The following is a 72,089-nucleotide window of genomic DNA, read 5'->3' as shown; positions in this document are numbered from 1 at the left end:
TTAGCACCTATTAGCTTACGTTAAAACGAAGAGCCCCATTAAAAAAGTGTGGACAAATTGTATATGTTCCTAATTTAAACCACATGATTTGGATAAAAGTCAGCTGTAAAGAAGAGACTGCATAAACAATTCCTTGGTGATTTCCACAGCAGTATTTCAGCCACAACTGGGCTTGACAGATGTACACCTGAGAAAAAGTCACTAGGGCTAATGCTACTTTGATGTCTTCCTTTCTAACACTCAAAACGTTGTCTCTTTTTTTTTCTTACCTCTGTGTGTCGGATTATGAGTCCACCTTATGAAACTGACATGTAGATCTTTGTGAGTGGCTCACAGTAGCAGGAGCCACAAAGAGCAGTCATGATCATTTGTCGATTGTACCTCTGCCTTTTGTCACGTTTTGTCTTCCATCTCTATTTTTAGTGTGGCGAAAAGACGTCAAGGCGAAGGTGTACTTTAAGTAAGTGACAGCCTGACGCCCAGCTTTATTTGATGCTTGCCAGATCAAAGCCTCACTGCAGGGCACGCTAATTTGAAGTCCACCGCAGTGATGATCGCTGTGCATGATTACCCCACAATGGCACTCCTATTAATCACATCACTCTGATTATTCTAATTTGATTTGACTTAGTGATGCCTCTCCTCAGTTTTACCTCTCTCTCTCTCTCTTTCTCTCTCTCGCTTGCTCGCTCGCTCTCGCTCATCACCGTCATCACAACGTCTCCCAATAAAACTGTCAAGTGGGGCGACTGCTCTCCGCAGTAAGTGGATGACATTTAAAAGGCTACAACATGACTGACAGTGTACTCACAGAGGGAGGGAGTGAGAGTGCAGAGGGGGGAGGAAGACAAGAACAGGGAGAGACAGGAAAGATGAGGGAAGGAGGGGATGCCCATGTTAATACTTACAAATGACTAATGTCTCCCTCAGCAGGTGCCACGGCCAGACAAACTGGATAAATATTGAGATTCCTCCAAGCGCAGCAGCACACAAAATGAAACCCAACTGTTTCTAATACACCTCTTGAAGTGACTGGCCCCGTAGCTTAGTTCTGTCTTTCCATATCACTATCCACGGCTAATTGTTCTGTGTGTTTGGTAAATGTTTTCACTACACGTAATATTGTATTGTGTGGATAAATATTGTCTGGCTTTTGCTGTCAGTATTTATCAATATATACAGTAGAAACATGAACAGTTCCTACTGTATGTGGACTATGGTGTTTTTTCCCCACTGCAATAAAGTGTTTTACAAATATAGTTGTGGTAATGCCATACTTACATGGCATTAAAAAAAACTTCCAATGCAAACATGTGTGCAGTTTAAAAAAATAGGCCAACTCCTGTTGTTGAAAGCTCAATTTGAAAGCAATACATCGCCAAGTTGTCACTTTCAGAGGTAACAAAAAATAGCTTTACTTTTGATTGACAGCTGGCAGCATATTAGCAGTACTTTCACTGTTTGATTGTTTTTGATATGAAGAAATTTTAAATTACAATATCTTGTCCTGTCCTTCCTAGACTAACGTAATCAAACAAGCTGCAAGTGAAGATTTTGAATCTTGGCAACCTAATACTGTTATTACTTGTTTTGTTTTTTGTTTTTTTTTTATGTCAGTCCTTCAGTATGTAAAATGTCATGAGACTTTTGTCAAATGTACGGGGATGGTCTGTTGCAGGACTGTGATAACAAAGAAAACATAATAATATCATAACATAATAATGTGGTTTATGTTTATATTGTAATATGTTACTAAAAATTCAAATCAGATATAAAGATGCGTTCTCAGTAACATTCAAAATTTCCCAAAATCTCTTTAACTTCTACTTCCTCAACATCCCAACATCAAGAGCTCCACCCTGACTCCATGGGTCTATGGGTCTAGCCTGTGACTGTTTTTGTGCGTCATATGCTCTATGTTCTGGTCCAAAGCCCAGACAACACCAAATCACATCCTCTTTCCAGACAATAGACCTGGCCTACCATGATGTACCAACACAGCAGGCATCCACCACTCTGTAGTGGACAGGAAGCTGCTCCAGCTGACCCACTGCCTCCTCACATATACAGTCACAGGAAGTTCCCTCAGCCAGCCAGCGTTCACATGTTGCTGCTGACACATACTGTTCCAACAGAGGCGCACATCAATCAGGCAGGAAATAATTTGTACTATTCTCAGAACATAAGGGTGTATTTTAATGTGCACCCAGTTTATCCTGTACAGCATTCAAATGGACAGCAAGTTTTAACAATGATATAATTACAAATAAAGGAAATATACTGACATACACAGAACAAACATCACTGAGTTTTCTGCCCAAAATTATCAGCAGTTTCCTTTACAGATAAAAAAAAATCAGTATCACCATGTCTGTGATGATTCCTAATGTCAACTGTAATGATAAAAGCCTGCCAAAGTCTGTTTCACTTCCTCTTGTGTTGTTGTAGGACATTGTAAGCACAGGCATTGTCAATAGAGTCTTAGACATTTACACAGTGACTTGATAAAAGCCATTTGCTTCAGTAAAACATACATTCGCATTATTTGTGTTGGTTTAGGAATGAAACATTCTTTAAATTATCCCTGGCTTTCCATGTTGTTGGAAGTTCAAAAAGATTAGATACGGGATAGTTTTCTTTGTCTTTATTCGCTTTTGTTTCTGTGGGTGATGGTGATCCACAAAGCGGGAATATAAAAGCTGCTGTTTATATTTAATATTACATTTTTATTTCTATTATAGACTAGTAAAGACAAGCACATTTACATAAACAGGGGAAAAAGCATGCAGACATGCACAAATATACTAGATCCCTGCTGTCTTTAATACATTCTTAAGGGTGTAAAATTCACACTTACTGAACCAAAACTCAAAGACAAAGTGGCCCATTTGGCATACAGATGGCACTTCTGGTAAAACGTAGTGTAACCGGGGGTATAAACCATGGCACTGTGTGGCCTAGCAGCTAGGGGCAACATATTTTCTGGACAAAGGGCTAAGATGTTTTTGGCTCAGTGGTGGGTTGCGGCCGAACCGTGGGCCATAAAGCTGTAGCCATATGTTGTGCAACTCTTATAGAAGCTGTGTGTCTTTGTGCATGGAGCTGGAGGGTCACACGTCTTTGTGTGCTATGTGTTATGCTGTGACACTGCCATTATGGATGAGTGCTGACAGCCGGTGGAATGGCCACAGACAGAGGGCTTGTACTCGTTGTGTTAACACTGGCGGGACACAATAATCTGCTACTTGTAAAGCAGGTATCGTCTTGACAAAACCATTATTGTCTCCACATGGTAATGAGGGCTAGGGAGGGACTGGGAAATAGATTTAGAGGAGACTGGTTCTGGGCCTTGGCCTGCCTGAAATAGTGGTGTGCTTGGGGTGGGGTGGGGGGGAAAGGGAGGCAGGGGAGTGGGACATTAGGTTTGTTCTTTTGCATCACTGAGCACTGGAGAGTTGTCTTAAATTGGCACAATACAAATTAGCTGGGCTAAAGAATGGAAGCCACAGAAGAGGGGGAAAACAGATGACAAGCCTGAAGATTTAAGTCAAACATACAATAGCATGCTGTAATGCCCCCCTCTTTCTGCCCACATCTTCCTCTCTGAGCACAGGATCAGGGTGGAATGAAAAGAAGGGGAAAAAAGAAAACAGGGAGTGTTGTTGGTGTCTTCTAATGATGCAACCAAAGATGCAAGTCAATAGAGCAATTCATTAACAAATCAAAGTCCCAAGGGCCCGCCTGGCAGCATGGCTGTGTTCGTGAAAAACCCTTCTTCAGAATGGAGACCCATATGCTGGGGTCAGGGTGACACCCCTCTCCACACTGTTTACCATTCAGCATACACACACTGTCGTCGGGGTCATCACTAACACATCCACTGCACACACAACAGAATTTCCATATGGTTCATGAAAATAGATACGCCGTTGGACCTCTTTTACTTCCCACGCCCCGGCCTTTAGTGTCTTTGGCTGCTGTGTGGTTTGTCCGTGTCCACACGCTTTAGGTGGGTTAGAGAGACAGGTTTGAGGTCAGAAGGAGTTCTGCTGTTGATGAGTTTAGACATCCAGGCTAGTCAAGAGCTTAAAGTACAGTGCTCATCATTCTAATCCAACCAAAAATGTTCCTTTCCATTACTTTTACTCTTTACCCTTCCTACTGTGGGCTGTTATGGCCCTCCCTGTTTGTCTCCCGTTCTTTATCACTCCCAGCCCAGGCGTTGATGTTGTTTCATAAGAACGTGAGGGCAGTACTGATGGCCGCCTGTGAGTGTGAAGCCCATTGAGACACTGGTGACCCGCTGAAGAGGATTCCAGCCTGAGGGCACTTCACATGACTCTTTCAAATCCACACAAATAAAGCTCTTTATGGCCTGAAAGTGGCCCCACAGAATGGGTGCTACAGAGCCCCCTGAAAAGCCCAACACGATTGTCATGGATATTACAAGAAGCGAGCAACAACGGACTGAGGAGACAAGTGTTGATCAGGAACAAAACTCGAGCAGACTTTTCCGTGAGGCGGGCCAGGGAATGTTGACAGGCCGGTGAATGGTCTGTTTAACCCTTTGAAAGTGAATGGGGGCTCCCTGAAACAAATGCATTCTGATAGACTTTGTACGCACTGGGACACAAAAAGTACACTAAGCCCCTGCAAGGGAACCAGGCAGAAGGCAAGAGACGAAAATAAGATTGGAAAGGTGGGAATGTGTTTGCGCCAGATTCCATCAGCCCGGCTCTTCTATTTTCTGGCTTCAACGCTTCTCTTTTGAGCTCAACAGAGAGATGATTTAAGCCTTGACTGGGCTCTAGCATCCATTCTGACTGAGCCCATTTAGAGTTTTAGACAGACTGTTTGTTCACAAGAGTATGCTGTGGTTTGATGGAGAATGTCATGCCTGAAGTGAATGATATTCCACTGGCACTGGCAGTCATTCATTCAGTCACCTAAAAACTTTATTTCTCTAACACCACTTGGGGCAAGCCAAGCTTAGAATGCATTCTTATCAGATTTATTTTCATTTATCCATATAGGTGTTACACCTACACCTGCCAAAAGGCATATCTTGCCATCAGGAAATGACATGGCTGAAGAAGTTGTAGTATTTAAAAAAAGAAGGTAATAATAATGTAATTTTAAAATGGTAATTGCAAAACCGAAAATGTTTTACTTTGTAATTAAACTTTGCTCTAAAACAGATATTAGTCCTGCTGATTTAAAATTGGGGCATGTGACAGTTATGTGCCTGTTAATTGCAAAACTGCTCAGCATTGCTAATTGTTCCACGGGTGAATGAAACAAGGCTCTGGCAGGGGTACTCTATCAATTGAATGGGGTGAATGCAGGCCACTCTAGCACTCTGCTATGTCACCTGTGGGCAGCCACACATATATGTTAGGCGGTCAGTGATTTATTTAACTATGTAGCAATATATATTTTTTATAACTGATGAACATTAAAACTGAGGACAGTGGAAGTAATGAGCTGGCTGTATTTTTATTTTTATTTAACATACATGTAACTCATTTCTGCAATACATTCCACCTGACAAGAGTTCAGGATTCACTCCGGTATGCATATAAATGTGCCACTTATAAGTTGCCGCATGTTCAAATGTGCCTACATATCCAAACTCAACATGAGTTTTCTCCAGCAAACTGCTACAACTGTCAGCCTCCTAACTCTCACACAGCCTTCTCAGAGAGCAAAAAACTTCTCCAGCAGAGCTCCTGCATGCTGACGGTAATCCAGAACTTTGGAAACTGCAAGGGGGAAGAGAAATGTGCTTAGTTCAGCTCCTTCTTGTCACAGGGTGTAGCTTGAGTGGGAGCAGACATGGCTGCCATTGTGGGAGCATTCTGTGTTGCTGTGTTTGTGTCAGGAAGGCTTTCAGCAGCGAGCCTTGTGACAGTGAGGACGTGTGAGGTGCATTGAGATGTCCTCGTTCTAGGAATACTGCCACTGCCACCATGAGACCAGCCAATTATGCCTCAAGCATGCAAATGTCTTGCAGAGAGAGAGAGACAGAAACAGAGAAAAAGAGAGCACGCTAAGACAAAGACACAATAGGGTCTATGAAGGTTCTGTGTGTGCCCTAGTCAGTCTGAGACTGTTGTTTAATTGCCATGTTTACCCAGTGACTACATCCCATGTCATTAGCACACAGTGTAGTGTCATTTGTGTTGTCACACCACTCTATAGCACCATGGGGTCATTAATGCTCGACTGGCATGAGCGAGGAAAATTGACATATTTTATGTGGGAAATCCTGGTATACTCCATGGAGTTGTTTTCTCTACTCTTTCAAACAGCCGTGGGGCCAATTAATTTTTGACCAGTCCATTTCCCAGGGACTGCTGTTGCTTTTAATGGTCTGGTTAGCTAGCTCTCACATGTCACTGTGTATCTGATGAGACAGATAACTGTAGTCTTTCATAAGAGGGTTACAATGAATGCAAAAAGAATCTAAAATAAGTCTGAGGCTGCACCCATGCCATACATTCATGCCTGTAAACTTCAAAAAATAACATCGAAATTTACAAGTTAAGAAAAATTGCTTTGCATAAATATAAGTCTGTGAATTATTTTCCAATTTGTGTTTACTATGGTGCATTATCCCCCTTTGACTCTCAAACACAGTGATGGGAGGAGGGAGAGAATAAACAGAAAACACAGAGTGGGTGGCAAAAAAAATCTCCTGAATCCCTGACTGCCTGGTCAACACAGGTGGCAGATTCACAGGAAACCGATTTAATTATGCTCCGGGTAACAATGCTTTGTCCTTACAGCGGCTGACATCCCTGTTGACAAAGGCCGCCGCTGCATTCTAATCAGGAAACAAAATGCCGTGGAGCGCCCCAAAGCTCTGTTGGCAAATCATTAGGCAACCACCTCCCAGGATCCAGGGAAAGCAATAGAAAGTACAGCCCTGACATGCAGTACAATGCCATAAGGCAGACAGAGCTTGCTTTCTACCCAGGAGACTAAGGTCCACCAAGGGGAGAGGAGAGGAGATAATATGAGCAACTGACAGACAGACAGACAGACAGACAGACAGCCGCGTTGCCCTGCCTGGCCATCCCACCACGGCTGAGCTTAACAAGGAGGCTGACAGGCTACAGCTGGGCCCTGCCTAACGAAGGCGGGGACATTAGCGGGGCTCTACGTCTGTCTCATTAAAAGACGTCAGCCCACCTTGATTTCCACACACGCTGCCCACTGGTGTGACAGCTCGGCATGCCACCAGCCAGTGAGGGAGCAGCGTAGGGACACTGCACGGTAGGTGACGGGTGGAGCTGTTGACATTACAGCATGGGGAGGGATGGGGGTCAAATGTAAGGGTGACCTCTGTCTCAGGGACAGTGATGACCTCGTTAGGGGTCCTTGACAAAAGCAGGACTGGCTGGGTGTCACCACTGTCATGGTATACACATGGTGGCTGACATCGCAGTCTCTCATAGCTGCAGCTCCCACCACCTCTCAAGTAGTGCTGACACAGGGACATTCACTAATGAGCATCAAAGGGCCTGTCCTTCAACTAGTAATGAGGACAGGTGACGACAATATCACATAATAACAGTGACTAGAACATGAGTCCGGACAGCAGAGGCCAGAGCAGTATGAAAAAGATAAAAATAACATTTTAAAGAGCTGTCTCTTTTAAAATGTCCACTGTTTCCCCCTTACTGCAAACAGAATGATGCAGATGAATGAGAAGTGGTTTCATATTACAACATGCCCCACTCCCAAATGAGGATTTTCTCTAGTGTGAAACAAAATTCATAATGCCGGTAAAGATATACCACATAGAGTGCAAGTAAAGGTTTATAATTATGCAAAAAGGTCCCAGTACAGCAGTATTATGGCCCCCTGGTATAAACCCAGCACTATATATTCAGTTCCAGCAGCCTTCTCTGCAAGTCTCCAGAGCTCAGTTTAAGAGCAGGATGAATAGACTGATGAAGTGCAGGTCACAAGTCTGTTTGATCCAGTGATAACGAGGGGGCTGAAGAAATAATCTATCAGCAATAATCCCTGACTCAGGAGACACCGCTACAACACACACACACACACAGATGCATGCATGCAGATGACAGATGCACATATCCGACACACACTGATCACCATATTCAGCAGGCCTTCATTATCACTATAATGTGAAGCAGGGGAGCCTGCAACCAAAATGACCAATTATCCAGCATCAAGTATATCGCCGTTCTTTCACTGCTTGGGATTTATTACCATAAGATACCACATCAGTGTAAATGGCTGAAAACTGAACACAGTGCAGGAGACAGATAATGCTGTTTATTGTTTAGAAAGGTACAGGGAGAAAACACTGTACCGTTGGGACCTTGCTGAGCCTCTGTTGAAAAGGGAGCACATAAAACACGCAGGAGAGTTTATCAAGGAAAAGATGCCATACTCTATACGCATATATCATTTATAATGTGTACCATAACATTCCCCTCTTTTCTTTAGTCACAGTGAAGGGTGCGATCCCATTTCCTGCTTGAGCCCATGTTAAGATAATCATGTATCCATTTACATTTCCCATAAAGGAATATGGAGATGAGGTGGAATGTCAGCAGGGGGTTCCTGACACACACACACACACACACACACACACATTTATAGCCAGGTACAGACGCACGTGCACACAGACACAGTCACAAATGTATTTGCCTTGCTATGCTGTCACAATCAGGACATTCTGAACTATCACAGATGTAGATTAGAAGCTGTCAGTGTTTTCGTTGCAGCCACTGTTCGCAAATGAAAGGCTGAGGCAAAGCGAATGAACAAAACAACATCCTAATGATTGTTTATACGGTGGAAACATGAAGCAATTTTGGCTGATTATCAGGACAATGTCTGCCAATGACGCCATTGTTAGTGTACAGGCCAGAGGAAAAAAAGACTGATTGAGAACAAAGCAGCTGAACCCATCATCTTTTATTCATTACATAAATGACATTTTAACAAGAGAAAATTCCTCATTATTGCTTCATTATACTGTATTAGATCTCTGTCTAGCAGATTGATAGAGTAACAGTGCTTTTATGAATATCAATATGTTTAGACAGAGGGTTTGTGAAAAATCTAGCCAAGGTCAAAGCTATATGTTATAACAACAGTAACCCCAGCAACACAATAATGTCATTAAAGGAAGATGTTGTTGAAACATGTAAAATATCATTTCAAGTTTTGCAAAAGGTTTGGTTTAAATCAGATTGTTACCTGATTTTTGTGCTTATTTTGATAACATGGCAATGATAAATTCATGTAGTGTAGAATGATATATGTTTAATATGACTTTGATGTTCTACATAGAAAGTGTAATGTTGTCCGAGCTATAATAATTCTCCTTGCCACAGCTGCATTTCTTGGCTATGCAAAAACGTGCAGCGTAATAATTTATTGCATGACAATACATTTATTTTTTTAAAGCCCTGAAGTTTTATATTCATTTTTGCTTGTTTGTATGCAAAGAAAAATATTCTGCACATGCAAATCAAAGGGAGGCAAGTGCTCCCTGGCAAGCAAGAATAGTTTATTCAATTTAGTCTGGTGACTGAGAGCAGAGTACAGTAAATGTCTGAATGCACAATAAGGTATTTATATAAGATATGGCTACACTGTCCTCCATTCGAAAAAAGCATTATGCTCACTCAAGAAGGAAGGTGGAAATGTTGACCTTTATGCTCTGGAGTATATGCAAACACATCCAGAAACTGAAAAAAAAACAAACCAGGCACAGTGCTGCACATAGTTTTTCTTCTCTCTCACATATCCCACCTCAACTCAGGGGATGTTATCTCAAATAATTACCGGTGGCCTCTCCCTGTCCCTAGTGGCTGTTGCTTGTGAGCTAGTAGAGACAACAGTAGGTCACAGTGGAGGGTCTGCTGTAGGAAGAAGTTAGAGCGTTAGCAGAGATAGTGGCAGTGGTGGTCGGGGATGTGGAAGATCTGAGACTGCCCTCCTATGGCCCTGGCAACAGCTCTTAATTAACCACCCAGGTATTGCTGAGCCTCACGGCCCACTGCCCGGCTGGCCATATGGCTGGAGCTGCGCCACAGCCATAATTGCCAGGGGAAACACTGCATCAAAAAGAACTCAGCCAACATAAAGCTTGTGTAAATTATTTTTAATGGTTCCCTTCTGGCAGGAGCACGTGTTTGTCATCTCAAAAAGAGCGGCCGAGCGAATTATTCGCCCTTGACCCCTCTTTTCCATGCACTTGCTCCATGCTTGACAGTTTGACCTGTCTACCTTATCCTAGCTGGTGTCTCACACATTGCGTACAACGCACGCACACACACACATGCACACACAGCCATTAGTGCTGTTACACTGTTAAGCAATCCTCTCCCCTACTGTTTGAGTGAGTGCTTATAATGCACAGACGAAAAGACATTTTTCCTCTGCCCTGGGCCACTTCAGAATGACTCATTGCTGTTGTATTTAATTATTGGTCATTACATTGCCTTAAATCTAACACATTAAATTCTAACATGCAGGGTAAATATTCCCTCTTTTATGAATGTAATATTAAAGAACAGATGGTGCAAAACATGATTAATTAATTACTTTAAAAAGTGCAGCGCATGTATTTCATATTTCATTGAAAGCCAGTTTCAGTCCCTCATCAAAATCTCACCTCGCATGCTCTTCAAACTGGCAGCCATCTTGACTTTGGGAGAAAAAAACCCCCAAAAGATTATAGGTTGGCCTTCAGTATGTAATTACCTAATCTGTTGTTCTTATGGTCTTTCATGAACAAGCATCTCTAAAGGGATGAAAATTGTAGTGAAATTGGTTCCATGCCTGTCCTTTTTTCTCTCCTTTGCCCACCTTCGCTCCCTCCCTCTCCCTCTGTCTTTTTCTCTTTCAGTTTAATCGTCCCAGGAGGGGTCCAGGAGGGATGAAGTAGCACCTCATTGCAGTTTTCCTCTTGTGTTATTTTTGACCATAGTTCTTGTACAAGGATGTTGTTGTGAAGAGGCGGGAGGGAAGCGGGGGGAAAGCTCAGTGGCCTCTGAGGTGGGTTAAGACTGCTGGCCTTCCCCTGTCTGGTGGCTACTCACAATATGTCAGGAACACAGGACATTTCCATGCCCCAGCTCCCCCTCTGTAAGTCTCACGCCAGGCCATTGGTGAACTGTTTTTTTAAGGAAGTGGCTTGCAATCTGGTCAGAGCGACCTCACATCTGCCCTGCTAATGAGAATGCTGGCCCCCTCCCAATTTGCCTCCCTTAACACTGTCCTTACCCACACAGGTCACGTCCTCCAAGGAGCTCAACGAACACAACACAATGCACACACACACAAGAATACGCATAGACATAAAGACACATGCATTTAAGCACAAAACACTGATGTTCATGTACACAAAAATGGCATAAAAACAGCACTTTTGCACAAATACAATATGCTACAAGTATACACATACAGTCACCTACTCAAGCACAAAGACATCAGCTTGTTGAAGTGTGCATTAGGACATGAGCATACAATACGTACACGCTTATATATACAGACATATTTATGTTTATTTTAATACTCATGAGTGCTGATTTTCTAATAACTAATAAAGATCATTTACAGTCTTAATAAAAACACATTGTTATAGTAAACCTGGAAACAGCTTCTTCTTTTTTGCATTATAACTAACATGTCCTCACAAAGAAAGTCTGAAACTGATCCTCTCAAGTGCAGTTCAAACACACACACTCTCAGTGTGACCTAACTGTCTTTTTGTAATACAGACCATAAACCTTAGAACAAAAACAATCACAAACAAACACATAATACGCAGCTACTCCTTAGTCCAAACTCCAACTTAATGACTTGGTTGACACTTAGTACCACACACAGTGCAGTTGAGTGGAAATGAAAGCATAATTGCCACCATAGATCCAACACATACTGAAAATAATACAAGCAAGCATTCATGCATTTAACCACACCATCAGCCCACTCTCTTGACGATATCTGAGTCATTACCAGAATATATTTTTATGGTGTTTTCTAAAAGCCATCAGAGATGAATCACACTATCGTGCCAGCGTTGGCAAACAGACTCTGTGTATTAACTTGATGCAAAGCCCGTTTAATGTACCTGCATTCTGAAATAGCTCCAAATCGACTGATTGGAGGTTATTGCGTCTTAGGCCAATGAGAGGGCAACAGCGGCTGGTTCACAGCTTTAATGAGCCTCACACAGTGAGACATAGAATGAGATATCCCCAGTACAGACTAATCTAAAATGCCCTAAAACAGCAGGACCATAAATTAAGCAAAAGACACACATGCCTGAAACACAAAACGCTTTGTAAAGCAACCTTTTGTGCTGTCACTTTGACTTGGACTTACTGAGAGTGTGTCTGGCTGCCTCTCCACCAGACTGCTTGAGCAGTTTTGCTGTGTTCTGATCCTAAGACGTCCAGCAGAATAAACGTTTAGCCCAATTTCTACTCTAGTTACAAAGCAAAAGAAGACTGATAACCCCCCAGCCACCACCACATATACACATATATATCATCAGCCTGTCTTCCTTGAGCTTTATTCACAAAAGTTCCACTTGTGTAAGAATTCACAGCACAAAAAATTAAAGCCCACTAATCACCTGCTCACTGTTGTTTTTTTGCAATCTTTGCACATATGTAGTTATGTAGGCTGTGTTGATTGCCAGTTATATGTTATATTTAGCACCATGGTCTTGGAGGAATGTTGTCTCGTTACACTGTGGACTGTACCACTGCACATGGTTGGAATGACACTAAAGGCACTTGACTTGACATTATATGTCCACAATATTGGTTCTTATGATTTTTAATTAGCTATGCATGTCATACAGTGCAAATGGACATTGGTGTAGGGTCTGAACTTTGCAGTAGGTTTACCTACAAGTCATTGGCTGTGTTGCCACTTTAATCATTATTATGGTCATTAAATCCACATGCACAATACTCCTTGTCAGTTCCTCATCTTACCAGCATTCCTCTAATCATGAAGCGACTAGTATCCCAGGTAATTTATTATGAGATCTACTTGAGGAATCCAGATAAAAAAGGAAGATACTTTAATTTCACTAAAATGGACTGGAACGTTATAGTGACAGAAAAGTGGAAAGCATAGTCAAACAAAAAAGTTGTGGTGTCCATCTGGAAAGCCCTGCATAATTTCTTCAACCGACCAGTAAAGTCTTGACATCACATACCTCTCCAGCTAAACAGAGTGAAACAGAGGTCTCATTCTGAGGTCTGAGAGGTGACAGTGTGGTCATGGTAATTCTAGGCCGCGTGTTTTCATCTTACCGGCATTTATCCAGCATCTCAGTTCTTCCTCGGAGACAGCTTCAATTACAGCTTACTGTCAGAAATCCAAAGCATTGTTTTATGCTAGCCAGTCAATCCATCTTAGACAAATGACTGGAGATTGTGACCTGGGAGAAAACAATTTTCTTTTCAAACTGCTTCTTATAACACAATAGCTTGGAAAAAGGACCAAGCACATGGAATTATGCAAATGCCATGGTTTGATGAGGGAAGCAAAAACAGAGTAGTCTAAATGGACTCTGAAGATTTATATATTTTTTCCTAAACTTTGTTTTGTCAAAGAGTTTCCAGCTTGTAAGGTTTTTAGTGCAGCAGTGGTTGCATTAAATCTGAGAAGAGGCAGGGAAGGGAGAAACAGTCGCCACATTAGGACAGCTGTGGGGTAACTTCACACACATGCACAATTACTGTTGGAGCCATGACATTCTTCTGATTGCTAATTAGTACTTGAATCGACTGATTCTCAGTAGAACAACTTGAGGATTTCAAGCATGAACAAAATGTCAAAGGCTTTAGTGGCCCTTTTCCTCTGTTCTCCACTGTTGCCTGCTTCTTTCCATCCTTCCTCCCACTGACATTATGGTAAGTCCCCTCTATCCAGTGTTAAGGATGGGTTGTCCAGCACCTCTCTAGTATGTCAGATGTTAAGTTTGTGGAATGCCAACTGCAGACAGCACAAACTGACAGCTTTGGTCAAGTGTAAAGTATATGAAATGAACCACTAGACATCAACTATGTATTGTGCAGTCTGCCTTTACCTGTGAGAAACATCAGATTCCCAGTCAGACTTTGCTAGTGAACACACTATGAAGTGTGAATATGTTCAGTATGTGCATGTGTGAGAAAGTACTTGTCCATAGGCTTCATTTTTACATGCAACCTGGCCTAATTAGGAAATATGGAAAATGTTTAAGGACTGTGAAGACTACTTTATCGACCTTCTCATCACAATGGGGAGAGATGAAATGTGAGGTGGGTTGGCTATGGGGATGGCCAACTCTGACAAGGGAAGGAGGAACATTTATAACAAGAACAATCAGATGGCAAGATACTCCCAATAATTGGTTCCATTAAAGCCCTTTTAAAGTGCAACTCTCTCATATAAGGCCAGGCACTGTCCATTTGCTCATCTCCTTGTCATGGTAATTTAGTCCAGCTAAATGATGCTAGCAGAAGCCCTCAGACCTCTATTCTTGGAGCAGACAGAAAAAATATAATTTTACCCATAGGTTTTAAGTAATCTAGAGTTAGGCACCATTTAGAGTGGTTTGCAAGGAGTAGGTCCATTGGTGCTGTAAATGGTCACTGATGAGGCTGAGATGGTGAACAGAGGGGAACTAAGATGGTAATATTTGATAAATGTTACATCAAAATGCATTTTTCATGCTATAATATTACCAATGATGTTTTAGAATTTAGAATATGTAACTTATCTTTAGAAGTTGGGGTAAGTAAATCCCAATCACGAGACCTATTAGAATAAATGAATCATATATAAACAGAAAGCTTGCATATTACGTGATATTACATCATTTTTAAGTCATTATTTGGTACAGAATTGAATCTGTGCTTCTACCTACATCAAACTGTTAATTTAATTTATGATGTTGTGTTGACATCATTATCACTGTCATTCTCAACAGAGCCATGATCATAATTGATTCAGCCAGATTTTATGCAATCACGTTTTAGCTGATTAACTCACAAATTTACCCTGTAAACAAAATCAAAAAACGAACAGAAATGTACAATTCACAATATCAGTGAAGTCATCCTATGCACTGTCTTTGATTTGTCCTCTTTATTTTTGTACAACAGTTTTGGCTGGTTTATCATTTTAAGCATGCTGTAAAATAAGGGAAATAAGTCTTAAATTGAGTAGCATTTTTCTTTTAAATCAGTGTTTCAACAAAACTCTGTACAGCAGTGCTCCAAAATCATGTGTGAAATTACCACAAATAACACAAAAGCTGCTGCTGCTGCTGCTGCTGCTTTGATTACGTTGTTTTTGACACTCCAGCTGTTCATCCAGAAAGTAACTGCGTTGATTTGTAAATGTGTTTAACTACGAAGATGACATGAAAAGAAATATGCCAACGCATCAAAGCATCCCAAATACATCATGGTGTCCAAAACTAATTTCTAAACAACAAAAAAAAAGCAGCTGACATGTTTTGAAGAGACATTTTTCCCTCATAGACAACTGAGAGCTGTTTTAGCAGACAAACACTGGCATATTTTCACTGTAACTTCATACCAAAGCAACAACTGATCACAACGACAACAAGAGAGTGGCCGTGTAAACATTTCAACACAAAAGGAAGAAGGCAAAATCACCATGGGTTTGTGATGACGGGTGATCGATGCTTTGAAACACAGCAGCGGGTATTGTCATATGCCAGAGAGCTCTGAGCTTTGCAAAACTAACTACTCACTGCTTCTCTGATATCTCTTTTGCTAACAGGCTCATTTTGGATAAATCAGTGTGAATAAATATTGGCCCCAATAATGCTTGTTGTGTTTTTTGTTTTGTTTTTTTTCTTCCTCGGCTTATGTTGCCAGTGGCCATTATGAAAAATTTTGCTCTCTCTGCACTAAAAGCTAGGAAAATGAGGCTCTTTTAAATGTCGCACATTTAATATTTATCAGTTTTCTATTAGAATATATGCACACTCAAATCGTCAGCCTATGTGATCTATCACTCTGCTAAATTATGTTGCCACGTAGCGCGGAGGGGGGAAATTCATTACTGCTCAGGGCAATTTCCTCCCAAAACAAAAACATTTCATTCCTACGGAAAAGCCAAATTAATACTGGCTTTGCATGAACCCGATTTTATTTGCCAAAGAACTGCCACTTTCTCACTCACTTCATCCGCTGGATGAAGGATGTAAGTTGATAGCCGGGTAAAATGAGTTTTATGCGTGCACACACACATCTAATTTCACTCACTCACTCTCAGTCAAACAGAAACACAGATTTCCCACTTATTTTTTCCCTTTGTCTTGTTGTCTTATACATATGCACACAAAGACAGTATGTACCACTGCACATGGTTTAAAGTGCATACACATGCAAGCATTTCATCCTACCTCACCAAAAGCCCTTTTGTTTTTCCACATTGGCATGCATTTCTGACATCAAAGGGGCATCTACTCTCACAGTTGACTCTGGATGAGCCTGTTTGAGGTCACCACATTGGAGTGTCAAGTTTTCACATCAGTGCTCGGTTTACCTTGTTTGACAAGCCGAACCGAGACGCTCTAACAGCTGTGAAAGGACAATAATAAATAACTAAAGAAAGCATTGAAAACAAGCGGCTTAGACAGGGCGCATATGTAGATATTAGGGCATAAAGGGAAAAGCTGTGTTTTGGCTTTCATAGGTTTTTACAATTGTTCATTACATAAGGAAAGTTATACTTTTACATTATTTGACTCATAGCTCTTCTCGTAACTATTATTAGTGGCCTTTCATCCTCAAAGTGCATTCGTCTGTATGTGTTAGGACGAGCAATCTAAAATGACTGTTTCACTGGCTGGGTTGCCTTCTCATACAATGTCACTTGATTTATTACCTTTTCGCATCATCAAGTGTTTGTTTATGGTTTAAATATAAAAACAATCGGGGTTATAATGAGTCACATGCTGCTATTTATTTGACCATAAAGCCTTGGTGGAAAGTAAAGAGGCAGCATGCCCGGATGCCAGGAAGGTCAGGGACATGGGAGGCAGAAACATGCAAAGAGAGATGACAGCTGATTTGTTCAGTAGGTTTGAATAGCTGATAAAGCTGTGAAGCCTAGAGTCCTGTTAAAATTTTAATAAACACGGTGGAGGCCTATTGACTGGAAGTGAAATATGCACGTTCTTCCCAGTGCTGGCTGGTCCAGAATGAGGCAATCATGTTTGACAATGTGAAGTGCAAACCTTTCAATCAGAGTGAAGTCTTATTTTGCTGAATATTAAATACGGGCTGCATTCTGCGTGCGTCGAGTGAATTTATAAAGCTAAGGAATATTATTTCCACCATTTGACTTGCAACTCTGATCTCCATAAATATGATTCACTAATACCTCTTAATATAATAAAATTATGGAAATGAAAAGTGATGCTTATGTATCCACGTGTGTGCACGTATTACATGTCAGAGTGTACTTAAGCCCCTTTATGTCGACAAGTAACCTAAATAATACAATTTTTTCCTTTACAATATCGTTCAACACAAACATAAGTTATAATTTGCTTCATAGGAAAATCAAATTGGACATGACTGTCAGAAAAATCAATTCAATTTAAAATTCAACTCAAAATTTGCACTTTTTCTCCCACAGTTGCTTTTTATGGACACTGCTGTTAAAAACTGAAAATTATCATTTCTTGGTTTTCTACCTTCTTCAAAAGCACATGTAAATGCATATAAAAGAAATCTATTTTTATTTACTGCTTTAAGGAACATAAAAGCAGTGTAATGTATAGCTGCGAAGACAACTCCATCTGAGGATGACTGGAAACTCTTGTGATTGATGAAAGCAATGGAAAAGGACTGGGATTTGTTGGGTGGTGTGATGATTTATTTGCTTAACTGCCACAGCAAATAAAGATGACATCAAATCAAATCAAACACTTGTAAATCATTGGCGTCTTTAAAAATATAATACATATACAACCTGAAATTTCTTTAGTGTTGTTGTTGTTGTTAGTAGTAGGTTTCAAGTATCAAGCACATCATTCAGAATTCTGTGTGTTGTGCACTTTGATTACAGAGGCGTGTTAACATTAGCCACAGTCCTATACAACAGTAAAAGGGGAAATGTTTTTAATTCATAATGCGCCTCTTTTACTTCACCGTTTTGCAATATGAACCACATTTTTAAAGATACTCTACCTCAAGATTCTTCATCACTGACATTTCCCCCGACGAGGCAATGAGGCAGGCACTATATGCATTTGCATATATTTAACCCCCCACTGATACCCAGACACATGTGTTAACATACACACGCATATGTATAGCACTAGACACACACAGTTACAGACTTCCATGTGCATGTATGAACACAAACAGTTTGAGACAGACCTAAACACAGTTACTGCACCCCCACTCCATATGTGCCAGACATAATATTGCAAGTAGCCTTCAAAATGCAATGTTTGGGTCAAGCCGACTTGCACTTCTAAGTAATTTATAATATGCTTTACTCCAAGGTATTGCACAATCTCATTATCATTAGATTTTTGCATATTTAACAACAGTTTTTAATTAGAAGGTATTTTATTATTCATGCACATAATTTGAGGCGAGCTCAGGCTGCCTGCTTTTCACGATAAAGATGGAAAGAGATGAGGTGGGGAAGAAACAAACATGCAGACTTTTTTCTAAAATGGAAAATCTGGGTTTGTAGTCTTTAACTGGCAAGTGATTCCGCACACTACTCTGGTAATGGCTCTTTTAATTTAGCTAATAGCTATCATGTTGTGTACCTTTATGCATTTGCTAAATTCTTAGCTGTGGGAGTTGTCTCCTGATGCTTTAGCTGTAAGTAGTTTGGTATGCTTTGGCTCTCAACGTAGTAGCATTTGCTGCGGCTAGGCTCCTTGATGTATTATTAAAATTGGAAATGGACTCCAGGGACAGCATCTAGTTATGTGCTTTCATTTGCCGAATAAACCAAGCGTTGTTTTCATCTTTGCTCATGATTGTTAATGGCGCAGCTGATGAGAGGGGTGTGCGTGTTTTCTCCCACTCCCTTTATCAGCACAGGACTGTTATTATGCAGGCCAAATAGCCAAGCTGCTGATTTTGTTTTAGGTTTTCAATTAGTCATTTGACTAAGCACATCTGTTACTGGCAGAGGCCCAGAGCATAGACGAGTCGCTGTCACCTGCTTGGGGGCCGATGGAGCACAGAAGCAGCAGGGCTATCAGGGCCCCTTGGTGGCTACAACTACTTCAGAGCTCCTCAGGGGTGTGTCCTTGGTCCCTTCACATTTTACAGCCAAGTCTTTAGAGGAAAGGTGCTTCCAGAAACACCCAGGGCCTGTCTCTCCACTTGTTTATCTGCTCTGTTAAAGCCGCAGCCTGTGGAGAATTTTGTGTTTAAAGACCTCTTTTCCAACTATAAGTTATAACCACTATTGCAGCTTTGGTTTGAGGTTTCGAGACCACATTCACAACTCAGCACACAGCTGATGACTGTCTCTGTCTCCGTCAAGTTTGCACACATTGTGTCTTCTCTTTATTGCGTATTTTTATTTACATTCTTTTAATCATTTATGTAGTGCAGTCTGCTTGTTTTTTCACTCCCTATGACTAAAACCAATGAATATACTCTGTGCTATTCTCTGAAGGGCTGTGAGTGCATTTGTTTAAATGTGGACTAGTGCAAATAAACAGCCTACTTCCTGCACTGTCTCCTCCGCAAATGAAAGAGATGTGCTATTTAACCCTGGGCACACTGGGATGTGCACACAAATCTCTATGGCATATTACATTATATGCAGTGTACATGCAAGTCCTTTCCTCTGGTACATATTATTAACAACACCAACCACTTCTTAATATGGCTCAGGGTGTGGAAAATGTCATTAAAAAGCAATATAATGTTGCATATCGTACTCTGACAGTAGATAAAATGGTTAATGATTTCACGTATTATCATTTCATATTGTGCTATTAGTATTTGCTCTATGGTAATTAGAAGTAACAGCATAAAAGGCCTGCGTATATAGCCACTATGTAATAAGCCTTTGTGAAACAACAGCAGGGCGAGATTTACTCTGTTGTACAGAACAAAAGCACTGCGTCACTTCAAAAGTCAGCAAAGCTCTGTTTCATTATGGTCAGCGATTTCCTGAAGGACTGAGGCGTCCAATACCTCAATCACATTAAGTCCCAGCCCATTTTGGAAAGTGAGACAGTAGTCAGGCCCCAAAAGAGCTGCAACCAATCTTTGATTGTCAGAGTTCAGGGAGGGTTCAGTCAGTAGCACCGTCGTCTCTGCCTGATCCAAGAGGGACTCCCATGGGGCTTTAATAAAACATTTTGCTCAGTGTGGAAAGTAATGACCAACAATGTAAACTTGTGACTCGACAACAGATGTTGGCATGCTTAGTGGAAACAAGGTGCTGTAAAATTAATTTCATTTGAATTATTTACTGCATGTATTACGTGCTTGAGGAAGTAGATGGGGGTGGATGTGGGGTGGAGGTGGCGGTTGGCAACAACAACAGAAACGTATTCAATTAAAGGTGAAATAGTGGGATAGAGGGTGGGGGAAAAATGGAAAAGAGAGTGATCACATGTGTTCTCGCTCGAAAATCAAATCGGAATCATAGCAACATGGCATCGCCCCTGTGATTTATATTTAATAGGGTTTATTATTTCATATTGTCACTTCAAAGGTTGTGCCAGGAAAACTTGCTGGAGATGTTTTCCAAATTAAATTATGCCAAATTAATAGCTAGAGAACAAGTAAGAGGGCACTGTTGTTTTCTTTTAAGTGAGTGGAGAGAGAGAAGAGAAAAAAGTCAAATCAAATCAAATCATAATGAGTCAGAATAGAAATATGTCATAGGAGCACGAACCTCATTTAAAGATATCACCATGCATGGATAGACAAACAGAAAGAGATAAAGAGTAAAACGTTGTTTAGGGTGATCCAAGCGCAGCAGAGCTTGCAGAGGGTTAAAGACAAGATCACTAACTAGAAGTAGAGTGGAACAAAACTTTCAGAGAATCTGAAAACAGATGCATTATCACTGGAAGACAACTAACTTTATTCAGCAGTGTGCATAACCCCAATCAGCTGTACAAATGGGTATAGGCCTTAAGAAGGTCATAATGATATTGTGTCTTAAGAATGTGTGGACAAGACCAAGGATCTGTTTTTTACTGACCAACCACAAGTTAAGTGGCCACTTATCAGGAATTATATTTTTATTTTCAGTTTGTAAATTAACGTATGCTGCAGTGTTCATCATGCATTTTGAAAAGTTTCACCTTATGACATGACATTGCAACCTGCATAAGGGGCTGTTTTGACACACATTGGAGCCTATGTAGTGCAATCTGGACCTCCTGCATCACAGGAGGGTGGTGTGGTGGCAGGCCAAAGGAGAGAAAAAGTCACAGATTGCATCAAAGAAAACATAGACTTTAGGTACAACACTCTGTTTGTTTACTTGTACTTTTGTTCTTCACTCTGATCCCTTTTCTTTAGTTTGAAGAGCACTTATTTTCTCATAATTCAGAGTTTCCATTTATTACACATGTATTTTTTTCATATCTGTGTTGCATCTATGTAGAGCTATATGAAGTAAATAACAGAATAAATGAGATTTGACCACAGATCAGTTATCCTGTTTGCATGCCTTGTTGTGGCCATAACTTTTTTATCTTATTTTTGTGCACTAATAACGTCTGGTCTGTTAGTGCTTGGCAATTTTACCATCTATGTTATTTGAGGGGCTCTATAACCAATAGACTTGTAAAGTAAAGAATTTTGGAGTGAAACACAATAATAATAATTTTTAAATTAGTTTGTAGCACTTAAATCTTATGCATTATATGTAATAAGAGCTAGACTTTTAAAGACTATCTTAATTTGGTGTATATTTTGGTATTTGGTAAAAACAGGCGTTATTTCGTGAAAGTGAGTCTGCGAAGATCAGCAACTCTTTTAGAGAGAGGTAAAATTAACCTGTGCAGTGACATTAGTTAACCAGGACTATAGTGCACACAAACACTTTCTGTTCCTTCAGCAATTCTGTATTAAGCACTTTTTTAATGAATAAAAAAGTTGAAGAACCTATATAATGTTCTAGGGAGAAGTTTTTTTGCTTTCATGTATGACCTAATAACTTGTCACCAGCCCGTCTGGCCACAGCACAGTGCCAAGTAGAGAGTACTTCATAACATTATCAGCAGGCAGCCAGTGGTGTGACGCCATCAGCGCAGGGGAGATGCTTCACCTGGATTTCCTTCATCACCCTAACCCCTCAGGCAGCAGCTACAACAGCACGTAGCTACTGTTAGCGCGCTGCAGTGTGGAAAAATAACAGCAGGCACTATTGATATAAATATATTTCCTCTTGTAGTTGCTCCCCCCAAGTTATTCATCTGTGTGTTTATTTTCTCTTTGGAGCCCCAGTCTTTGCTGTGCAAAGGTTGCCTTTGTTTGTGATAGTCCTGCAGAACAGCTCAGCTGAGTGTGAAGTGCTGGGATACGGGAAGTAGGGTTGCTCTTTAACCTAAGTCTTGTGATAAATGGAGATACTTAACAATAGTGTATCCTGCAACCTGGACCTGGCTCTGCTGACTGCTGACACTGTGCATGTTCTTTTCTTGTCTTGTTATAAAGACGACCCCAACCCTCTCAGCTCTATTAATAGCATGGTGATTAATTGTCTGAAGGTTAGTTTTTGCCATATGATTTAGGTTTAAAATTTGTGGCACTTGATTGTGGTTACAGTGGACACTTAGCTGGACCTTTAGCATGGGCTCACAGTGTCTTTTGATGCTTTAAAAACATCCTTTTTTGTACCTTAAAACCAGATAACATCTCTTATTCAGAATCAAGGTCATGTATCAATAATGTCCATTTCACCTCTTTTTTCCCTGCTTGCCCCAGAGAGACTGGCTTTTTATACATACACATGTCCAGGAATGTGCTTATTGTGCTCTTTATATGCAATTAGCACTACATGTCAAGTACAAGTGCACTTTACACAGTAGAATTCTTCTGAAGTTCACAGTTCATATTTAGCAAGAGAAAAAGCCACACGTGCCCCCAAAAATAACCAACTGTAGCACTGCAGTGTTGAATGCTGAATCAGCACTCTTAATAACAGACACACACACACACACACACAGAAAGAACTGATTATCCAATTACCGAAACCCAAACCGTTTTAAGTTTCCCTCACAAACACTTACGGGATTATTACTAAAAATATGACAAGACACAGTTTGTTTTAGGGATCCAGATTTCACCACAACATACATCTGTCGGCAAACCATCTCCATCACCCTTTGATTCGCAAATATGACTCAGACTAGCACAATGCCAGATGTTCTTAACACTACAAAAGGCTACTGCCCAAACCACTTTACACTCTTTGTAGATTGGAAGTGTTCAAAAGTTTGAAAACTTTGTCAGCTTATTTGTGGTTTGCCACAAGCATCACATCAATTCCAGTTCCTCATAGGGGAACATAATGACTAATGTCGCCCCCTCTGCAGTCACTGTTGAGATGACACATGTGTCGAATAGAAGCACTGCTTTTTGGACCCATAATGTGGGGTAATATCCTTTCCAAAAGCTCATCTGGGGAACATATGACAAAAGAATGATTAAAATTAAACCATTCGCGAAAGTGTTTTTCCCTTTTTCTAATAGGATTATCTTTTTTATAAAACGTTATCACGATCAAGATTAACTAACATAAAACCTGCATTGTGGAGACTCCATTTGTTTCAAAGAAAATTTTCAAGAAATACGTTGACACATGATACTATTTTATCACTAGTATAGCCTAAAATAAATAAAATAAATAAACACAGAGTAATGGTGCACATCACTTAAAAAAAAAATCCCACATTAATTCCCCTAATCACCATATGGATCAGAGAGATTTCCCCTCACACAAGTTGGGACAGCCGTGCCTATTCAGAACACATTAGACAGAGTGTGACATCGTCACGGTAGCAGATGTTCTTTACATTTCTCCCCATTCCTAACCTATTTCCTAGTCACTAAACCACCAAACCTCGCTCTCTCCTTTCACTCTTCCTTCTCCCCAGCAGCACACAAACCAGCACAAAACAAAGAGAAACAAGATGAATTAATACCAAGAGGGGTCCCAGTGGTATTGAAAGGGGATTGTTTTTTTGTTCTAGTTGAAAATATTTCTCACTTTTTAGTGGAGCATGCTCAGCTCCCACATGTATTGTCTGGCTGTGATCATGTGTCAGAGCTGTACAAGTGGGATGTGGGGCCGGGTGCCCGGCAGGCTTGTCTGAAGCAGACGGCTTGTTTGCGTGTACTTAACAGCTCCTCACAGCTGTGTTCTCTCCAAATGTAACAGGAGAAGACCTCATCCATCAGAAAAAGGCATTCTCCCGTTTCCCCCTCCTCTTTTCATACTCCTCTCTTCTTCGTTCTCCTCCCCCAATTTTTCGTTCAAGTGCCTCAATTGCAAAAATGTCAGCAAACAGGCAAGAGGTCACGTCAGAGGTCAGTCAGTGATTCGCCGTGTTAGCCCAGCTTTTCTCTCTTTTCAAGAGGGTGTGCATTTCTCAAGAAGTTGCTTATGAGCAAGTCATCCTGGTTCAACACATGTTGGGGGGAGTCAAATTGGATTGTGCCTGTGATAACACAGATGCAACCTGTCTAAAACTAAATTGTCTAACAACCTTTCTAAAGTAAACTTTTCCATTAAATGGTTTGGATTTTAAATGTGCTTCACAGCTCATTCGATTTCCTTTTGATCTAACATTCCTGTCTGACTCGGGGAATGTAAAATAAAATTAGCATTTTTCAAGGGACAGCTTGTCAGAATTCAAAACAGTGTGGATGTAGGCAAAAATAAGTCTCATCCTGTGCTGTATTAAACCTGACCTGTCTTCCTTTAAAAAATGAGCTATGTCTTGCTCTCAGGTTAATGGCTGCAAACTGCCATGTCGTTTCCGTGCACATCATATTGTCGTTAGTCACTAGCCTTACATCGTAACCTTTATGCCTCTGATTAACCCTGAGGGCTTGAGAGGAGGTGGGAGCTAAACTTTCCAAAGACAAGAAGTTTAACTTGGGGCTATGCTAACTTTTTCCAAAGAAGCCCCATATGTGGTCTGAGTTGGTGCACAGCCTGTAAATGTTTTGCTTTGAATCTTCATACCTTACAATAAATGTAGGCACATTTAACAAGCCACATTATGCATAAATTTTACTGCAAAGAACAATTGCTTTTAACTAATGTCCATAACATTTGAAGTTGGCAACAAGGATTTATTGAGTGTAAAAAATTGGGGGGGGGGGGGGGGGGGGGGGGGGGGAGAGATTAGGTGCAGCCTTTTTACAATTTAAGCATTAGGTTGATGCTGTTGTACAACATCAGTGTAAAAGCACTAGAAAATATGCTTTTTTCTACATCTCCATCATCAATCCTAAGGACAGGATGATTTTATAGTAAAGTTGCTATGTAAGATTAGCAAAATTTAAAAATTTCTTTGTGTTTATTATGATGTGACATCTGCAAAAACACAATAGAGGCAATAGAAGTTAGAAAGATGTGCAATGCAAAAAAATATGGTTTGCTGTGATGTATATATTATCATGCAGAATTAAAGAAAACTCCTTTTGTTAAAGAGTAGTAGTGGAATTATGGTGAACTGTATCTAATGTTAAAGCAAAGTTATAATTTTTTTTGCTATATCCACAAACCCAAAGATCATGGAAATATGTTGATATATAGTTGAAGAGGAATGATTTAATTCAATTCATAAAGCAAGTTTGAAGAAAAAAACATACACATTTGAAACTCATACTAGAGAACTCATGGGGTGACATGCCAACAAGCGTATAATCATGTATTGCCTCTCCTTAGTCTTGTCTTCTGGGAACAGACTAATTGCACTAGAACAGAAATAGAGCTGAGAAGTGTGAATGTGCTCCTGGAGAGACGCCCCCAACCCACAACCCACCTACCAACCTCCCGCTGGTTCTACTTTTCTGATTTTCTTTATGCCTGTTGTAACAAAAGTGCAGATGCAGAGTGAAAATGTCACATTTTGAACTCTCCAGAGAGTCCTAAGTCAATTCAGCTGTGAAATCTGAAATGTCTGTGACTGCAAGCGCACGCGAGTGTGCATGTGTGTGTGTGCGTGTGTGTGTGTGTGTGTGAGAGAGAGAGAGAGAGAGCGAGAGAGAAAGTGATATTCCATTTATTTATATAATGCCTGTGACATCCGCTCTTCCAAACAAGTCACAATCATGTGTAGGGAGTGATATCACCAACTTTGGAAAACAGAAACTGCATCTGGCTATGCACAATCTTTTTGGTTATAACACTGATATTAGAGAAGCTTTTACAGCATGCCAGGGGAGTGCTCGATTTCCAGCAGCCACGCGAGAACCACACCCCTGTTTTCTCTTCCTGGTGTGTTTGTGTGTTTTGTGTGCTCCACATGCCTCGCAGATCTAGACAAGGGAAAGTAAGAAGAAAGACCTTCCATCCACTCGGCCTAACATGCGCCGTCATTGCCTGCAAACAGAGAACTATAAGACAAACCAAAGTTATCTGTCTGTCTGTTTGACCCAGTACAAAGCTGAGTTCTGCTATTTTGGCTGAATGTACCAAAAAAAGTGGACGGGAAGGAGAGGGAGAGGGATGATGAGAAGGACATCGTCTGGGTAGGGTAGCTCTGTAACTTTGGTTTGTTATTTCAAGGAGGCTGCAGAGGTGCCCGACTCACTGTGGTCGACGCACACTCCAAGAAGTGACACCCTTGCAGCAAGGACGGCATTTGCATCAGGGAAAGGGAGAGAGAAACTCACACAGATGCACAATTACCACTCTTCAGCAATCGGTAATGGGAGGGAAAGAAAAAGTAAAAAAAAAAAAAAAAAGAGCACTGCTTTGTGGGTGACAGGCCAAAAACTTTTGGGAGTCAGAGAGTTAGCACCAAAGTTCCTTGTCAGCCCATTAAAGATGTGAAACTGGCATCTTGGGCCTATTGAAACCATATGTGCAAAGGAATTTCTCTGCTGGTAAGACATTCCAAATACTGTCCCAGAGCCAAAGACTTTGGTGTTAGTCTAATTTAAGCAGTATGTTGGGGAGAGCTTGCCGTGCTTTGATCATGTGGAGATCGTTTGGTACAAATTGAACTAACCCTAGCTCTGTTTCTGGTGGATCACAACCATGGATTTGTTGAATTAAACGCTTCGTTGAATGCAGTCTGCACATGAAAAGAAAGTTGCTCTTAGGAATCCGATAGTGGTTTTTTCACCTAGCCAGCAGGTCCGCTTCTTTTATTACTTTTAAACTCAATCCACGCCGGGTCCACGCCGCTTTAACGAGACACGGGCCCTGGCCTGGAGGAGATCATGTTCTGAGAAGAGACAGCCAGAAATCACCTGGACTATGTAATAGAGAACATATTGCACACAACCCCCTAAGCATGGACTATCATGGATAAGACTGTACATGTACATATCGGTTTCTTTGATACACATTTTTTTCAGCGTTTTCATGAAACCTTTGACCTTAAGCTACAAACCTGTACGCATACTCACTTACTCACAGCTGCAATCAAACATACACTAGTCCTCTCGCACATTATTTTTTCTTGAAAGTAGTAAATTCTCCATCCGCAGTTGTAGCAATCTTGAGGTATGAAGCTTACTAATAATCGCACAATAGCCTTTTGTTTGTGGAGCAGAGCAGAAACATTTGGTTGAGGCTGGAACCTTTCCTCCTGGCGACATGTTTCGCCACAGCACCCTGCTGTGTCCATATGGGTTCACCGTCACACATTGAGGGCAGAAGGGCTTCTTATATGTGCTATTGATTTTCTCATTGGCTCTGCTCCTTGTTTGGTAAATGAAAACATGCTGTGTGCAGGAAACAGGACTTGCAGCATTCTCTCCGAGATGTCTACATATCCAAAAATGTGCTAGTACATACAAAAGAACTTATTTACTCAGTTGCATAATGTGTTTAAGTGTTGTAAAAGCTGGCCTGTTATTTTGCAATCATTAAAAAAGTTGTTGTTTTTTATTATTGACATGGACAATGAGACATTTTTATGAAAAGACCAGTGAAATTATGTATAGATAATAATACTTAACAAATCACAAAAAAAGAAGTAGCTTCTCTTAATTAACTTTGAAGCCATCAAGCAGTTTGGTATTATAGCAGTGCTGTCAGAAGCCTGTCTTATTCTTTTACAAAGCTAAAACGATAAAAAGAACAACAAGGCTGAGGGTTGGAGGTAGTGTTGGTGCTTAGAATGGGGGGTGGGGGCCATGTGCAGCCCTCTGGTGCACATTTGCAGCCCTCTCATGGCATCAAGTCAAAGCTGACTGATTACACTTTAGAGGCAGGAAGTATTTGATAATTAAAACTACAGTTTAAATAGATAGCATTGCCTATACGCTTCCTTGGCTTACATGTTTATTAGAAAAAAAAGAGTTATCCTTGTGTTGATGCTGGACTTTGCTCTGTCCTGAGAATCATACATTGACATGCCCTCTGAGAGAAGAATCAAAGAACAAAGAACACCAAACTACAAATAATTAAACAAATGCTTGGTGTACAAACAAGCTTATTGTAAATTAATAATTTACAACAGAAGTTCTGTAAATTATAAAGAAGTTGTATCTGGGAAATTTGAGTCTGCAACCCATAGCTTAGAGAGCCACAAAATTGTTTGCTATCAATAACAAAACTGTGCTTTAAAATTTAAAAGGGGGATAGTACCATTTATGGTAACAATTTGTGTGCCAAAAAAGGACATTGAGACTAATAGTATAGTATTTTGTCAGGTAATAAGATACATGCCCAATTTGTACTAAAATAAAAAATAACATACAAAGAACATACAAAGAATGACAAAGGGTGAACAAAAGAAATAGATACCCTGGGTTGCAGAACCCTCACACGCACCCAGTACACAAATGGTGACATCAATTTTTTATGCAACTCACAAACAAACATGCCTCTGCACCTATTATATATTAAACAATTTTACGCAACTGAGCAATACTGCTTATTAGACAAAAAGTTTAAAATATTACAAGGAATCCTTTTATACAAGTAAACTGGCATGAAACATGAAAGGCATATAAAAACTGGCTCTGTATTAAACACTAACTAAACACAATTTGAAGAAAACAAAGGAATGTTTTCATAAAAGTCATCATAAAACCCAAATGTGATCTACTTGAAAATGTTTGGTTTTGTTGTATTTGTTCCACAACCTTGGTTTCAAAGATTCCCACTAAAAGCTGTGCTAATTGAAGGGTACAGTAGCCTTGACGCTAAGTAGACATAAAACCTAGCCAAATACATGCAGAGTGACTGTCACAGTTAAAAACACAATACTGTTGGTGCAAGACAGGCAGTACAGTGGCTTCATGCGGGATAGATGTGGAAAGACGAAGAGACAAATCTCCCACTTGTGGTTGGTATACACAAGCGCTGTCTTTTAGAGCTGCACAAACAACGCTGTACCACAAACAATAGAGTAGTCTGCCACCATTCACTATAGGTTGTTAATCCACCCTCTCTGTGGCTGACGGCCACCGCCTACCTCCCATACAGGCGTCATCCATTTGGCTCAGCTGAAGGCAGCACTCAAGAGCAAGACAAGAGCTGTAAGGTCATGCAGAATAGTTAGTCAAATGCCTGGTGGTGAGGCGATAGTTCTTTTAGTGCTAATGACCATGGGTTCCAAGCCACTTGAAACATTGATATATTATCTAGAAATAATGTGATGCAAAGCAGCATGTAGTCATTTTTCACTGTGTCCGTATTCTTATGATTGTTGTATGCATTTCATTTCTTGTTGGGACCTGTTGAGGCATGGGTGACAGGTCAGATTGAAACTGCAACTGATGTGAGAATAGGGAGCAACGCCGTGGTTTAGGGTTGTGGCTCTAACCAAGGTACTGGGACTCCAGGCTGGGGCTATAAGGTCTTGTGACTGAATCTGGATTGTGTGGTTAAAGTAGTAGGCTGGCTTTAATGGATTTGTGATGATGTATTTCTGAATTCTTGCCTAAGACCTCTGACTGGGAGTGGGCTCAGGATGCTTATCTCTGGCCCAGCTTCGGGGTTTGGGATCTGGTTTCACCTGCCCATGGGAGAAATCCAACAGGCTTGTAGTAACTAGGGATTACTTGTGATGACCCTGGGAGCAGCATAGCAACATTTGAGAACACTAAAGAGAGAAAAGTTGTTTGACCTTGAGGCATGGACAAGGTGAAAATTAAGAGAGATTATTAGGTTAGTTGAGTGCAACTTAACACCTGGATGTATCCATGCTTATAAGGATTTGGGGAAACACTTTACTTTAGAAAGCAAACATTTTTTGGCTCTTTATATAAAAAACTCACACAAGTTACTCACAATAATACCATGCTTCTACGCACATCATAATATGTGGCTAACACAAGTAACCAACTACATCGTGTGTTACCCAAACCCAAACTAAGTGACTCATCTAGGTTACATGAGTAAGCGGCTGCCCTGGAGCAAACCAGCCACAGTGATACTACTTGAGACAACTCAAGGTCACAGCCCAGCTTCTCTCATGACTGGCCAACGTGTCTTTAGGCCTAAGCCTAACAGACAGATTACAACAACGTTCCCAACAAAGGCTGGCGCCTGTGCTCCCCGTGCTTCTACCCTCTTCAAAATCCTGCAACCAGAGAGCTCCTAAAGGAATCATCACCTTGTCTTTAGACTGGAGCACCAGAGCAGGGAAGGCCGCCACTTCAATCATCTAAGGGTCAAAGGTCATATAGGTCAAATACCTTGCCTGAGATCCCCAACCCCCATGTCACAGTGACAGGCAGTGGTCAGTGTCATGGGCTGGTTCCTGAGTACACCCAACTGGGTTTTTGTTGAGACCACAGGAAGTGGGTCTACATTGTGATAATAATACCATGGTTCAGTGGTGAGGCTATTGAAAAACTCTTATAAAGGAACTCTGAGTGATATGTCAATTACTGTGCAGTGTTAAAAAGTTATACTTCTCTTATCATTCTCTTATGCTCTCTCCATTAAGGTGCCAAGATTGCAGTTTTACTGTTGTATGAACCTATTTTATTACTTTATTTAAATTCACATTCATGCAGGTTGGAGAAGGATGGGCAATAGCAAAATTTAGCAAAAAAAAAATTAAAAAATCTGTCTCACAAAAGTGATTTGCCCTTTTGTGCACACTCCAAAAAAAACAGTTAAATTGGCCCAGTTTGTATGACTGTGTTAACAAGACATTCTTGAAGTCAGGAGGGTGTTTTCTTTAACAAGGGTGTTTTTATGATCTCCGTTACAATAAAATGAACAGGTAAAACACAGAGTGATTAAAGATAATGAAGAACAGATATGGCTGACATCGTCTTCGGGATCCCTAATGAAAGATTACACTGCACTTTGAAGAGTTTTACTGCCTCTGTAAATCAAGACTAAATACTTATTATTTGAAGAGGTATTAAGGGTGCAGTGGCCATACTGTGTGCTAGCCTGTTTACGATTAAGAAGGGGGCGAGAAGGAGCATTGGGGATTTCGTTGGGGATTTTATAAGGGAGCCCCTGTATGCCCTGGAATTCCAACACTTAAAGAGTAGCCCCTGCAAGCATGTTGTGTGAACATGTGCATCTTGTGCAACAACTGTGTGACATGACACAGTCTGAGTGAAAGCAGATTATGTTGAACTGGTGTATAAGTCGTTCAGTTCTACTGACATCCCAGTACTGTGCTTTGGGCAAGAGAACAAAAGAGGAGAATAAGGTAAGCATATGCTAACAGCTAGCCTGTTATTTGTCTGCCTTGCTTAGTTTTTACTTTTGACAGCCATATGTCTTTCACTGCTTGTCTACGTGCATATGACTCATGTACAAAATTAGCAAAAATCTTGCTCTGAACTACATTTTTCTCACGGACACCAAGAATCAATCACTTAGTATCAGAGTGCTGCATCAGATCAGTGGTGATCATGACTATATGGTTCCTTTTTGCTGATGGCTGTTGACCCTACTTCCATGGCTGACAGGAACCAGACCTGAGAACCAGTAATCAGGGTCAGAAGCTTTACTACAGGCTCAGGAAGGCCTTCAGAAAAGGTGGTGGATCTCCCCAGTGATTAAAACGCATTCACACTGAGGACATCTCTTTTACAACATCCTCTAAATGTCAACTCTGAGAGGATTACAACAGTGTTATAAATCACACACAAGTTGGGTAAGCTGGGAACCCTGGCCCAAAATGGAACAAGCTAAAAGACATTACTGTGTTTTTTTAGGTCTTGAGTCCTTTCAAAAGCAGAGGTCAGTCAATATAGGCTGAGGTCATATGCTATACCCCTGTAAAAATACTGCAGAGCGAGTGGTTTCAATTTGCTCAAGTGATTAAGTTCACGCCAGCCCTCAGTGCACTGGCAAGGGTCATTTGTGCTTGGCCGAGTCACTGATGATGGTAGGGAGGAGTGATGCTAACCGTGAGCATTGGTACTGACATGGCATTAGGGAGGCATAACAAGATTCTGAATCATGGGGTGTGCTACAAGGTCTAGTTGAGGTTACAAGAAAGCTATAAGTGTTTTATGTCTCCACCTACGCAGACATGCCTTTGCTCAAAATGTGCCAAAAGCTCAAAGTCACACACATTAAATCCAGACTTTCATCTTTGTCTTAGAATTGATTTACACTGTGCAATAGGACTTTCATATTAGCTGACTAAAAACCGAATAAAAACTCACAATAGTATTTCAATTACCAGTTAAGACACATTTTCCTTTAATAGGTGCAGCAGATACGTTGTAACTACATATACCTTCTATGAGAAAAACCCAATTTCACAAGGCACTGTAACCTGGACCTGACACAGTCTGTGATAACTATTCATCTTTACAGATGACTGACAGTGTTGCAGTCGTTTTGCAAAGGGCATTGCTGCGCACTGTTGTCGTGGTGTAACGCCATATGTGAGCTGCGCACTGTGGCATCAATAATAAAAAAGTCTTCCTAATCTTAACTCTTTTCTCAGACGCATCAAACCTTATGGTGAACAAAAACACCATGTCTCTGGGAGTTAAATTATTGATAAAACCACCATTTAAAATCTTCCCACTGCAATTTTTTTCGCAATGTTTCCCTTCTAAACTGCAGCTTCTATTGTTGATTTATTTATTTATGTATTTGTTTTCACTCCGTTTTAGGGTTTTTTTTTCTCTCCTGAAGGGGGAGGGTGTTTTTCTCCATTTTTCACCTTTCACATCTTGTGGAATTCAACGCTCTCATTTCCTCTCTGTGATATGGAGTACAGCGTTTCAGAAACAACTGTCAGGTTCAAATCAAAAAATGGGTGGAGTGGGTGTTATATTGAACTACTGAACACAAGCCGAGACTTGAGCGATGGATATGGCACCCGATTTTCCTCCCCTCCACTTCTTCCTTTGCCTTTGTCAGCTCCAGGGGTTTCTCTCTGTAGTGAGAACAATGCGTGGGTGATGCTGGTACTTGGAAGGAGATGTTCTGTACAGCGATTTAGTACAAATGCATCCCATAATGATCATGTTTTGTTACCTTTATGTACCTTCAGCACCATTTCCACTCCTTTGGAAATCTGAGCGCCATAAACAGCTACAGAGGTTGCTCCCTTTTAACCAGGTATTTACTACTGCTACTTTGCTGTCCTATCATACTGCTGGAAGATCTTCTTTATCTCTCTGCAGTACCTTACAGCCAGCATATGTGGAGAAGAAGAACTGCACATACAAACTCCCTACACATGCTTGCACACATACACATAAATGTTAACACTGACTTTTTTTGTATCATCTATGTAGAATTCCATAGCAGTGTGAATATATTTATGCTGTGGGGGTGAAAAGTGTTTTGGCTGTGACTCGCAAACATGTTCAGTCGTTCCACTGTTGTGGGCAATTAAAACAAACTCATGTCATGTCACACCAAAGGCTCCTTAGCTTTACAATAACAGAACAGGTTGACAAAATGAAAACTCATTCCTCCCCCATTTACGCGTCATTTCAACCCTGACCCTGGCAGTAAAAGATCAAAGAGCTTCTGAGGCCTGCTCTAATTTCAGTCTGCTTTAGAAGGACAGCTACGGAGTTTGACAGTCCAACATGAGCAGCCGTGAGATTTTTTTTCAAGCCCGTATCTGTTGACAATGAAAATCTTGACTAATGCAACCAAACTGCATATTTGTTATGGGTTAAAGTAATAGTTTTAGGCTCACAGATGGTTATCTGCAGTGAAATACACATATCGGAAATGCGCCAACTGTTAGTCTCTGTATTCAGTCCCATAAATTAGAGGTAAATGATGAGCTGTCAGGCTTAGAGCAAGCAAAAGTGAAAAGAGGAGTATTTAAATGTGGTCATAAAAATTTCATTTTAATTCCAAATGATAATGGTTACATCATTCTCACTGTGTCAGATTCATGCTCCTACCCGGCTCCCCTGGCTATAGCCACGGTAACAGAAGAAGCACCAGGGGTGGTGAATCAATAGCAATATGCCAATCTTTATCTAAGCAACCCCCACTCCCCATCCTTGTGTAGCGCTGTCACTTTAGATCTAATGATCTAACCTATGAAGCATTGATGAGCAGTTGGCTACTGCGTCACTCTTCATTCCCTGGTTTTTTGAAACAATAACAATTGAATTCCCTCCGTCGTGTCACTGATATTAGTTTGTGTTACATCGTCTCTGAATCCACTGTAATTATGAAAAAAATTACTGGACCCATGAAGGATAAAATAAAGAGTAGTCAGAATTGAGGTCGGCCATTTTGGTTGAAGTGACCACAGCACTGGCTATAACACAAATGGATCAGTATCGATTGGTGTCATTGACCTCAGAGACCTCTGCTCTCCAGCCAATCTGCACCAGACCTTAGGGGCGATTATGACATTTACACACACAGATTATAATTTCAAATGACTGTTTAAAAAAATTCCCCAGTGGAGCAGATAGAGGAGAGCAATGGTTAGAAGGAAGAGAAAGCAGTCGATAAGAATAGACTTGAAATAATCAATAGGAAATGGACACACAACAGAGGCCCTGTAGGCTGTGCAGATCAATAAGCTGTGTTAAGTGGCGGTGATGCCCTCCATTGATGAGCAAATGGTTGTACAGCCTGTCCTTGCTCTCTCACTCTCTTTTCCTCTCTGTCTCTTTCACACACACACATAGACTGCAGTGGGTCAAACAGCAGGGCCAGGTGGTGAACCACATGTCACCCCTAGACATTGCGCACCAGGGCTCAGTCTCTGATACGCCAATACTGGTCAGCTGGTTTGCTCTTTGCCCTGCCCTCCACCCTCAAAAGGCATCCATGCTACATGTATACAGCTGAGGGGCATTGTGGGAGGTCAAAAGTCTTACTCCTTCATGTACAACGGTTAATTTGTTTTTTTTGTTTTTTTCTCTAGTGTTAACATTTGCCTAGGATGAATGCAAATTCAGTGACCGTAAGGTCACTACACAGGAAATGAGATTAAAAGACAGCTGCATATCAGTATACAATGCAAGGGGCATGAAGGAATAAAAAGAAAAACAATTAAAGAAAAAATGTCAAACTTTTCTGATACACCAGTTTTAAGTGTGGTCCATGTCCAACAAATATAAAATATATTACTCAATGGAATAGTCTCTGTTCTTTTAACACAGCAGTCCTATTTTGGGACATCCATTACAGGATAAATCAAAGCTGTGCCAACATACAAAGTAAAGAGAGATATGCAAGGCAACAAGAGAGAGAGGTTTGTGTCCCTCATGCCAGTGCTGTGTTCATCATCTCCTCACCAGTACTCCATCTTATTACTTCTGCCATATGACACGCGCCTCAGATCGCACAATCCATGAATAATATACGACCACGCCACCTCAGCACAGATGAAAGCACACGCAGTGCACTGTGGGACAGACACAGCGGGCTCAGGTATATAAGGTAGTAAGGGGAAAAAGGAGGCTATAGAAGAATACTGTACTGTATATACATATACTATGCACTTCAGATTCTCTCGATTGATTACGTTGATCATTAATGAAATAAACTGGCTCCATTTATATTTAAAAAAAAGTTTTTAAAATGTGTAGATATTGTTAAATCACCCACAGAACCTTGCCATTTTCCAGCACTGTGATCAATATCTGTTGTCTTTAAATGTTCTATATAAATAGCCTGACTTGACTTGATTTGACTGGACTTGTTACCTGATGCCTACAAGTAAATCTGGCCCTTTGACTGTGGCATGATCATTAAATTTCCAGGAGAGAAATCCATCCATTGCTTTGTGTCATCCTCTTATGTCATGCGCAGACAGTTAGGCTACACTCCATCCCCACCCTACCCTACCAATGTGGTGCAGTTATGCTTGTAATTTGTTTTAAATCAGTGGTTTATACGAAATGTGTTATACCTTTTAGAGTCCAGAGCAAATAATGGAGGGTTAAATAAAAAATTCTCCTTTTGGTTTTTATTTTTTTAAGTTATTTTGTGCTTTCTAAATACATTGTAATTGCATACATTGTGTCGCTCCCCAACACTGTATATAGTTATATCTGTGTACAGTATGTGTATATGTGAGCATGTTTCATGTCTACCACTTGCTGCAGCAGAGCTGACAGCACACATCAGTGTCAGCTTAAGGTGGCAGCCAACAGCACCTAAAAAGAGTGAAGAAGGGGGAAAAAAGAGTCTAAGGGGGAAAGAACAATGAAACAGTAGCACACACTATGCACACTCACAGTGCATACTGTATATACACACACAAGAGAAAGTACTCTTCTCAGGAGAGCTCATCCATGTGAGGCAGTTTGCCTGTCTGCGCTCTGTAGGGACATGGCGTTTCTCCCTCTCGGGGTCGGAAAGAAAAAACAAACACTACTTTTGATCATCAGACCCTACTGCTCACCTAGGAGCTTTTGTTGAAGAGACACAGATTCTAAACACAGCATCGCCCTGTCTGGTGCTTGACTAAACATACACAGGTGATAACACAGAGTATGTGAGACATACTGACACACAAATAAGAAACTCTAAATGGAGACAAACATACACACACACAGGGCGGATACGCAGAGGTGTATCAAGCAGCAGAGCAAGGGATTAGATGTAACAACGTGTAATCCCGGATACAACTTTCAGCAACACCCAATAAAAAAACAATGTTCCCACAAGCCTCAAGTTGTCCATTCAAGGAGCAAGTCTGTTACGTCACACCGACAGCTGTTAAATGATACGAGCTTATACTTAATTTTTTATAGTCACCCACTGCATATGTTTCACATCCAACAGTGATGCGTGCAGTGTTGGGTTCCCATTGTGAATTGCAAGCATTGTGTCACTGTAAAAAAAACCTATTCAGTGGCAAATCCTACTAGGAGCCAGCAAGCAGGCAACAAAGGGCACGTCGTGGAGAGCAGGCTAGCACCGACATTATGCTTTAGTCAGTGGCAGGAGGAGACAATAGGGAAGAGCGTTTTGGGATCTTGACCTGAACTACCTTAACTTCACCTCAGGTAGACAAGGTTAAGATGGATGGCTCTAATTAAAAGAAAGGGGCTCTTTTCTTCTCAATAGCATCAGGTTTATTTTACAGGAACTTTAACGGGGCCTTTTGTAGCGGTAATTATAGGGTAAAGTGATTAGAGCTCCCTGAAGGCATGGAGGTGACAGACAGACTCCACGGAGTAACCCAAGTAACCTTTTAATATGACATCTCTTCCTATTGTCATTCACACCGCACAATAATTTCAATGATGCAGACTACATTTACACTTTTCTCTCACACGTTCTCGTTCACATTCATATTACTGTGTTTGAGAATAATACAGATATTCCAAATTGTGGCTCAGAAGAACTCCAGACAAAAGGTTATGGAGATCATTTTCCAATGAGGAGGGGGTCAGCTTGGCATAAGGGCACAGACAAGTGAGTTCCCTCCACAACAATGGCTGCAGGGTGACCTAGCAAATCTTGGGAGCAGATGACATCCCTTATCCCAACCATTTAACATGGCTGGTTATGCCAACAACAAGATCTGCCCCCTTGGGACTTTCTGAAGCGGAAATGTGTGTTGGGCATAGCAAAGAATGCACTAATCTGCTGTTTATTAAGTGTGGGGTAACTTGAGAATGGCGATTAAATGGAGATTTGAGCATGATACAGCTACTCCATAGGCGCAGTCACATGAAGCTGTGGCTTTTTTTGATTCGGCATATGGGCCTTGCTAAATGTGTGAAAGACTGTGACTAGCTTTTGCACTGCTTGCCAATCAAGGACCAGCCTGACAGTGACCTGCTTAACAGGGCTGTTGTGTCCCTATATCACAGATTTTTCTTTAAACAAAGGAAGGTAGTTGATAGCAGTTAGATGGTAGTTGGTAATTAATATCTTTGCAATGAAAAAAATAAAAATAAAAGAGGACATAGAGCAATAGCTCAGCAATAGGCCAACACCAGCTCTTGTCATTCAAGGGCTGTGTTTTGGAGTTAGGGAAACTGGATAATGCTCGCGTTAAAAATTTAGAGTCATGTTTCAAATGCCTGAACACAGTCCTCTGTGGCTCCTGTAATCCTACAGAGAACTTCCCTCCACCCCACTTATGTATAACCTTTATGTCTGCGTTTGACTTCATTTGTCATTGTGTTATGGGTGTATTGGTCAGTATCACCGTCTGTGCGCATACAGAAAGTGATCTCTCAGGCAAGCCTGTTTGGGTGTACTTGAGAACCACTGCCACATACTTAGATGTCACTATCAAAGCTATTCAGAGAAGCAATTAAAATCTGTTTAGCTCCCTGCATGCATGAATGCACCCACCCTTACCAGCCTGTCTGAGGACTCAGGGAAGTCAGATACTATTATTATGCCCCAGTCTCTGTGGCAAATGCTACATAAGTTAGTGTCAAACTTAAGCTTAGATATGCAAACAAATGGTATAAAGTTCTATGTCAGAATGAATAATTCCTGCCATAGGGGCCTAAATGAAGACACACTCTTATTATTATCTGTGCTCACGGAATGAAATTGGAGGTCTAGGATTCTACCTTTTATATCAAAATTAGAGTAAACATACTGATTAAAAACTCATAAATATATTTTAGAATAGATTAGCTTTTATTGTCATTGTACATGTACAACAGAATTGTCCAAATTGAAGAAACTTTATGTGATAAAGTTCCTGTGGAAAATGGTTGCTGTAGACTCATGGATATTTCAGCCCATTTTCATTCCCCAGATTTTTAATACTGTTTTGTTTTTTTTTCAAAACCTCTGGTACCTCCAACTAAAAACTAAAACAAAGTTCAAAACATAAAGCTCCTAAATGTGAACCACCAGTCAACCATTCCGGTTTAACTTATGCCACTGCAATCCATACAGTCTTTATATGTGAGCTTTTTAGCTCTGTTATCTCTTAAGTTTGATTTAGACTTCAGTATCGAGTCTTTGTGGTGGTTACGAAATAACCTAGGTAAGTGGCCAACATTGTTGCCCCCATCTAAGCTCGGGCATGCATATGTGCATGACAGCCACTGCAATGTTGCCACCAAAACATATATAGCACTATCAACTAATGTTTACTTCCTACTTGTACTTCCTGTGGAATATTGCACTGAACAAAAGGGATTGGCCAGCTCTTGGATTTAGGTAAGCATCTTGCGTGTATTTAACACAATTGCCTCATGCTTTAAAGTTAAGTCTAACTATATAGTGTAGAAACTACATGATATGCAGAGCGGCTAGATTAAATTGTTCATATCATGTTCAAGTGAAGTAAGTCAATAATATAGCAATGTTAAATCCCACAACACTGCACGGGTTTCAGTCTCGCGCTCTTTGGATCGTGGTTTCAGGAAGGCATCTATCTCAGTCAAGTCGAACAGCCGCCTCTACTTTTTTAGTATACCGAAAAAAAGTAAATTGGGTGGTTGTTACATTAAAAAAGTCTAACTTGTAATTTGAACACAATAATTTCATGTTTCTATGAACGTAATTAAATCATGAAGGATCTGTACGATATTCAACAACTTAATTTGTTCTTGTTGAGATGACATGATACAATCTAGTAAGAGTGGTTAGTTGCTGAACTCATGAAATTCACAAGATTGCACAAGATTTGAAACTGCAGGAAAATCACTGGAGTTATAAGAGGCAGACGACTACACACGCACCACGTGCATGCTATTGCTATTTATTGTGGATTAAACTGTGAAAGACAAAAACAAAAAAATTCTGCATCAAATGCAGGAAATCATAGCTTTCCTGTGTTTCCTAGATTGTTGGAATGGTGGTTAGTGCAGTTGCTTCACAGTAAGAAAGTCCTGGATTCAAATCCACATTCTGGCTAGTTTGCATTGGTTTCTCTCTGGGTATTCTGGTTTCCTCCCACAGTTAACTGGTGATTCTAAATTACCCGTGAGTGTAAATGGTTGTTTTGTTTCTATGTGATAGACTGGCGAGCTGTCCAGGGTGTACCCTGTCTCGTAACCTATCACTTCAGGGTTGTTTCCCAGCCCTCCTGCAACCAGGATAAAGATAGGAGGATGGTAGTTGTTTTAGACCCATTGAATTTTTATGGTAACCAGGATCTAGACTTTGTTGAACATTATGTAATATGAAGACAACATGTAGTATTTAAGTGACCAAATAGTATTGGGGTAAAAGTTATTGAATAGTGTTGAAATAAAATGACAAAATTGTGAAGGATTAAAATATTCCAAGAGCTCAACTTACTTCATCTGAACATGCTTCAATCGCATTTTATGAACACAAAATGCACAGATTTATTGAATATGAAAAAGTTGTGTTGATTTAACTCAGTTGTTTACGTTTCTCCCAAAGCAAAACATTTGTGTGCAACCAATGTCCACTGTTGAATCAAGTAAATCCAACACCTTTTTTTTCAGTGTGGGTAGATACTTACAAACTTTGTCTCTTGTCGCTCATTGAGCGACGAGGACTGAAGGCATTGGATTCCTCACATTATTAACATAAATGCTAAATGAATTTGTGAGTGTCTTTACTTAACAAATACCAGGCAAAAAATATTTTTTTAAATATTAACTGGTACATATGCAAACACAATAACCAATATATTATTTATTGTAGTATAATATTTTTTGAGTACAAGTCATCATCCGAACCATATCATGCATCACCATAGAACAGAGCTATAGCCAGCAAACGATCTCCTGTGCAATCCCTACACACTAAGTGATAAAAGCAGACACATGCTGTCTGTAACATGAGTTATATGGGCCCATTACAACATCTTGTAGCCCTTGTTGATTCTGACCCTGGGCGTAGCAGTAAGTCCATATTCAGTGTGTCAACTACACACAAGCATGCCACATCTTTTCAAAGCCCAACCAAAAGACATTTTAAGTCGCTCATATAAATCACTTAACGCTCATATAAATCACTTAGGTGGTGGCTTTATTGCAGGCATTGGACAGGACCTCTTTTGTCAGCTAACGTTCTTTTGATAGTTTTGCCAATCAGAGCTAATAATGCATCTGATAAGATAAGCTTTAGTGGGCCTCTCTCTCACGGAGCAACGGATTTTGCAGGAACCCTCCTAGTCATGTCAATACTCCTTTGTTAAGAGTGTGTTCAAGTCAACGCACCTGAGCACTTCAGAGACCAACAAACTCATCTCGGGTCAAAATGTTCACTCCAGTCATTGTGTATATTTGTGTGAGGGTGGAAGCAACATAGAACAACAGACCAGGCTTTGTGCCTGCTATACTAGCTGCACTAATAACAGCCTTCTCAACAAGCTTGCTTGACAGCTGGGTGGGACTTTGAAGAATTCATAATGAAGCGATGCCTCAGATTAGCACAGGAGCGGCTGCCTTTGAAGAAACAGCTCAGGTTATGAGGTCCTAATTAGGAGTGGCCTATTTTAGTTTGAACGCATGCTAAGGAAAGAGTGTTTTGTGTGTAGCCCTGTGTGTATGTTTATCATCATTTGTGTAGACAAGGCCACCATTTGAATTACTATCTGTATGGGAGAGTATGTGTGATTCAGTATGCATGTTCATGTGTAATGCATATCAGAATTGTTTGTGTATTTTTATACGTGTGGATGGACTCTTGGACAACAATAGTCAACTATAGATGGACAACTATACAAGCTGTATACATGCTGTATACAAGCATACAGCTAATAAACCTAACAGCCAGCAGGGAAGTACCTCTGCATGTGTGTGTGTGTGCTCTACTAATGAACATGCATGTGTACATATATGTGCATAAACAGTCACATATTTCTCTACTACATGCCCCCTTCTTAGCACTTTTTCAGTCAGCAGCACTGCAAAACAATTACAGAATGTTCCAGCCTGTTACCATTCCTCAGTGGCTATCTGATGAAGGAGAACTAGGGATAATCTCCACTGTCCTTATCAGTGGCAGGGATCCCATTTCCATATTCAGTCCCTGCTGGCTGATAAGAGCAGCTCCTGATAAATGTGTAGTGATGGAGTGATACCTGTGGTCTGAGGTTGATGAGATCCTTATGAATGGCTGAAACAGAGAGGTGATGAAGGGGGACTGGGGGTGGAAGCTGGACAGTAGCTTTCAGTGTGGCTGATAAAGGAAAGAGGGAGAGGGCTGTGATTAATGTGCCTAAGTGTCCAAGGGTCACAGGCAGGCCCTCACCGGTGACTGCTCTTAAGAGAGGTCACCTCCAAAACCATCCGTCACATACGCACACACAGACACATGATTACACACTCCCTATCAGTGTTTATATGTATGTTCACATGTTAGTGAACTAACCAAAAGAATAGATATTAATTATTACACAGATGCATAAGTACACATCTACATGTGCGCTTAAGCTTGCCTTCATATTACGATGCATGGCCTAATTCTCTGTGGTTTTTGTTACAGTTGATGGTTGGAACTGAATACCTTGTGCAAGTGTGCCTTTTTAGAACTTGTACTGCTGGACACTGAACACTTGGTGTGTGGTACATGGGATCACTGGCCATGTGACCTCCACTGACACAATCCTTGGGCCAACAGTCAAACATAAATGTGTTATTTACTGGTTTCTGGTTCATTGTATCCATAGTTAATTTAACAATGTGCTTGGAAAAGGCAAAAAAATTATTATTGTAAGTGATGTAACACTTAGATGTCTTAATTTATGTGTTGAAAGTGCATTCATGTTAGGATTTGCTTTGCTTAGAATTTGCTATTTCGAGCTATTGTTTAGTTACCATGAAACGACCATGTCTATTTTTGTAATCTGAGTTTTTTAACTTTAGGATATGGACGGAAATAGCGAAATGTTAGGGAAGGAGATGCTTTTCACTGCATTGCACACATTATACAGCATAAAATGAGTCAATAATGTTTAAAACTAAAACTACATTATTTTACTATTTAATGGGTGAATTCTTTGTTAGCTTAGATTTAAGTTAGTAAAATCCTTTAAAATACTATAAACACCTTCAACAACACTGAACCCACATGGCACCTTGCAAGGGACTTAGTACATAATGAAAATAGCTTTAGGAAAAAGAGAGAGATGATGGGTCTTTTTTACAATAACTTTTTAGCATTTGTGGATGCTGTTTGTTGTGTCCATGGGGACTGTTACAGAGGTCCCCTTGTCCCTAGAGAAGACCTTTACCACAGGGACACCTTAAAAGCACATATTAAAAATACACTGCCTGCTCCCCCCCATTTCCACATGTCCCCAGGCCCCAACACACACTGTAAACAGCTGGCTTCACTGATATTTTATTAATGGTGTTCTTTAATTAGTTTAATTACATAGGATCACGTCTTTGTGCATAATTTCCATTTAATTAAAAAAAAAATTGAAAAATCCCAGATGTCATTTATGTATACATAGAAATCTCTGCCCTCTGGCTGAGAGGAGTATAATTGTGTGGCTTTCTTTTGAGAAGTCCGTGTGCTATGAGGTGCTGTAAGTGTGAGTCAGAATCACTGGGCAGGTTTCCTTCACATGCTTTTTGTTGTCATTCAGGCTTTGTTTGCTGATGAAAGCAGGGTGGTGCTGTGAGCCAAGCAAGAGCTTACTCGCACAGTGTATCATGTTTGATTTGATTATGCCATTCTTGCTTAGATTGAAAAAAAGTATCTTTTCTTAAGCTTGATGGCTTGTCCATTCTTGATTTGTACATGCCCCTGGGAAAATAAAATTTAATTGATACCTATTATTTCGTGACTCAATAGTGTATTAAATAATCTGTCACTGAAGATTGTGAAGTAAGAGAACTTGGACAGCGGTTTGTTAACTGCTCAAAGAGCTCTGGGCATAGGAGTGGCATGTTCCACTGTGACCCACATGCCAAGATGGCAGGGCCACCTGGGACATTCCACTATATTTGCACTGTAACTTAGTAAGAGCAGATCTGTGCTTAAACACGGGGTTTTATTTAGACAGCACAATGGTTAGTCAGCAGCAACATTATCTGACCTCCTACATCTTATCATGCAAGATTTCTGTCAACAGCTTTACTGGAAGCGGACGGCTCTAATGCTCACACACATTAGCATCCCTCAACAGTTTCCAAGATGGCTGTCTGGATAGCTATAGGGGGGAAGTGCAGCATGTCAAACACTGATGTTCCACCGTGATGACAACGGGAGTAAATGAGGTTTCAGAGACCTCATCTAAGACAAAATCAATATGCTGCCTCCTCAGCTCAGGAGAGAAGCTTTCTGCATTATGTGCTTTAAGTAACACGTGGGGAGAGAGAAAATGAATGGGTGAAGATGCTCCTGTTTTGAGGGGGCTGGGAGACGCCTGTCTCCACTTCCCATCAACAGTGGGTCTTCATCTCTTGCACCATCACATCGACAAGCGCAGAGAAATGATAGATACATTTCTGTCCAGCCCACGTGGTCTGTAGTATCACTCCACAGCCCAGACTGCTTTAGAAGTCAATTACCAAGCTAAATGACTTGAGGAATATCTCTCAAGAATGATATTTCACACATTTTATCGATGGCAATAGCATTACAGCTGATTAGCAGAACCAAATGTGCTCTTTTTGTAATGCAACACACAGAAGGGTAACTGGATCGCTGCGTTGGCTCCAGCAGTCCCAGGACGAGCCCTGCTGGCAGCTAGACTGGAAACATCCCAGAAAGCCTCAGCCTTAAGAGGGGCTAATGTTTCAGATGGGGTAAAGCAACTTGGAGTGACAATGTCAGTTCGCTAAATAGATGACTTAGGGGTCAACTGCTTTTCACACACCACAAAGACATGTTTCCAAATCTATTACAAGCACAAGTAATAACTGATTGATAACAAAGTTTTTCACAAAGGAGACACTGCCACAATCACAATAGTAGTATATACTAGTGGTTATGTGTGAAGCTCAATGCTTCGGTCTGCAGCCATGAAAAGTACTGCAATAGTTGTTTATTCACTTTCCTATTCCAGCCAATTTAAATTCCCATAATCTTTCTCTTCGCGTAGTTAAGCTGTGCTAAAGGACATCATGGTGGTTCATCAGTCCAGCTGAATTCTGGAGATGGCAATAAGCAATCACACAGCTGAGCTTCCTGTTGATGGCTGTAAGTTGTAGCGTGACTGCTTTGCATAATGTCTGTGTTTTGTATATCGTGTTACATACAGAATATGAGGCATATGATTTGGAGATTTAACTAATATCTAATTTACTGCTGAGTATTAAATACAGCAAGATAAAACCCCTTTTAAAAATGACAGATTTTTGTCAGACATATTTTATTTGACTTTTTCACATCCTGTTTCGCAATAATACTAGTCGATATTCAAAATTTGGGGGAAAAAATATTGCTCCAGTGGTGTAGGGACTATAAATAATTAACTGTAATTAAGACTATGTACACATGCAAGATAAATTATTTAGATCAGCGCTGATGCATTGACCTACCCTCCCTGTTCTTGGATGTGATCTATCAAAATGATGGTATAGATTCAGGGCAGAAGGAGTTGAGGAGAGATCCATGTGTCTATACATAATGAGTTAGGGTGAAGGTGAGGAACATCGGGAAAACATAGGGATAGACACAGAGAGGTTGTCTTTCTATCAGACACCCTGCCCTGGCATCAGAGGTGCTCCAGGGCATACATCAGCCTCTGCCCTGCTAGCATCCTACGCTATAGCTTGGCTCTAGGGATATACTCCTACTCAGCTTCGGTTGCTACAGCACTGAGATTTCAATCCCTCAAAACAGTTTTGGAAAACATTTATAATTTTTTTTTTGTGAGTTTGTAAAGCTCATTTTCACCCTTCTTTCCTGTTGTTACTAGAACTACCCTTTCAAATCCAACCTTCTCCAAAATCACTCCAGTGTTCTATTTTTCCACAAATTATTTAATAATAAAAAAAAGGCCACTGTTAACATGGAAACTCCTCAAATGATTTTAAATTAATAACAATGTAACACTAACACATTAGGGTCTGTAATAATTGATGAATGAATAATCACCGTTATGAAGTGTTATCAATAATTGTGTGAATAATGGACATGCATAATGCATGACACTTGCCCTAAGGCAGAATGTGGCATCTCTGTTCATGTCCAAAATGGTACATTGGCACTGCAAGGCAGTGAAGACAGGGCTGATCAAATGATGGCGCACACAACACTGGCCTTACATTTGTTAGCCTTTATTCTTGCAACAGAGCCAAAGCTGGCCATTTCACTTTTTTATAGAATCCACCCGGCAATGTGCCCTGGCCTTGTGTACAATGGTTTGCTTACAGCAAAAATGGGACTCTGCCTGCCTTTGAAACCAGTCTGGATGTGGAGAGTGGAATCTGGGTATTAGCATTCTACCCCTACCCTGCCTTCATCAGAGCTAATAAGGGAGGCTTGCACCGGGGTCTTTCATCTAGATTAGGGCTCTTATCTCATGCCACCTGCATGGAGCAGCCTGCCATTCATATGCAGATCTGGCCAAGGCAGGGTCTTTCCTAACTCTGTCACTTCTCATCACACAGTAGACATTTCCACTAGGATAAATAACCTTGTTGTTGGTGTTTGTTGGGATGTTTACTATCTCATCTCATTTCTTAAAATCCCAAAACATAGCATTCTTAGAGGCAAACATGAATGAACCGGTAACATATCCCAAACCTCTTTTAACATAGTCAAACTCTAGACATTAGGACTAAATTGCCAAAGACAGTAAAAAGGTACAAATTTTTAATTTTACTGAAGTATTGCCATAAATACCCCATTTTTAAGAAAGTATGCATGGCACATAGCTGAGGATGCTGATCTTCCTATAAGTAAGCATTCGCTACTGACTACAATATTTAAAATATCATGATGTGCTCAAAAATATAAACACTTAATCCCAAACCACAGTCCTTACTATTCTTTGTTGCTTATCTAAAGCTACAATAAGTTAGTTACTGTTTTTATAGTTATGACCCAAAAATGACACAAGACGATAGCATTAGGAGGTGTCCTCCTAGACGTAGCCCTGTCTAGTTGTTTCAGGTGAACATAGTTGAAAAAATTGTCCACCTCAGTGGACCACAGTGAATGATCAAATTGGCTGTTGGGGGTGGGGTGGTAAGGATTATCTCCCTGAGACAGTGAAAAATTGGGAAGTGGGACATTGGGGGACACATTAATGAATAGATGGGGCAATTTTTTTTTCCTTTTTTTCCCAGTACTTCCACTGGCCTGCCAAGGCCTCCCAGGTTTGTGCAATCTCTCAGTGTCAACGTCTTTCTGTAAGGCTGATTCAATTAAGATTACGCCAGTTGCAGAGAGAGAGAGTGACAGGGGTCAGTTTGATTTTTCCAATTGGCTTTGTGCCTTTTGTTTGTTTCAGCTCGGGTTTCTTCTTTGCTTGCCACTTGCTCTGGAAAGACTATAAACTGTCCGTGCCCTGACCAGCTCTTGGGAAAAGGCCACTGTGGTCCACCTATTTGAAGTCATAAGTAAATATAAAGCCCACTTCGGGATGACAAGTTATCCATGTGTGTGTGCATATGTGTCTGTAGAGGTTAAAGAGGATCTTGGTTAAGTTGTTGCATCAACATTTAATAACATATCACTTTACTGAAGAAGCAATAATTCAGATATGAAATTTATTAGTATTTAATTTTAGGAAATAACTATGGGCTTCCCAGTCACCAATCCTTGAACAAAATAAAGAAACTGCACTTGAAGGACTGTGGCAGTAGGAACGTTCAGTAGATCATGGCTGACCCAGATGATTTGAAACAGTTCTCTTCTTCTGTTGTCAACAAGGACAGCCTTTTCAAAACATCCTTGATTACTGTGTCAGGACATTATTCTGAAGTTACAAGAACAAGTGCTTCCTCACTTACTACTAAAGCAGAGGTTGTTGTTATCACTCTTGCTCATGCTGTCATTGCTGTCATTGGATGTACTCTGGTGTCATTTTGGAGCCTCAAGGACCTCCCAAACCTTTTATCCTGAACAGGTCTGTAAACCAGTATCTTTACCTTCCATCAGGATGGGACGATAGATTACTCAAAGACACCGAACTCCAGACGGGAGATTGCTGCAACAGTTGGAAAAGATGAGATTTACATTATTGTGTTTATGTTTGGATGACATATTTCTTGTGTGAAAGCTTCTATTGCTAACCCACTGTATCGTTGTTTTTTTTCAGCAGGTACACCAATCATATAGGAGTGCAGTGATGCCTCTTCAAACCCAAGTATGAAAGGTTCATGGAGTGCCGTTAAGGTTTATACGCAGCGACCAATCCTATTAGGAAAACTACAACTTAAAGGCTCGGCCACTGCAGCTTTTCAGCCTTTTTACGTGCACAAATTGTATATTTTCAACCAATTAAGTAGCACTTTATGTTAAACTGAAGATGGTCCCATTCAAAAAAGCTCACCAGGGAGCATGTGTGTGTGTGTGTGTGTGTGTGTGTGTGTGTGTGTGTGTGTGTGTGTGTGTGTGTGTGTGTGAAACTTCTTATGGGTGTTGCTTCAGTATCCAATAGATTCAGAAAAATAACTTTTATTGCCTCTAATAGACCCTAGGGTTGGCACCAACACAATGTGTTGACCTCTGCTCCACTGGGTCACCAGCCTATGCCTGGGTTAACATTACACTTAGATTTTACCCCACAGCTGCACCTCGTTACAATGCCCCATAAAAAAACAAAAAAAAATTGTGGGCAGCCGAATGAGGGGTGCAAGCCACCATTAAGGAGGTGAAGGGGATGATTGTGGATGTGAATGGAGAAGTGGGTAGAAAGGGTGTAGGGGGGGGGGGGGGGGGGTGAGAGGTGGAGAATGAAAACAGAAGCGTTAAGTCATTAGGGTCCATTGTTGTGCTCAAACAGCCGCCACACAAGCTCCCTTTGAATGGGAAATGGAGCTTAATGACCTGAAAAGGAACTTCAAAAGCTGCAACAATAGATGAGAAGGGGTGGCCCCACTCGAATGTCACTCTGCCACTTATTGCTTAGTTGGAGAATGGCTTGGCTGTTTAGATTGGTAATGTGATGAAAGTAAAACTAGCTTGGTGCTTCCTATGGAAATGCTCTGTTTCCCGCCTTTTATCAATGGGTTCCTTAGAAATACATTTTTGTTGGAACAATTTATCCATGAATACCAATCCATCTGTATGCAATATGTTCTCACATTATTATTCAGTATGCTTGTATTCACAGAGGAACAATGAGTGTGTTTTGGTGTTAGTGTGTTGGTAGGTACTTACTTGTGCTTATCTGTGGCTGTACACACATAAAATTTCTTGTGTATCTTCTGTAAATCTAATTAAGATTTAAATGAGCAAAATACAACTGATTTTTACTGTTTTTATCCATTGCCTATATATACATGTATACAAGATAAACAACACAACTCTGCAAACTCTGAAGAAGTGCCTTGAACATGCATTCTTTTTAAAGGCCAGGGGAGGCTGATGGCACTGCTGCTTTGTGAGTGGTTGTTCTGCCTCACAGACGGGACACAGCGCTCCTGATGATGTTTAAAAAATTTCAAAGCACAAGTGCAGCTTTTCAGAAGAACTGCAAAGGAAATTATCCTTGTACACTGGTAATTTTTCTTATACAGACAAGGCATTTCTGTACCATTATTTAATTCCAGAGGTTTTTAAGAAAAAAATTTTTGCACTTGTAAAAGCCTATATGACATTTTTTATTTCACCATTCATTAACCGCACAGAGAAGGCACAGTTTCAATATGTTAAAATTTTCAAACAGTATTATTAAAGTTCTTCATGACTAAGCCAAGTGTCCTCTTTTTTGGAAATCAAAATATGGTCACCCTGGGTATGACGTCAAACTCTCCATGCTGCATTCGTGAAAGGGGGCATGAGAAAAACGAAAATGAGTCTTGTTGTTAAACCAAAAGAAGTCATAGTGTATAGAATTCTATAGAAAAAAAAAGGGCCAGTCAGTTTACTTTATCTGTCAACTCAGTCAGCACTTTCCTGACCTGAGTAAATAATCCTAATCTTTAGTTTCAAGTCCTATTCAGAACAACATGATGCTTATTCTGTAAATCAAATCCCATTTGAGGATGAAAGAAGAACAAAGCAGGTAATGCTTTTGGGTGGTCTTACTTTTCAGTCTTACTTTTAAGTCTTTGCCATATTAGAGGTGTTCCTCGGTCTCTTAGTCAGATCTGCTCTTTGCTTGTTGCATCGGCTTTCAGGATGCTGGCACCCATAATCTGATCAGCCATAACATACTCCTGTTTTCTTCTATTTACTTATGTTACTGTTGCAAAGTTTATATAAGCTGTATATGGAAAAAATGTTGTTAAAACAAAATAAAAACAGCACAAATGTGCAATACCTAATATGGGGAAATTGCACAGACTTTTGGAAAATAAGGGTAGAGTAACAGTCAAAAGGTGGTTCTGTCCAAACCTTGAGTGGTACTGTGCGTCTACTTGTCGATGCAAGTGCATTGTGTTTGTATGAAACACCCCCTCCAAGTGGATAATGTATTATGATTACAACTTTTCATTCTTGACGTCCATGTCAATGTCTGTAAGGGAACACAATCCCAACTTTATGTACAAGTTGGCTTAGGCAGGACCATTTAGGTGGTGTGCGAAGTTGGCTGCGATAGCCAGGCAGGTATTGGTAGGACACAGAATAAGCTGGCATGTATCTTCTGAAACTGTCAGTGAGTAACCAGCATGTTCTCTGCCATGCTCCAGCTGCCAGTTAGCATAGCATACACATCAAATTACATGGGTTTTTAGCATCCACATTTACACTTGACCATCATCTTACAAATGAATGTAAAACAGATCATATAGATAATCGGTGGACCAAAATTTTCAGTTTCATTTTATTTCAACACATAACCACAGAAACAACTTAAAACAGGTGTTATAATACAAGTTTTGTCATAAAATATTCGCACTCATCATGAGTCATTTAAAAGTTAAAACAATACACTACTACTTGTAATTAGATTTTAGACTCGTACACAGCTTAATGCTTATTACACCTAATAGTTCCACTGTGAAATTTCCACTGTGAAACAACAAGCTTAATAAAAATAACTAGGTTAGTGTAACTGCAAATTTATTAAGGTGGCTCAAGTCCCAAAGTTTATTTCAGTTCTGTTGCCTTGGGCTGGCTACCATATTTTTGACTCATTCACTGCCCCAAATACATTGTCGCCTGCAACCAGCCAACAGGATTACAGCATTTCTTTTATGTGCTTTGCTTGATTTTTTTTCATATAGCCATAATAGTTTTAGGATATCTGTGTTTACTTCTTCTTTTAGGGGAACTTTTGAGTTGCATTTGTTCTTACCGTGACACACGGGCTCTTTCATCTGACATGGATGCCATTTAATGAAGACAAATGAAGTCGCATCGAGTATACTTGTATTTGCCTCCAGCACAATATTTGACAGCAGTATGAGAACATGCCAAACACAGTTTTGTTTCGAGTGTACAATTAACGTAAGCGCTGTGCTCAAGAAAATGTTTTTATTATTATTTTTTTTTTTTAAAAAGGATTCACACTGCCAAACTAAGATTCCTGGTCTTGTTTAGTCTTGTTTGTCTATAGCACATAAGCCACTTGAAAATTAGTTCCTGTAGAGTCATGGTAAAAAAAAAAAAAGAAAGAAAGAAAGAAAGAAAGAAAGAAAGAAAGAAAGAAGGAAAGAAAGAAAGAAAGGAAAGAAAAACTGGGAGGAGAGGCAACTTTCTTGCATGTTTTCCATTAGTATAATAATCTTTTTCAGTGTATAATGATGGACTTCCAACTGTTTGGAAATGGCTTTACAATCCTTCTCACATTGTTAGGAGCAACAGTTGGTTCTTAAAGGTCACATCTGATATATTTTCTTCTTGGCATTTTGTTGTCCTCTGGACCTGCAAACTAACTAAATGGTTTGCAATTTTGAATTGGACCAAACTACAAAAAATGTGCTTTTATTGAGGTGATCACACTTTCTCATGATCCGTCAATCAACTGCATTTGATTATCAACACCTGGCTGCTAGTTACACCTTAATTCTTATGGAAGGATGGACTTGATTTTTCAAACTGTTTCTGCATTTTGGCTTAATTTTTGCAAAACAAATAATGCCATGGTGTAATATGTCAAGTTTTGTAGTTCATCTGAGGTTGTATTTGCTTAATTTTAAGTCTTGCTAAGGGCCAGATAATCTTTATTATGTCCCGATACATAAAGCTGTAGAATCTATAGAGGTTGTACTCTTTTTAACCTACCTGACTGCCAAGCTGATTCACTTGAAAAATTCAGTAAATTTGTTAAGTGCCTAGAGTCTATAGAGGTCTGATGTCCAAAATATCTATAAGTCTCCCTGTTAACATCCTTGCAACAGGTTACCGACTTACTGTCAAGCAGAGCTGCCAATAGGCTGTAGGCTGTCCTAAGGCAATTGGACATGCACGCACACCCACAAACAATCAAATATTCACACATTTACATATGCACTAGTTACACAGAGTATGAACATATACACAAGCTTGCGCATATAAACCATTTGCCATAGACAAACCTATGCATTTGTCCACTTTTACTTATTTTTGGGGCTCTGCGGGGATCACAGTATTGGTGTATGTATTTGTTATGACAGTAAAATTATTCAAATATATTTCTAACCTCTAAGTTGTAACAATCCCTTTTCAGATATGATTTTAGCATTGGCACATTTTCTTCCACAAACTAATACAATAATACATATGCCTATGTCCTTTTGCCTTTAGATTTTGAATCATATCATCAAAAAACCTAGGCAAACAACAGAAGAACAACAGCCTATAGGTCATTTGCTTTGTCAAAGCCTGATGTCTTGAGAAGAGATATCCATATCCCCTATGTGGGTTCAGAATGGTGGACACCTTTCATAAATACTCCGTTTATGAAAGGTGTGACAGCCTGTGTATGTGTGTTCTATGTATATGTGTGGAAGAATGAGCAGAATTTGCTTTGTTTTTTTTTTTCTGTTGTCTGCATTTTCTTGGCACTACTGGCTGATCTGTCAAACTGACAAGTATAGGGACCACAGCCCACAGCAGGTATGGGCTGTTTCAAAGAGCCCTTTTGATCTTACCAAAGCAAACAAGTAAAATGGCAATAGGAATAATTAAAATATTATGGGCTTTTATCCATGCCCCATGCAAGTTCATTATGGATACTGGATTTTAGCTTTAGGCTAGCAAGTGATGATGCACAGTAGGACACTGTTGACAACTTCACTGAATGCTAAGGCTCCACCCTGTCAGTGAGATTGCCCATAAATTTAATTTCCCTAAACCAAACTAGAGCCAATCCTTCCTTGAGATTTGGCATTGATTGGACAGCCTGTACTCCTCCCTTCCCTCAACGGATGCTGTCTGTATTAAGAAAAGGGCTCACCACTAATTACACCCTCCCAGTCTAATGGAGGCACCCTGTTAAACAAACAATTGATCCCCACTTAACACATGTACCCATGTTAGTAAAACACAATTTGCCAATTTGCCAAAGGCAACGCAGAAAGGAGAGTGGGAAAGAGAGGGAGAGAAAAGGGAAGCAAAGAAGGGAGCCACTGGGAGCTCCTGCTATCAGAGGAGGAGGAGAAATAACACTGGCACAGGGGTGGGGGTGGAAGTGAAAGAGAGAGAAGAAGAGAGAAAGAGATGAAGATAGGTTGTCCACAGTGCTGTTCCTGGCTGTATTTCAGTGATATGTGTGCATCTATGTTAATGGGTTGTTGTACACGTTATCCAAAGTAAGTTCAACTAGATGTGCAAGCTCTCAGTTATGTACATAAGGAGTGACACGAATGAAAAGAGAGGATGGACTTAGGGTGGAGAGAGAGGAGTTTACTCTCCAACACTGGCCTCATTGGTCCTTCCACGGGTCAATCTACACTCTTTGATACATAGTTCAAACAGTGTTAAATAGTAAAATGATTATTTCAGATTCAAAATGGATTTCAGTGTTTAAGCCTTCTAAAGGAGTCTAGTTTATGGTGCAAAGAATTAAAGTTTAAAACATGTTATTATTACACGTTATTTAAGTATGAAGTGAATATGTGGTTATAGGATATGATCGTGCAAAGTAACACAGGTTTGAATGCACTTAAAAATGCAGATTTTGAGTTGATACTTTTCATACTTTCAAAACTATCTGTTTTTTTGTTTTTGTTTTAATATTGGCTCAGGCATTCTCATAAACTAGCAAATTTAAAAGGTGCAAGAAATGTAGTTAAGCAGTCACTTCAGATGCATACAGAAGACATTTTTCCATCACAAATGCTTTTTCAGTGAGATCTGGATGCAAGGCTGCAGGTTTATAATTTGTGTTTATATAGCTGCACGTCTACTCGTTAGCGCGAATGCACATGCTTGGATCAGGGGGAATGAAGGGTCGAAATGAAGCTAACAGATTGCCTCGTTTGCCTTTTTGAACTGCCCAGCACGTTTGGAGAACAGGAGGGGAGCAACAAAAGGTGTTAATGGCTTTATGGAGACCCCATGCTGACAGATAGGCCATTATCTTCCTGATTCACTGCAGAATGGATAATAGCTTTGATCAGTAGCCCTCTTTATCTCTAGGGCCAAAGACCTAAATGCTAGGTTAACGTACCACTTCAGACATAAAAGCCCTACAGTAAATATTGTCAGTATATAAATAAGACAATTGCCTATGTTTTCATACGATACATTCTGCAAGTGTATATTAACGTGCCTGTTGTGCTGTTAGCCAATTAGAAGCCCTTCTTTATAAAATATTAGAAAGTCACAATGTTCCACAATAAAACTAAATATATTGATGTAGGACTTTTTTTCAATATACAGATCATTTAGAGGAATATTCTTGTGTGTGCACTGTTATGGAAGAAAGTCACTATATACATTAATCTTAGCATGATAAAATGTGGAGCCACTCCAAGAATGAACATACACTGTAATCACTTCTCATTTGTCTTTTTTTAATTATTATTTTTATTATAGAAGCATTTTTATTGTGTGGTGTATATATATATATATATAGTTTGTGTGTGTGTGTGCCTACTTGTGGGAGGGGTAGGGCACGGTTGTAAACTTATCAGCTGGTGATGACTTTCCACACAGCTCTAAGACAACTTAAGCCCTCTCTAATTACAGCACATCTGTTGCAGCAGAAAGGTATTCTTGTCATGTGGTTTAACAAATACTTTCGCATTCAGAGGAGTACAAACCTAATGAGCCTCACAGCCCAGGGCAACTCACGTCTCCCCACTAAGATCAAAAAAACCTAACCTCCATGCAACAGGCACACATGCACAGACACACACACACACCTATGTCTAAAGAAAGCACACAGCCACAGAGGAACACTGGTACATGCACACTTTAAAAGACAATACACATTCACAGACACACTGTCATCATACAATCGCACAAACACATACAAACACGAGAACAACCTGTTTTTCAAAAAGCGACAAGAACAAATGATTCAAATAAAAAGAGCCAAACTAAGAGTGGGTATGTGTTTACACTCTCTGACAACATTCTGAAGGAGTTATCAAGGTGGAAATCAAACAACCCGTCTGCTCTAATTATTACCTGCCCTAAATAAAGAGAAGTTGTCTTTGGAACCTGGGGGATGAATTATGTTGAAGAAAATAACATCAAGAAGCAGATGAAGAATACACCCACAAGGATATCTGGCAGTCAGTGTAAATGTGCTAAGGTTGGGCTATAATAACCCAGTAAGCTGGCTGTAATGATTGCTGGGGAGACAGGAGATAAAGTGCTTTTCTCAGACTGTTTCAGTCACTCACAACAGGTGCTATGGCACAGGCTACAGTCCCTTCTGACCAATCACGCTGCCTCTATGAATGGGGAGTGGAGGTAGTTATGCCTCAATCACATCATTGCATGGAAAGCTATGTGGGAAACGGCAAATTTCAAAATGTCAGTCAGGAGCACATCTGCACATAAGCCTAATATAAGATAATGAGACATCATTGCCACTAAGACAACATGGCACATATACAAAAAGAAACTGAGATCAGCTTGTCCCCAGAAGCTTGAAACCAGTGCCTTTTATCAAACAAATTGTCTAAAAAAGCCTCTAATTGTTTTCCCTGCAATGTTTATCTTATGGCTTTAGTCAATCGCTGCTGCTGGATCTTTGGAGTTGAGCATGACATGGGTTTAGCATGTGGTTCTCTGCAATGCTGAGGCTTAACTCTGGCTTGTGGTTTCTGACTGTCAACCTCCTTGGCTTAGTCTCCATTTTCCAGAGACATTCTAAATTATGAGGTATATTGCAAAAAAAAAAAAGAAAAGAAGACATAGACACCATCTCTCTAACACATGCACAATCTCCTGCAGTCACACAATCATGCACAGGCAGGCACACACCCTCCCTTGCCCATAAGCACACCCGTTTCCTGTCTGTATCCGCCTTAACACCATGTGTCTTCCATGCAACTAGTCTTCCTCCTCCTGCAGCCAATTGCAGCACTAATATGCTACACCCCCTAAAGATACAATATACGCTTATTGGCAAGTCACTCTATTAGTGACAAAAGGTCACACTGTGAAAATATTAAACTTATGAAGGACCCGCACTCTCTTCGCACCCAAATATGCGGAGAAAGCACAAAAAAGGTGTTGTGTCCTCTGTGTATGATTATATCTTCTTCCTTCATCCTTCGAGCTGTGACCCAAGGGCCACTATTTTATTGGTCTCAGATGCTGGCTGCCTCACAAAGTACAAAAGAGCCCGTTATTCCAGACCAATATTAAAGCTGGCCTTCGCATGCAGCATTATCCAGATGACACGCACATACTTAGGCACACACATATGCATAATATGTACATAGAAAACTACTGTATGTGTTGTGTCCCTGTATCCTGTCAGAGGTTGTGGACGGGCTGAAAGAAAACTGCTGTGTCCACCTTCAGTGTTCAAAACCATCATACTTGCCATGAAAGAGTGCTTTCAGTCTAATCAGCTATCTCTTTGAATACACAGAGGCATACAAAATAGTGACATGTTGAATTTATTAGCCAAGCATCAATGGGCGGGTGAGGACTTTGGCTAAGATACAAGAGCACTGATCCTTGCAGTGTGTAAACTGTGTGTAGATCTGCATATCTGTGTGTGTATATATACCGTAGTACATGTGTGTTTGTATTTGTGCCTGCATGCGTGTCACCATAACATACAGGCATGTGTGGGTAAGTGCGTTTCACTCAAGCTCAAACGTGAGTCTGTGTGTGTGCGTGTTTGTGGAGTTACAGCTATCAAATACTTTTAAAAGCTTGATTTCCCCAGGGAAATGACAGAGGTCATCTCATCGGCAAAGGATGAAAACAACATTTGCATCCGATTGGTCACACCCACGACATTAAAGTTTTAGCCAGACAAAAACATGTCAAAGAAATTTACATCGCTGTGCTGACAGCCCTACAGACTCATGGACACAGCCCATTGCCACTTCCAATTATTAAGGCTACTTTTATTGTGTGTGAACTCCACATTCCCCATTACCAATAAAAACATAACAGGGAGGAGATATTTTTTCTTTGTCACACACATTATCATCTTCTCCATCCGTTGAGCGTGTATCAAGCTGCCAATCAGAATTAGGGAGTAGGCTAGCAGACGTGAGATGATTCGCCTGGCTCAGCCCCCATGCATGGATTTAAATAATAAAAGAGAGATTTCTCTCAAGGCCCTGAGCACAGTGCCAATAAGAGAGCAGGGAAAATGGGAAAATGGCCGTGTGCAATGAGAAATAACTGCAAATTGAGGGTATAATGAACACGTTTAATATTTCATTTCTCTGGATGGAAATATCTATACTGGGTAGCTTTTTTACTTTTGCTCGCCATTTGGTGGAATTTCAACCAGCTGCTGAGACCGACAGAACAAAGTAAGCGAGAAATAGAATGCCTGGCAGAATAAGGACAGTAATGACTGACAATTACACAACTCACATTTGCTTGATAGCAAGTTGCCGGCCAGTCTGATATACAACAGATTAAGGGTTCACATTAGTGCTGGACTAAGGAAGGCCAATGCTCCCTCCCCTATCTATTTTATATTCAAAGATATTTTTTTATTCTGCACAGTAGCATCACCGTACTCGTATTCTAGCATATGTAGCACATCTTAACCTCTAACTCCCTACCCAAAAATATATGTCTTTTTATACTTTAACAGTTCAGCCAGTGATTGACACATATATTTTCTAAATACTAAATATAATCATATTTTTCATATATTTTTAATAATACATATTCCCCTTACAGTATCCTAACCAGGGAACGTCTCAATATTAGAACAGCAACAACTCGAAGTCATGTAAGGATGTGATGGGTTCCATGTGGGCTTTAACTGATGTGTTCAAATCAACTTTTGTCTGCATTTTATTGAGCAAAAATGACATTGAATTCTTTATTTTACCATTACAAGAATATAGGCTCTCTTTTTTATTTCTTATAAGCCCAAATGGGCTACTTGTTTATTTTAAAAGATTCGAGTACAGTGGCTTTTCCATATGCTAAAAGTCAGAATAAATGGCCACAAATATGTGTCCTAAGTGAAAACAGGTTGGGCTGGATTGTTTATCTTGCCTTTAGTTCACTTTCTATTTTGACTGGGATACTTTGACTACAGCCAGGACTTTCAAGTGAGGCAGGCAGTCCACATTATGCATTAAGGATAAATGGGACTGAAAATGCCACTTAATAAATTGCAGGAATCATTTTTGTCTTTTTTGGTGTATGAACTGAATTGTAGTAGCAATTTAAACATATCTATATAGATTGTTTTGTTTACTTAAGTTGCTCAAAAGGTTTGGATTACTTGCTAAGAGCACAGCTGGATATGCTTTGATAGTATGACACATGTTTATTTATTAAACATTTAGTTTAATTTTCTATTAGGACGATGACAATAAACACACATATCTTGGGCTTTAAAAGTCTGTAAATTTAAAACTCTCCCATCTACTTTTTGAACCTTCCCATGCATTGCTACTTTAAACCCATGCTAATAAAGCCATCAGAATGGAGGTACTAGCAACATTAATTGCCTTACATGAATAATAATTATGATGATGGTAATGATCATGTCTGTCTGTTGTGAGCAAGCATGGATTAGCATTGGTATTAAGGTATTCCGTTCATTAGACTTCCTGAATAGATGCATTAGGCCTTATGTTTTTGCTATAAATCAGCTTCAAAGGAGAGCTCTCAGACTGTATTTGGTGGAATGAGGTCAAGATGCAAACCATTAATTCAACAGCTTCCAACACACAAACTAGAACAGAGAGACCAGTGGGCCCAAGCAGTTAAAAATTCATTTTGGCTTGTCCTGAATTTGTGTACTGGTGATTACTGACTTTCCCCTTTTTATGGTTTACTTTTAATCTTATAGCCATGAATTATTCATGTCAGCATTTCAAATATTAAAAGTGTTTATTAATTACATTTATCATCTGGAAAAACAAGAGGCAAAAACAAAACTGCAAACTAACCCAAATCTCATGCTCAAGACAGTCTCAAGAGAAGACAATAGACTTTATACAGTACATTTAATTTACAGTTGTTATGCAAGCATTTATATGTTGAAAATGGCAAAATTCAAACCGTGCCCTTTAATTTGCAACCGATTTAGCATAATAGTTGTTGTTAGAAATACGACAAGACAGAATTACATGGGAAGCTTGAGAGACTTCTTGCCTGGTGAGTTTGTGCCATACAACTTTCTTGTGTTTCCATACCTATGGTTGTGATATATGATCTCTCTCTTTGCACAAAATCAGCTAAGGGCTAGAGATGTATTTTGTTTTCCATCGTGATCCAGGTTGGGGAGGAGTCAGATGTCAACACATCCCTAAACCATGGAGATCTAGAGCAGAGACACACCCTAATCTCGTGCTAGGGTTAGTTAGTTAGCAGGCTGTCATCAATGGTGTTTCAGTTGTTTGGAGATTGCTTGTGTGAGGTAGACTCACCTCCACCTCCGAGGCTCCCTCTCCTGTTGTGTCTCTCTGTGATCTTGCAGTCATGTATGTGATTGGATTTTGGCTTAACAAAAACCTGAAATTACACACCTATTGTGTTTCAGCTAAGCCCGCTTTCACAGCAACGGGGGCATGCTCTGCACGGCTCTCTTGGCTGCCGACTTCTGGGATCCCGCCCCTTGTCCCTTGCAGGTTGTTGAAGGAAAAGGATAACAGGATTAGGTCAGGGTTTCTGGGAAGCATCGATTGCCATATTCAGCTGGCTGGTGTGAAATAGAAGGTGTGACATGGGTCACTAGCTATGAGGTGAAATAGACTCGACCTTTAACCTGTATGATGGCACCTTCGTACTGCCAGAGTGCAAGGTGACAGAACTTGGGAGATGGCATAAGAGCTACTCACCATCCTAGAAAATACACTCATGGACCCTGACACTGTACCATCTGTGACGCTACCCCCCGTCCCCTCGGGCTATGCTTATGCTCATCACAGAGATGCTGATAACACAGGGTGTGACTAACATGCCATACAAATCTCCACATCCCAGGCACAGAGAGAAACAGGGAGAGGGGGACACACTGCACGCACACACAATCGCACTTACACATAGACTACATACACTATCATAGCCAGTCGGCAGGAGGCAGGTTACTCTTAGTTCTCAGGGGCGTGTGGATCCAGCTCTTGTGATGAGTGGGTGGACCCAGACAGGATAATGACAGGGTAAGGACTATGTATGTCAAGTTATATGTAATTAAATTTGAAACTGACAGTACAATCAAACAAAAGTGAAGTAGGGTGAAAGGTGATTGGGAGGAGCTGAGGGTGCTACATTTGAATGCTTTAGAGAATCGTGTTTGTAACAGATCTCTGGGACCTACCCAAGCTCCCTCGTACTTCATTACACTGTGAGCGTTGCAGTTTTTACATTATTAACAAAGATTCACTGATTTGGGCACAGATATGCAGGATACATGATTTAAACAAAAGTCAGTCAAAGGAGCTTGCAAAGAAAAGCGTCTGGACTTCTTTAAGTTGCTTGAAGACGTCTTCAAGCAACTTAAAGAAGTCCAGACGCTTTTCTTTGCAAGCTCCTTTGACTACGATGACCTGGATGACTGAGAACCTTCACAGACATAAACAAAAGTCACTTTTGCTTACATAGTTTTAGTGCTATTCAATAGAAACATGGAAGGTGAAAAAGGTCTGTTTAGCTGTGAAGAAAAAGGTTTTATGTTTTATTTTTTTATTTCATTTTCAAACTTATTCTGCTGTAACAGTCAAGCAGAACTTTTTTGTCTCAGTAGTTTCAAATGTCTGTTTGGGATTTATGACCCTACAGTCAAACAGACAGTGACCCAAACAGATTTTTTTCAAATCATAAAAATAATTTGATAACGAATCCCGTACTTTGAAAATGGCATTGTGAAGTTTGAGCAAAGTTCAATATTACAAAATAATTTGAAGAAAAAAAACAAAACTTCTCTGGTTCCAATTTCAACCAAAAACTACGTTCATTGAGCTTAACTTGGAGGATATGGATACTGTTTATAACTTTCTTAATAGGTATTGCTGCAGCACTATTTAGTGATTGAAAAAGAAATCTCACTAAAGGAAAACCATCAGCGTGATCAGAGAGGTCTTTGTACTTTGTACTGTTTTCTACTAGTGCTTGAATTAACTTCAGAGAACTTTTGTTATGGATGGCAAAAGAAAATGTGTCATTCAGAGCCTTTACGCATCCATACTGTCCTAAAGGATTACTTGTCATTTCCTGGGTGCATTTTCACCTTCATTTCTTAAAATGGACGGGTAAAAATGTGCCCAGGAAATGACAAGTAATCCTTTCCACTCTACCCTTTCACACTGTGTGGTGTGCCTGTGTCTGTACCATCCCATTACATACAATATTTTTTTGTGCCTGAGATCCTTGTTCACTAACCTGTCTATACGCTACACTGCAGTGACCTCCTACCTCAAAAGCACACACATGCTCACACAAACACACATTTACATAGACTGGCCTCCTGGTTGTGTTTCCTCTTTCTCAGCTTCATAGCAGTTCCTCATTATGAAGACACAATGGGAAGCAGCGTCTGCCTGGACCAATAGCACTAAGCATAAATAATGCAAGGTCAGTGTCTCTCCTTTCTCCCTTTTTCCCCAGGGGAGGGGTGGGATCTAAAGCTTTGACACACCAGCAGGTCCCTTTCAGCCCATTATAAGCTCTATGTCCTCTCAACTTCCTCTCTTCCTTCTCTCATCTCTCCTCTCTGTTGATCTCATTTCTGTCCATCTTTCTCTCCTTTATTCCGTTTCACTTGCCACAGTTTGTCTTTCCACTGCTCACTTCTTCCTTTACTTTTACTTTCATTTTCCTTATTATATGAGTCCTTGTCCTCTCTTCTCCTGCATTCTTCTGTCTTTTTCCTGCTCACCTTCCCATCTTTCCTCCCATTCTTTGTATCTCACTCCTTCCCATATTCCCATTGTCCTGCCTTGTCATCATGCACTTCTTCATCTTTACTGCTTCTCATAATCCACTGCTGCCTTTTCACCCTCCAGTTCTTAGCATCATACATTCTCTCTTCACTTTCTTTTTTCTTCCATCCACTGTTCCCTAACTCCATGTGCTTCTCTCTTTTGATTACACTTTCCTCTTCTTGTTTTTAGAGAAGTACATCTTGGAAAGAGGAGGGGAGGGAAGAGAGAAGAAGAGTGGTGGGGGTTAAAACAAGGCTCCCTAGAGCCAGAGGGACAGCTTATCCTTATCAGGCTTCAACCTGCTTATTAGATCCTCCAGGACACGCCACACTCTTCACTTAGACAACACCACCTACCCCCTCCTCCATCTCTCTATCCACTCTATTCTTTCTTTCTCTGCACTGCGGGAGAGGGAAGTTTAGTCATGATAGGAAATGAAAATGGGTCCTTGGCCTGGAACAGTGCTGTCACATTGTTTGTGTATTGTTTTTGAAATCAAAGTTGTGAAGAGAAAGTGTGAAACACTCTAATTGCAGCTATTATCACAGCAATCCATTTGTGTTATATCAGTACCAACAATATTACAGGTTTTTGTCTTTCATTTCATTTTGCTATCTGCCTTGTAATTTGTGGAATCTGTGTGTTTAGAAGGTGGAAGAATATACAGGAAAAGAATGACAGAAAATCAATGCATGATTTCCAATTTTTTTGAAAATTGTGGTGATTTTTGGTAACTCTAAGGATTATAGTATGCAGTGTAAAAATGTGAAGTTAAAGTTTTTATGTGCATTTGCACTCACTGGATAAGTTTACAATCAAATTTGGATTACTTACTCTGTACTTTACAGGCTATCGCCTTTTTTTTCCTTTTCCCCCACCACAGGTCAAAGAAACCCAGGCCAGGAAGCCCCATCCTACCCCTTTACCATCTGCTATGCCACAGGAGCTGCCAGGATCTCTCCCCCACAGAGCCTGCAAGCAGCAGCCTAGCTGAAACCCCCACTCAACCCACATGAGCACCTAGCGCCCAGTGTCAGGGAGAAGCAGCCTGTCAAAGCAGATCTATGTTCAATAGCAGCAAGTACTGGAAAGCAGGATAAAGCATGCATCTCTGTACTGTATACTGTATGTACCCCCTGTTTGTGGGCATATTAACTAAGAAATATAGACTTCCTCCAATAGTAGACAGCTCTGATTTGTCCATGCTCATCAAGTAAATAATGGGGGTCAGATTTACTCTAATGTGAAAGCCAAGCAAGGGGACTGCTTATCTGAATATTTCCATGGATCTATGTAATCCAGTGGCAGGATAAGATGAGAGGCACATGGTAAGTGTTTTTCAAAGTAAGTGTAGGCCACAGGCAGCCCTCCTCCTTCCTTCCCTCAAACCCACCGGGACTTGGTGAATGCCAGACCTCCATGTGGAGTCTTAAGATAGACCCACTCAGGCAGCAACAGCACATGGTATCATATCTCTAAGATCCTTACCAAAGACAAGACCCCAATAAAGCCCCCTCACGGTGATTTACACTCACCGTTCAACCAATGTAGAGGTGCCTGACAGTAGACATACACTTGCACACCATCTGATTAGTCATCATCCATCATATCCTGACGAGGGGGACTCCCTCTGAAAATAAATGTATATTTAGGAGCCCCGCTGTGAGGATAGAGAGGAGGTGGGGGGGGTATTGTATCTTGTTACGACACACACTCCAAAAGGCTAAAATTAATGGCTCTTAGGCCGTCACTGGAGTGACACCCAAGCCCTCAGAGAGCTATCAGCGAGCAGCAGCAGCAAATTCCACAGCTCACTGCCACATCCACACCAATTCTCACTACCACGCTGAAGTCGTCTAAACAGCTGTCACTCATGACAAGGCATGATGGAAGGCAGGGGTATCCACCCATGCTAATATGTGATAACAAAATGGTAGCATGTTTGTGTATGTATGTATTATTATTATGTATATGCCTAATATATATAAATATATATGTATATATAGAGGGAGATAGATATAGATATCTCTATATCTATAGATAGATTTAGATATCTCTCTCTATAGATAGATAGATAGACTCCCACACTACATTACATACTCATGCTCATCACCCTGTAGGTGCAATAGATTCACACCATCAGATAGTGTTAAATGAGGGACTAATGAGAGCTGACAAGAGACAGACCAATTAAACCTCATCAATTCCTGCCTCCCCTCTCTGAGGTGCCAGCAAACACACCAATCAACAACTTGATCAGTCAGGGGGTGACACTACAACAAAATGGCCACACCAAATCACAGAGTGGCAGATTTCTAACCCTTTGGTGGCGATTAATGAACCACAGTCTTTGCTGGCTGTGTAACTGTGGGTTCAGAAACTGCTATATATATATATATATATATATATATATATATATATATATATATATATATATATATATATATATATATATATATATATATATATATATATATATATATAGATATATATATAGATAGATATAGATATATAGATATATAGATATAGATATATATAGATATAGATATATATACATCATATATATATATATATATATGGAGAGAGAGAGAGAGAGAGAGAGAATCCTCATTCCTGATAAGTTTGCCTCTAAAGAACAATAAATTTGGATCTTGTGATCACAGCATATGGGTTCTAGCTGTCACAGCTTTGACCACAAAAGTAAGCATCCGATACATCCACTGCCCCTTGAGGTGGATCAGGCATATTTCTGCTCCTCTACTGGAAATCAATGACCACCAAATTATTTATGGAAAATATACACTGTGTTGACTTACTGTTGCTGTAGATCCTATAGATTTATATAGGAATTGTACCACACAAATCATGCATAGATGGCATATGCAAAGTGATAGGTGACTCTGAGGCCCGGCAGATATGGATTAAAGTCTGTGTGAGGCTCGGGGCATATATAAAAATGCAACTTCCAAACTTAAATCCCTCTCCAAAGTCTAAATGAGTAAACAGCTGAGGCAAAATCTATTACAGTAGCCACTTGTTTTCCACAAAGTCTTATGGATGCTGCACCTCCTGAAAAATGTATCTTCCTCTGTTGACCTACTTAAGCCAGTGTTGATATATGCATTGATTGTGTCTGCTGTGGCTGTCACAACAGAGGATAATAATAACCCAGGATGAAATAGAGCAATCAAAGCACTATGTACAGTATCCCAGTTGTTCTGACTTGAACACTTAAGATGAATATCCGTTTCACCTGTGTTGGCAAAGTTTAAATCAGGTCACAGAAAAGTTACTTAATTCACAGATGACTCAATTAAAACTCAAAGTCAAGTCACTTTTCTTTATATAGCACATTTAAAAACAACAGGAGTTGACCTAAAGTGGTTTCCTTTCAAGGTGAGTGGATTGATATTGCAAGTATAAAAAATATAAATATAAAACATGCAGTCCATTGTTGTTTACATGCAGATAAACAACAGAAATTACATTACAAGCTTTAATCTGTAAGTCAGAACCTTTTGTGACAAGGGTTAAGACAGAGTGGAGCAAGGACCAGAGGGCAAAGAGGCCTGTACGAACTGATTTATGACAGTCAAGGCTGGACGTGCACATGCCCTGTTTCCTCAGATTTCCACAGCTTATGTTTTATCACAATACCCCCCACCCCCCCCCCACCCCCACCCCCCAAACACACACACACCCACCCACAGCCCCACCCTCATCAGACATGTCAAAACTCACAGATCCATATAATTTACCATTCCTTTCAGTTACCTCCTTCCACCCTTGGCTTATTTAGAACTAAACTAATCATGTTTTCACATAATTGACACCATTGTTAAATGGCTGCTCCCATAATCTGCTTGCCACAGAGCCTCACAGGCCCTTAGACAACCACAGATGACCAAACTCTCCCTGAATAGGGTACAGGGTGCAGAAGGAACCTTTGCACACCTACTAATGCAACTGTTAACTTACTGGCTCTCACATATTTGACAGTCTCTTCACACAGCAAAATGTGAAAGCCCCCAATGGCCCTTGCAAGGGTGTTACATTGTCAAAACAGAGTTTCAGCCTCTACACAATCATCATTTCCAAATTCCTACTGTCAAAATGGAAGGGAAACTGTGAAAACAAAACAATTACCCTTCGCACAGTGGGAAATCTATGTGACTAGCACGTGCACATGTTTGTTTAAACCTGCCTGGAAAATCGGAGTTCATAAGGAAGGCTCAGGTTGCAAAGCAGAATTATGCCACACTTTGGCATCATTTTCCTAATCTACAGTGAATGGTAAATACAAATAAAGCCATCTGTTTAAAGCTTCCATAACTTAGTGTTACTATCAGGCTCTACAGCAGGGGGGCAGCTGCCCCCCTTGAACCCCTGTAGATCCACCCCTGCCATGCACCAACACGTACAAATCCAATTATTTAGAAAAAAAATAAGTTAAATGAATTATAAATGATTAAATGCAGCTTGCTGTGATATTGCAAGCATATTTTATATACTGTTGTTCAGTAATGTTTTTTGAAATTCTGACTGGCAGCCTTGATATTCTTAAATGAGAATAATGAAGCCCTTTGGGCCACAGCAAACCATTACAATACTAAAAAAAAATCCTGTTATAAAAATAGGAAGGGAGCAAGTGTTGTCATTAAGTGAATTATGAGTGTAAAGATCACTGGTTGAATCCATGACTACACAAACAGGATGTGTCAAGGAGGACACATGGGGGTCTTCCAGGATGGGGGTCTTCCCCCTCACAGCTTCTGCAGGCAGATTTATCATCTGGAGGTTAAGGGTGGGCCACCGACAGAGGAGGGGGAGCTTCAGTATGGGAGGGGGACAGCAGGTTGGTGTTTGTTTTACAGTTGTTGCTAAAAAGCAACATTGTTTGCAGGTTTCTTAGCAAGGGACAAAAGTCCATAAGTCCAAAAGTCATGCCCGAGGAGCAATTTGATCCTAAGGGTTTAACCACTGTAACTTTTATTACTGTAAATACTCCCTGTTTGCTTCTGTCCTGTCTCACACAGTCTCTGGCTGCTTTAATGTGTGACCTGTATTTGAGTAACCCCTGCAGTACACTTAAGCCCCATTTGTAAATACCCAGCATAAATATAAAAGGGAACAAAATGTTTTGCCATAAAGTAAGTACATACTTGTAGATGGACAGGCATAAATATGGTGTCAAGTAAAGGTTACAAAAGCAAAGGTCCTGTATCAACAATGTTCCATTTGTCCCATTGCTACCCTAAATAGCCTATTTGTATATAAAGTATCTACACAGAACAAAGACAAAAAATAATATGCGTGTTTAATCCCTTCTACCCTTACATACAGAAAATAGAAATGTTTGCAAATATATTCATGCAACTAGTCAGAATATAAAAGCTGTTCATTAACTTAAGGGTTAGTATAACAGAAGCTTTTGGAAGTTTATTTATGGAGTCTGTTTGATAGTAGGAGATGTACATACAGACAGTCAGACAGACAGGGCTGTGTGGGGGAGATCAGTGAGGTAGAAAGCCCTGATTGATAAATTCCCTATCTGGCTATTTACGATCTGGCTGCAGAAGAGGCAGGCTTCGCCAGACAGAAAAGCAATTAATCTGCAAACGAGCTGGGGAACAGCCGGCCTGAGCATTGGAGCCTCCTACCAGCGTCGCTCTGGAGGGGAGATAAGGCTGCAGACGGCTATTTATTGTACATTTTAATTAAGTGCTTGTTAACGCTAGTTATCTTAACAGTCACAAAATTACCGTTGTAATGCATTTAGTTTGAGGAAAAATGGAGAGGGCTGGAGCACTTTATGAAAGCTGGCACAGCTTGCCTTCATTTGAAATCACAGGATAAATTCAGAGGAGGCGGATGCCACAATGATCTAAGCTCAGGCACTAATGGTTATTTAATATGGCCATCAGCGGTCCCAAGTCCCCAGCATACGGCACTCGCACAATAGCCTCCAAACCCTCTTTAACACTTATTTGAGATGACAGGAAAAATGAAACCGTTTGTGCTTTCAATGGAAAAGCAATCATTGGTACATTATACTCCGCTTGCCCTATCATGCTAATGCCGGGTAAAAATGTCACCAAATGTATTTAAAGGCCTGATGGAGTGTTGCCGTTTGATTCCTGCTGCCTGCCTGATTAATAAAAACCTTCAATTTGTATGTAAATGCAACCTGGGGTTCATATCATCTGCACACCTGCACCTGGAGAAAAATAATAAACTCAAGTTTAATGCGGCAATTATGAGAGTTTATGGGGATTGTGGGGAACAGGGTGGCAGAGGAGAGGCTGGCTTGATGAGGGGGCTCTCAGAAGGGGAGCGGGCCGACCCAGACCAGCCCGCTACAGGAATGACCTGATGCACAAATATAACCTCAGCTCTCACAGCTACCACAAATGCATGTCTGCACAAAACAGGCTGGTAACAGGGATTAAGGAAGTTCGTGGATGTTTTGTTTAAGACAATTGGTTGTCTGCATTCTTACTAGCTACTCTCTGATGGACTCTTCTGTTTTCAATTGTTAATTGCAGTCATAGAAGAGAATATATCGTGTGCATTTATTGTATTACAGAAGAGAACCTGACAGTTTTGATATATTCTGCTGTTCCTCTAAACTTTATGCCTGTTTTATGAATTGCATAAAACAGGCAGGACACATGAATTGTGTCAGGAGAATTATCAAATGTTACAGTGCTTAGCATTTACAAGAAACAAGCTTAGCTCTATTATTCAACATGTGAATGGTATTAACCTTACATCAAACTGGGCCTACCCGTTCTACTCCTTATGACTCATTTGTATATTGTGCATGGTTTCCTTTTACATCATACATTCTCAGCTTTACTTCCTTCAAGAACAAAGTGAGAGTGTACTGACTAAATGTGAGAAGAGTAAAGATTACGGAGCAATGATTAAAGGCAGATAAGGTTTAACGAGCTTGCTGGGGTGGCAGCATGCAGCTTTCACCCACACACTGGGACTCTGTCTTTAGAGCTGGCTTCTCCTTCACAGCACAGCACTAACATGTCTCACCTTGCCCACTGTAACCTGTCAGGATGAGGGCTCCTCAAGTACAGAGACAGAGCAGAGGAGAGGACATGCTGAATAATTTGACAGAAACCTCTCTTTGCTTCAGACAACTGAGCAGAGTTTGGACCAAACACTAAAAGTAGTATGTTCACACAATGATGCAACTATCAGGACAAAAAAAAATCTGATACCCTGTCAGAAAAAAAGAGCAAAAAGGAGTTAAAATTATGCCAATTTGTAATGAATATTTATTTACTGCCATCACTATAAATGATTCATAAGTGTTTTGTACAAATCCAGATTAGGGCCCCAGCTCTTCAGTGTCCTCGCTGCTATTGAAGATGTGTGATACAACCACACACAGCACACACCGGAAAGTGACAAAGACCATGAAAGAAAAAAAAAAGAATGTGAATACAGTGATTTGCAAGAGTATCAAAAACTTCTGTGGTCTGTATTATGTGGGTGAGTAGAGTGGAGCGATACGGTGAAGACGGTGATAATAGTTATCTGCGGAGATGATCTTCTCAGGCATGATAATAGTGCTGCAGTAGTGTGACTGTGAATCAGTACCTTGATAGAGCATAAGATGTGAGCCCTTCTCTCTCAACTCAAGGTAAAAAAAATCCCCACTTGCCTAATGGCTTTAGACAGCAGCCATTCGGCCCTGCTAATCTTCCGTCTCTCTGAAAATAACTTTTTGTGCTGTATGAAGATTGGATTTTACAGATCACAACGGCATGGCAATGCATTCACTCAGCTGTACTTCTCATGAGAAACGTATCGTGATCTCTAATAATATTCTGTATACGGCTTCAGTCAAGCGCTACCTTTAAATGCGATGCCGTATTAATATTAATATTTATGGACTGTGGAGGAGTGCAAGCCATCTGAGGGGTACGGGCAGAACAAACTTCCATTAATTCCTATGGAGGGGAAAGTCCAAATTAATTCCTTTTCACATTTTAATGCCTTTATGCTAATGCAAGTTCAGATGGAAAGGATGGTGAACCCACAAGAGGAGGAGGGTTAAAGTTGACTTTTACACCTGAGAAATCTCTCTTCACATAGGGAAATGGGCCCGAGATTATATGGCAGTTACCATTTAAAGAATATACTTCTACATGCAGTTTCAGGCTTGACTGAAGTTTTTAAAGATTGCAACAGTTCTTTATTGTTTTACGTTAGTACAAAGAAAATGTTTCGTTTTTTCCTGTATTTTTTTTTTTTTTTTTGTCAAATTACAAATGTCCACTGGTATTGAATAAAGCAATTCACTGGACTGTAAAATAAAAATGATTAAAGTTTATTTCCTTTATTTTAGTTACTTTTGTCACCACAGCAGGTATGATAGTTGATAGGAATATGACACAGTCCAAGGCCAAGAAATGACACTTTAGCCAGATAATGAAAGCCTCAATAACTGGAGGCAAAAAACAAACCAAAAGTGAACACAGACGAAAAGTTAGTAATAACCACTCTAATTAAAACATTGTGTACTTGCAACTACACCAGCAATGACAGGCAAATATTGAATCTGGCATTCAGTCTGTAATCAGTAATGTTTACAACCAACAGCATTGGCAATCATTTTAGCATTTGCCTTTGTTTTCTCTTTCAGTGAAGTTTGAAAAATCAGGGGTTTGTTGAAAACCTGATTGATCATCTACCTGTTTTTTGCTTGTCTGGACTCTTTAAGCAACATTGCAGCATTTCCAATGTTATGAATACCAACAAGAATAATATCCAGAACAATGAAAATAAATTCTGAAATTTCATGCAAAAATATGGATCACCAGAACTTAAATAAATTGAAGGTTTGAGGCAGAAACGAATTTTACATCACATCTGTCCCAGTCTTCATCTGATCAAGAATCCCAGCACATCTAATCCACTTCATTCTGTCCCACAGGGAATATCTAAGTCTATCCACTCTGGTTAGTCTGGACTGGTTAGTGTGGTGCTGAGGCGAGGCAAACACAAATAGATTGCACT

Source organism: Rhamphochromis longiceps, linkage group LG1 (assembly GCF_057381845.1).
Source record: "Rhamphochromis longiceps isolate RC_006_pf linkage group LG1, R_longiceps_female_GT1.1, whole genome shotgun sequence".
In the NCBI taxonomy this organism is placed as follows: domain Eukaryota; kingdom Metazoa; phylum Chordata; class Actinopteri; order Cichliformes; family Cichlidae; genus Rhamphochromis; species Rhamphochromis longiceps.
The sequence above is the reverse complement of the archived record's forward strand: the minus strand, read 5'-3'. Positions refer to the sequence as shown.